This window comes from Canis lupus, chromosome 3, assembly GCF_048164855.1.
Source record: "Canis lupus baileyi chromosome 3, mCanLup2.hap1, whole genome shotgun sequence".
Lineage (NCBI taxonomy): Eukaryota > Metazoa > Chordata > Mammalia > Carnivora > Canidae > Canis > Canis lupus.
In genome coordinates, this window is record NC_132840.1 from 68,635,776 (window position 1) to 68,707,864 (window position 72,089).

The 72,089-nt window shown below is 41.0% G+C and overlaps 1 long non-coding RNA gene across 1 annotated transcript; it reads left to right on the forward strand.

Moving 5' to 3' along the window:
- Positions 1 to 12,257: 12,257 nt before the first annotated feature.
- On the forward strand, positions 12,258 to 57,861 carry LOC140630975 (uncharacterized). Its single transcript, XR_012028639.1, has 3 exons — positions 12,258 to 12,422; positions 14,979 to 15,447; positions 57,729 to 57,861. It is a non-coding gene; the product is annotated as an uncharacterized lncRNA (long non-coding RNA).
- The last annotated feature ends 14,228 nt before the right edge of the window (positions 57,862 to 72,089 follow it).

Below are 72,089 nucleotides of genomic sequence, written 5' to 3' on the forward strand. Positions count from 1 at the left end.
AGTCCCACTCAGCACCAGGGAGATATTATTCCTCTTTTCCTCTTTCCAGGTAATTTATCACCCAGAAACAGGGTTATGGAGAGATGTTTAACGTGGAAATGACTCTTGTGGGGAACTGGAGGAATAAACCTGTCCCTAAGGCGTCGTGTCTCATTCTGGCTGGAGGGGAGGGACAAGGAGCGGGGGAGAGAGGCAGGGAGGTGGTGAGGCAGGAAGGGGAAAACCTGAGTGAATGGCAAGAGGCCCTGCAGAGAAACTGTCAGTGCGTGTGTGCTAGGTGAGGAGCTGGAGCCCTGGGAAGGTGTGTCAAGCTTCCTTCTTACTTAGAAGCTGAATGGTCCCTAAGTATTTCTGGTGAGTTCTCTGCCACTCAGTGATCTATGTATTTCAGAAGCCCGGGCCCTATCCTGGATGTCCTGGAGATAGGGGAGCAAGATCTTATAGCACCAGGAGCCCTGGGTTTCTGCATGACTCTCTTGAGCTGAGGCTGGGGCAGAAATGCAGTGATATTACAGTGGGCCCTGGATTAGCCTTGAGGCCACAAGGGAAGAGAAGAGTGTGATTGTCTAGGACAGAAACAAAACCTTGTTGCTGCAAGAAACAGGGGATTGAAAAGGTTGGCGTGTCCCCTTTGGGTTTCCAGGATCCAATTTTTTTTTTAATTGAAGTATAGTTGACACACAACGTTACATTAGTTTCAGGTGTACAACATAGTTGTTCATACTCTGTACTTGGTGTTATACTCGCCACAAGTATAGCTGCCATCTGTCACCATGCAATGCTATTACAATATCATTGACTATATTCCCTATGCTGTACCTTTTAGCCTTGTGATTTATTAATTCCATAACTAGAAGACTGTACCTTGGCACCCTCTTTACCCATTTAAAGATTTTTTCACTATTTTTATTTTTTGAGAGAAGAGTGTGTGTGAGCAGACAAGGAGGGCCAGAGGGAAAGGAGGAGAGAGAATCTTAAGCAGGCTCCATGCTCAGTGCAGAGCCTGACACAGGGCTCGATCTCATAACTCTGAGATCATGACCTGATGCAAAATTAAGAGTCGCATGCTTAACTGATTGAGCCACACAGGCACCCCTCCCCTTCACCCATTTTACCCACCCACACTCTCTCCTCTCTGGCAACCATTTATGGTTTGTTTCTGTTCTGTCGATTCATTTTCTTTTTGAAATTCTACATAAAAGTGAAATTATAATGGTATTTGTATATCTGACTTATTTCACTTAGCATAATAAGTTCTAGGTCCACCCATGTTACATATGGTAAGATCTCTTTTTTGTGTCTGAGTAATATTCCATTGCATACTACATCTTCTTTATCCGTTCATCCATGGATAGATACTTGGGTTGCTTCCATAATTTGGCTACTGTAATTAGTGCTGTAGTAAACAAAGGGATGCATATATCTTTTAAAATTAGTGTTTAGTTTTCTTTTGATAACTACCTAGTAGTGGAATTACTGGGTCATATTTCTATTTTCAATTCTTTGAGGAACCCCATACTGTTTTCCACAGTGGTTGCATTAGTTTACATTTCCACCAACAGTGTAAGAGAGTTGGTTCCCCTTTCTGTATATCCTCACCAACACTTGTTAATTTTTGTCTTTTTGATACTAGCCATTCTGACAAGTGTTAGGTGATACCTCATTGTAGTTTTGATTTGCATTTCTCGACAATTAGTGATAATGAGCATCTTCTCATGTGTCTAATGACCATCTGTATGTGTTCTTTGGAAAAATGTCTCTTCAGTTCCTCTGCCCATTTTTTAATTGGATTATTTGTTTTTTGGGTGTTGAGTTGTGGAAGATATATATATACACATATACACACACACGTCTAGATATATATATATATATATATATACACACACACATATATATATATCTTACACAATATATTATATATATAATAGTGTGGGAAACAAAAAATAATTATATATTATATATATAATATTAACCTTTTATCAGATTATCATTTACAAATATCTTCTCCCATTCAGTAAGTTGTCTTTTTGTTTTGTTGTTGATTTCCTTCGCTGTGCAAAAACTTTTTATTTGGGTTGTCCTAATAGTTTGTTTTTGCTTTTGTTTCCTTTGCCTGAGGAGACATGTCTAGAAAAATGTTGCTAGGGCTGATGCGAAAAAGATTACTACCTATGTTTTTTTTCTAGGAGTTTTATGGTTTCAGAAGTCACATTGAGATCTTATTCCATTTTGAGTTTATTTGTGTGTTTGGGGTAAGGAAGTGGTCCAGTTTCCTTCTTTTGTATCTAGCTTTCTAGTCTTCCCAGCATGATTTATTGAAGAGACCATCTTTCTCCAGTGTATATTCTTGCTTCCTTTACCATAGATTAATTGGCCATATAATTGTGGGTTTATTTCTGGGCTCTCTATTCTGTTCCACTGACCTATGTATTTATTTTGGTGTCAGTACCATACTGTTTTGATTACTATAGCTTTGCAGTATATCTTGAAACCTGGGATTGTGCTACCTCCAGCCTTGTTGTTCTTTCTCAAGAATGCTTGGCTATTCTGGGTCTTTTGTAGTTCCATACACATTTTAGGATTATTTGTTCTAGTTCCATAAAAAATATCATTGGTATTTTTATAGAAATTGCACTGAATCTAGGTTGCCTTGGGTAGTGTGGACATTTTAGCAATATTAATTCTTCCAATCCATGAACATGGTATGTCCAGGACCCAATTCTTGCCTCAGTTTCCCTTAAGTCCATTTCTACCCAGTTTTGTTGAAGAGGAACCTATCATTCTTCTGCTTTTCATAATAAGAAGAAATACTCAATCTCTGCTTATAAAGTAACTCCCTGCATTTTGCCTTCTTTTCCATTGTTACAGATGGACTGGTACTAGGCTGAGGTGCTATTTCTTGCCTCTAGCATAAAATATAAGGGGCACCAAAAGATTCAGTAATCAAGGTAAATGATATTTTAATAGAGATTTTAAAAAATCAAAATCAATGCAAAATATCTCGATGAACAAAATATCCAAAATTTAAACAAAGACATGAACAGTATTGATTTCCTTTTTACCTCAGGCTCCAATAGGGCTCAGCACAACAAAGCATATAGATAAGCATTCAATGCTCTTAGCACCAAGAGGGCCAATGGAAAACAGGACAAATATACCCCCAACTCCTCACTAGTGGAACTTCCAATCCTAGTGGAACAGAGAAACAAAAAAGAAAACATCAAAGGTTAATAGTTGTAATCGGTGAGACAAGTAGGATTTGGTGGTGGTGAAGGTTCAGACAAGATTATCTGGGTATATGACACTCTGCTAACCTTGAAGGATGGGAAAGGGCCACCTGTTGTGGGTTGAATTGCATCCCTTCAAAATTAATATCTTGAAGCTCTAACCTCCCGTCCCTTAGAATGGGCCCTTATTTGGAAATAGTGTTGAAGATGTGATTAGTTAAGATGAGATCATACTGAAGTGTGGTGGGCACCTTAATACAATATGCCTGGCTGCATCCTTACAAAAGGGGGAAATTGAAGCCAGACTATCCACATAGGGAGAATGACCTAAGTAGATGAAGACAGTGATCAGGCTGTCTTCTCTAGGCTAAGAAACATTAAAGATTGCTGGCAGACTACCCAAAGGTAAGAGAGAAGCCTGGAACAGATTCTCCCCTCAGAGGAACCTACCTGCTGCACCTTGATCTTGGACTTCCAGCCTCCAGAACTGTGGGACAGTAAATTTTTGTTGTTTAAGACCCCCCAGCCTGTGGTACTGTGTTATGGTGGCCCCAGCAAGCCCAGTATACTAGCCATGCAAATAGCAATGATAATAGACATCTCGAGAAAGTGAATAGTGTAGAAGGCCCTTACTCAGCAATCTTTGTCATTGGCAGGGAGGTGACACCACGATCAAGTAGGATTCTCATGTCCAATTTAAGCTTACTTTTACTTGTCTTCTCTCATACCTGCATCACCTCTCACACAGATTCTCTCTCATCAATAAAACCATAGGAGCCTGGAGAAAATATCTAATGGTGATTAGGCATGATTATTCATGCCTAAATTGGTCTTTCTCACCACAGAAACCCTGCCAGTAGGTGGATAATGAGTGACCAGAAGTTAGAGGTCAGAAGTCAGCAATAGGGGTCCCTGGGACTGGGGGGAACCATGAGAAAGGTCTTCTCTTCCAGTCCCCAAAGTGAAGCATGTGGAGCAGTATTGCAGACAGCAGGATTTGGACCTGAAATTACTCCACAGGGTTCAGGGAGGAATTTTGACAAGACACTGCACATCTTTGGAGCAGGCAGTCTCTTCCGTCTCTACAATGAAAGAGAGTTTTTTTTTTTTTTTTTTCAGCTGTTCTGCAACAGACTTCTGCCTGGGATCCTAGAACCACTGTGTTTTTGATCTCTCTCTTCTCAGCATGGACTGCAGATCCCCAGCCTGGAAGCCCTGCCCTGCCTCTCTCTGAACACTGGGGGTCCAGGGAAGCTGCACCCACCTGTGGGTAGCTCCAAGAACTGCTGCATATGTGGATGTGTGTGTGCACAGCAGAGTGTGGGGAGCAGCAGCGTCTTCTGATCTCCTTGAGGGGGACACCAGAGAGTTGATTTATAGTCTCAGGGGAGATTACCTCATCTTTTGACTTGTAAACAGGTAAAAAAGGAAGGGAACTGTAGATTTTCCTTCAGCAACAACTCTCTTGCTCTGCGCCTCCAGTAAACAGTACACCCAGATTGGAAGCATCCCACATAATGTATCATCCCACTTTAGAAGTTTCCTGTAACAACAAATATTATACTTGAATCGGATTCTATTATACTGAACTCCACTCTGGCTCCAAATTCTCTTTCAACAGTGGAATTTTGCATTGTTATCAGTCACATTTCCAGATCCCACACTGGAGTTTGCATTTGGTTTTCAGTTCTACAACTGACCAGCAATGTGATCATAGGCAAGTCATTAAAAACTCTTTGATCCTGAGTTCGGTCTACCATAACTTGGGGACCTTCGGTGTGGCTGTCCTAATTCCTCATGGCTACATTGGGAAACAATAAGGTTATTTTGTAAAAGTATACTGTAAACTATAAAAACCCCATCTAATGTTAGCTTATTCTTGGTGGACATCGATCATAATTGGAGAAGCTCTTTGGGCCCTCTGATTATGTGGGGTGACAGTTTGAAATCCAGTCTGACTTGGATAATTCATCTTTTTTGTTTTCTGGGATCCAATAGTCCACTTTCTCCCAGTAACCTTGCATTTCCTTACTAGTTAACTGGGAAGTCTGTTGTACTCACCTTCCTTTGACCTTTGCCTCATTTTTCTTTTGCCTCTCCCCAGATAATTCTGGGAACAAATAATAGAGGTCATATAATTTTGGTAACCATCTGATTTATCAATGCTAGATGAAGAGGAGAAGTCAAGCAGTATACTCAGTGCCAAGTTAGAAGTTGAGGAAAGCTTACTTTATCAAAAAGCTTCTCAGTGTCCATGCATGGTCCACACATACATCTGAAGGTCCTGAGAGCTCACAAGAAGGGTAGATGAGGTGGGCAGGGCTGAGCTGGAGGCAAAGGTCACACTATTAGACTTCTTCCTCTTCCTTTATATTCTGAAACTTATTGTGGGATGTGTTATTTAGAGATGGCAAAGGAGGGAGCACCTGCAAAATGTTGTAATGAGAGAAAAACATTGAACATGTAACTCTAAGTATAAGATACTTTTAGTCAAGATTGGAGACACCCAGAGGCTGCTTCTATGATGCCAGCATATTGGCCATGAATCTTTAAGTTAAACTTTTCACCTTCATGTACCTCTAGTGGGAGTGGACTTGTGGAGGCATTCTGGGGAGCAATCAGGCATGGCTTCATCAAATTAAGTATACACATACCCTCTGACCCATTCATTCCAGTGCAAGAGATATATTGCAAAGGGGGCATGCATGCTCACAACAGTTATTTGTGGTGATGGCGAGGAGTTAAATGCATCTTGGGCATCCATTCCTGAGAGAATGGGAAGGTAACATGTGGTAGATGTATGCCATGGAAGCCTCTGCAGCAGTTAGAAGCCGTTGATTAGATGTGAACATAACAACATAGATGAATCTTAAAAACAGAGCTCATGAAAAGTAAGAACGAGAATGAGATCTATAACACAACATTTACACAAATTAAAAATGAATGCATACAAAACAGTACCCATTTGCATTAATACATACAAATAAACTGATATAGATTGAACCATTAGAATGACTGACTATAGGGATGGGATTGGGGAAGTGAATATGTGAATAGAAGAGAATAGATACATAAAAAAAGAGAGGGGGTTTAATGGAAAAATATAAGAAGTACAATTTACTCAATCTTCTCCACCTGAGGTCCAAATTAAATAAATGAGCAAAAATATGAAATCTGCTAAGTTTCTAAGTTAGTTTGGGCTCTGCAGTTTGTATAGTTCTCAATGACCCAAGGGGACCTCTATTAAAATATGAGAATATTTGTTGAATTAAATAAAACAAAAAAGAACAATCTGTTCTATATTGATTTCTAAGTTGAGTCTTACACAAATCCCTGTTGGTCCCCATGGCTGCTCAACCTTTCTTATATTTTTCTCTTGGATAACCCCTAGTGTTACTCCTGGTGAGCTTTCTTAAAACTCACAACTCTAACCTCTGTTCTGTCTTCTCCCTTACTCTCACATGAGCTCATCTATACCTTCCTGGAGGTCAGTATCATCTGTTCCAGTCAGGGCTTTTGATTGCAAACAACAGAAACTGGCCATTTTGTCTTTAGTAAGACAAGAGATTTATAAGGATGTGGAGACCAACAGAATCCACAGGAGGATGGAGGAGCAAGCTTGGAAAATAATCAGAACTCAAATCTGGTCTAGAGGCTTGGCTGCAGGAGGTATATGATTGGATGCTCCCAGGGCTGCTGCTTCTGACACTATTGCCATCTCTGCAGGGCACTAGTGCTGGACAGCTGACCAGCCATTAGGGACTGTGGTAGCTAGTTCCCCAAATGGCTCCTGATGATCTTCACCCCTTGGTTCTCACACCGCTGGCAGTCCCTGTCTTAACTGGATAGGGCCCTCCTGTGTCTCCAGTGGGATATAATGGAGATGACAGTGTGTGAATCCCCAGAGACATCATGGTTTTGCCTTTCTTTTGGATTATTTATTCTGGGGAAAACCAACTGCCATGCCATAAGGTCACTCAAGAAGCCCTTTGGAGCAGTCCTTGTAGAGAGGAAATGAGGCCTCCTGCTAATAGTCAGTGAGGAACTATGGCTCCCTGTTAATAGTCCTGTGAGTCAACTTCCTTGGGAGTAGATCCTAAACCCCAGTCAAGCCTTCAGGTGATGCCGTCCCAGCCAAAATCTTGCCTAAAATCTCATGAGAGATCTTAAGCCAGAACCATCCAGCTAAGCTACTTCTGAATTCCCAACTAACAGAAACCGAGAGAATAGATATTTGTTGCTCTAAGCTACTAAATTTTGGGTTAATTTGTTATGCAGCAATAGGTAACTAATATACCTCCCCTTAACTTTTAAGTCACATTCACCTCATTGAAAGATCTAGAAGGAGCTTCTGATTGAACATAAGTCATGGGTCATACCTTGGCTTTCAGGGCCTGGTGGGGTAGGGTGAAGTGAAGTGAGGCTGTTTCCCTCTACCTCTTTAGAGAGGCACTGTCTCAACCACCGCTACACACTGTGGGAAGCCCCCTAACTGGAAAGATCACTGGACTTTGCATAACAAAAATGAAGGAGAATTCACTACCCCTCTGTATCTGAATTCCCAGTGTCTATTCTTCTAATCAGTATCCATCAGGATCATCTTCCTCCCTCTTCCTCTTTTTTTCTTGTCCTTAGGGGAGATGTATCACTCCTTCTCTCCAAAATTATGCTTGAATTCTGCTTGGCTCTGGGACCCCCTCCCCCCATGCCTGATTTTCCACTCAGTGGTTACCGCCTTCTTGGCTTACATTTTAAAATGTTTGCTCTGTGTGCAAGCACACTAGTTTTAATTTCCCTTTGTGTGTAAACATCCTGTTCTGGATTACCTTTCCTTATCTTTCCTCCCCCAGTAAGAACAGTCTCAGTTTGGCTCCAGGGCTTTGTACACACCTTTTCATAGTGTTTCATAGTGAACCCCTCCCGGCAGCACATCTTGTCTGGGTGGCAGGGCCTGTGGTGGGGAGTGAGTCATTCTTGAATGACCACAAATCCAAGGTGCATATGCTCCAGGGAGGTGGGAACTGGTCATGGTCAACTGACTGCTCACCAATCTCAGGTGCCCTGCTCACTCCCATCATTCAAATTCAAAGAGAAGTTTTTGAAGCATAGGTGGGGCTACCGTAGTCTCTCTATTATAAGATTCTGAGAAATTTATTCAAGGGAAACTTCTTAAGGAAAGAAATATGCCTTGTTGCCGTTATATCTCAGTGTTTAGCACAATGCCTCAAACAGAACATGCTAAACAAATTGCAGGGATAATTGAGTGAAGAAATGGATGTATGGAATATATGGAAGATGGAGTCACTCTGACCTCATGTATGCATGATTGAAATGGTTTTCCCCAAACAGGTCCTTGAGAGAGGGTGAAATAAAACCTGGCACTGGGGAGGAGTAATGCTGTAACATCAGGTGCCTGGAGGAAGAGTGAGAAGAGGCAGTCCCAGGGCTGAAAGTCCACTGAGATCAGGGGCTTCTGCTCTGTCCTCTGGGAAGATTCATAATCCTTTCATAGCAACTCAAGAATGTGGATACAGGACCTTTCACTGGAGCCTCACTGCTTGGCTGAGACAAGGTAGAGCAACAAAGGAGAGACAGACTGAAGACCATGAGATGGCCTGCTTCCAGATACAGCAGATTCACCTTAAGTGTCTGGTTCACTGCTAGATGACTTCCTGCATGAGCAGAAGCTGCTTCCAGCCAGTACCTGCCAGGAGCACAGGTGTAGGTTCAGGCCTCATTTCCTGGAACCCAGATCTTGGTGGCTGAGACAGAGACTGAAGTCCTACCCATGTGCGTGCTGGTTCTTTCCTGTGGTTGACCCTAGGATTATCTTGTCTGGGGGAGACATTTCTACCCATATAGCAGTAGTCTTTCAGTTGCCAACGCACAGGAAAGCAACACTACTTGTGACATTTCTGAGAGAGAGGCATTTTAGAGCTCTGGGTCGTTTTGTGATGATGAATGCTGGCAGGGTCAGAAAGAACTTGAGCCTGGAGGTTAAGACATAGAATTGGGCATGGGTTAAACTTCCTTTCCCCTCTCTCTTTATTTTTCTATTTATTAAACACATTTTTTAAACTTTATTTTTTAAATTTACTTAAAAATTTTTGTCTTTTGCTACTCTTTTTCTCCTTCATCTTTTTTGTTGGGGGTAAGGACACATTTCACAGATATTAACGCGGTTAGTGTGGGGACCCTACCAGGTATATCACACTGAGACTGGCATAGGGCTAGTGGTGCTTGGAGGGCATCTGTTCCTAATAAAATAGTAAAACCCATGATGATACTATCTCTCTTCCCTCTTTGCTCTTCTCATTACCTCTGCTTCCTCACTACCCATCCCTTTACCTTGGACATTTGAGCTTCCATTCCTACCACTCCATCAGAAACATCAGAAATCTACCCTGTGTGCCGAATGTCTTTCCTCACTTCCCTCTCTGTGTTGGTGATGTCTCAGATCTTGCTCTCTATTGGCTTCTATGACCGTGTCTTCTCTTCCAGCACTTCTGACCACTCTCAGTGCTTTCTTCAACTTCTCCTGTTGTCTCTGTTCCCTTAAATGCAGGCCTCCCCTGAAGTTTGGTTTTCAGCCATCTCATCCTGTCTCTGAAGTTCATCTACTTCAGGTGTTTTATGTATCACTCCATGTAGCTGATTCCTAAATCTGTTGAGTCTAGAATTCGCTTCTAAGACCCGGACCCACATTTCTCGTTATCCAAAGGGCATCACCACATGAATATGTTTGTGCAACACCAAGTCCTTCAGTGTGGCTGGAATGTGGAAGAGTGGGTGGGGGACGTCGTGGGGAGGGGAAGGAGGAGGAAGGGCAAGAGAATGAGTAGACAGTAAGAAGTTATGAAGGGCCATACATGCCATGCCAGATGATCAGTCCAGAGCTCACATACCTATAATTAAATCTGCTCTATTTAGTGCAAGCAGTAAGGATTTTAATATAGGCTTTTAGGTGCTACAAAATTATTGGGAGAAATAACAAGTCTTAGAAGCACTCAGCTGTTGGCATGATTAGGAAAACTGCCTCCCCAATTCAGAAAGCTGTTAAATCAGGAAGCACCTCCCAAATTAGAAAGCTATTGATTGCAGTATAGCCTTACCTCTGTCTAATCAGCACCCACAACTGGATGCTCTGCACCCTGCCTGTCTCTTTCTGCTCGCCTCAGTTCTGAAACAAAGGCTCACTTGAGGTGTTCTGATTTGTGGAATCTAAATTCTACCCAGAGCCCCACCTATAAGAGATCCTGGGAAATTTATGGTTTTATTTCCAACCTCTGCCTTCTATACCATGTTGGGATAAATGCTGAGCAAGCCAGTCTATAGTCTCTGCCATGTTGTGTGCATTAGGCCAGTATCTTTCTATTGCAGGTGGCAAGAATCCAACTTTATCTGACTTTGATTTTAAAAAGAAACATCATTGACTTGTAATGAATGCCAAGGAAGGGCAAGGGTTAGTCTGGCTTCAGAGGCAAAAAGCCCCTAGAACTTCCTTTAACTCTGTATGCTGCCTCTGCTTTCTTTTCACTCTATTGGTTCTGTCCTCCCCACCAAAGATGAACTTTCTCTCAGTGAGCCTATAGATGTGGCCATAATGTTCCTAGGCTCCCACCTTTTATCAGGTCACCATGGCAGAGAGAGCGTACAGCTTTTCTTGGTTCTAACTGTAAAAATATCCCCAAAAGACTGACTCTCCTGCTTGAGTCACATCCCCACACCATGTGTGACGGAAGCAGAATTCTATGATTGGTGGCCCCCTTTAAAGCCTCATTTTGGAGATGAGTAAGATGCATGTACCCAAAGGAGGGGCTAATAGCATAGTTCTAGCCACTGGGAGAATGATTAGGGGTCAGGAAGCTGCTCAGTTTGTGTCTACCACACTATGATACACTTTTTTTTTTTTTTAAGTCCTGAATGTGATAGAGAAGTAATGGAAAATCTCAAGCAGTAAAGTGCTATAATGAAATATTTCTCTTTATCCAATTGCTAAAGGGACTAAATGAATTAATGAGTGTAAATCATCTAGTAGGTCCTTGTCTTGGTTTGGATCCCCTGAGAAGCTATCTTTGAAACATGGATTCAAGTGCAATTCATTTATTCGGGAAATGCAAGGATACGAATAGAGGAGTGCAGGAAAGAAGGCAGACGGTAAAGGCTGTTATTAAAGCCACAACCACCGTGGTTGCCTGGAGCTTAAGCCCATGAGGAAACTCTTGGAAGCAGTACAAAACACATGTCTCAGGATTATCCCACCTGAGGGGTGAAGGAGTTGAGATATTTATACATTAACTCCTGAGAGTCATTGGCTAAGGTCTGCTCCCAGGGGGGTTATTCCTCAGCTCTGCTAGGCTGCTGCCCACGTGGGCAGAGTAGTCTTCTGTGGTCCCAGCCTAAGCACAAAAGGTCCAACAGGCATAGGCAGAGCCTGCGGTGTTTAATATGTTTTAGCTCCTCCCCAGACCCCTACCTCCTTGCTATTAGTTTAAAAGTCCCTTGAGTGTAGGAACCACATCTTATTTATTCTCAAATTTTCACATTACCTAGCACACCATTTAACACATAGTTATGGGCAGTAAATATTCTTTGCTTAATTAATGATATTTGACGGTATCCTTTTCCTGATGATCTATTAGTTTTGCCTCCTTGTATCTTGGACTTTCTGGGATAGGATAGATTTTCTGTCATTACATTTATATCCATTAAATATAATTGAACATGATCTGATTTTTATACTTTTGTGATATTTCTCATATAATTGCATTCTTAAATAAATAAAATCTCTGTTAGACCACTGTTCCTGTATATATATCTCAGCCTTATCTCTATAAGAAGCTATCTCTAAAGGGGGGAAATTTGGAGACTCCTGGTGTGTAGCTTCTTATTAGTTTCCTTGCCTGAATCAGCCTAGCCATCTGCCAGCAATAATAACCTGCCCCCTGTGTGCTCAGCCTTATCCAATCCTTGAGCCTTGAGAACCAGGCTTTGTGATGTATTGAGAACTCCCCTCCCTTGAGGGTGAGGGGAAGCATTCTATTTTCCAGGTTAGACCACCTGTCTTCAAAAAGGAATGATCAGACCTTCAGGCACCAGCTAAGCAACCATCTCAACTTCCTCTTTTCCACATTATTATGCATGGGGCCAGTTTCCTCCCAGGACCCTTGTCTTGGAGGGTGGCTCTAATCCCAGGTCAGTAATCCTGGACCCTAATTAACCTTAGTCACATAATATTTTGGGACTCCTCGTCCCCTGGTTACTGTGTTCTAGTTTTGAGAGTCTAGTATCTACCCTAACTCAGAATCCATGTCACCTTTACTGCCTCTCCCAAGAATTGTCTCTGCCTATAAGCCTGGCACTGTGCTTGTCTGTTCCACCAGACAGGACTCCTTAGAACCTGACGATGGAGTTTATTGTATCCTCTCACACTTGGGTGGTCATGGCTGGTCCTAGTCAGTCCATTCAACCCTCAGCTCTTGCCAGCTTTTGCTAGATTTCCATTCACTATTTCTTCTATTCCCCTTGTAGTGGTCTTCCAGCGTGCTTGGAGCTGAAGTTCTTTATTCTGGGACATTATCAGAGCAGACTCTTTTTGTTGCCATTTCCTAGAGTTGGGATTCTGTCTTGTTTTTCTTACCCTTTCTTCATCCTTGTAGATAGGAAAACCCAAGAGATGGAATTCGAAAATGAGCATCCAGCAGCGGGTTGTTAAGAACAACTGGCGTGAATGCCTTGTTCAGATCACAGGGTATGCAGACCAAGTTCAGATTTAGATGTCTCTGCTATGTCCTTTATAGCTTTCCTAACATGTTAATTCCTGAAGAATACCATCTCCACTTGGGGTTGGGGGCAAATAGCGATGGAGCTGTGTCCTAGCACTCGGTGTGGAACAGTTCCCTGTATCCTTGTTCCTTCTTGGATTCTCCTGTCACTCAGTTTCTGATACTGCCTCTCTTCACATTTCGTCCCCTGAATCTTTTCTTGAAACTTGCTTTGTCCCTTCCTCCCTCCCTTCCTTATTTAATTTTTATTTTTTTAAGTGATCAACCCTAGTCCCACTGTTTGTTTTCTCATAATCTTGGTTCCTGTTTCTCTTTGAGTTTCCTTACTCTAGCTCTGAGCTACAATACAGTCCTTGCTATTTCCAGAAAAGTTCAATTACCTTAGTGGTTTTGTTTGTTTCTCAAAGCGTGCACGTATTTCTTGAAAAGCTTCCCAAGAATCAAGTGACATCTCTAAAAACCCAGAACATGGTGCCTCAAGCAGATTCTTTGCAAAGTCACCATCAGAGTCTCCAGAGCTTTGGTTAATAAATACCAAATCCAGGAGACCTAAATAATTATTTCTGGGATTGTATACTTGATCTTGAAATGGTCCTAGCTACTGTCTTACTTGGAGTTTGAGAAGGGAGAAAGGAGGAACAGTCATACAATTTCCATTTAAATTGAGAATCTTTTCCCTGGAAACCCAGAGGCCTCTCTGCTGGCCTCCTGCTGTTTGCTTCCTTTTATGCATCCTATTCGGAGGTGGCATGATTATTCCCTAAACATATTACTGCAGCTCTTCCGGCAGATTCTCTCTTCTAGGAATGTCACGAATGAATTACCATGCGGTGTTGGCATGGGGCCTCAGCCAGCAGGAGCCAATTATTTTAAAAATTTTCAAGCAAATCAGATCAGCATTTCACAAGTTACTGGCCAAGAAGCTTCAGAAAGTCGTGCATCATTCCTTTGCTATAATATGTGTTGCTGACCTAAATGTGTACGAGTCGCATCATCCCAGGGTCCATACTCCTGGCTCTGGGGGTTTCGTTAGGACACCAGCTCACACTCATTTGCAGTAATATAATTGGGTAATTTCACTTATCAAAACTGTAAATGGATGTTTGATCCGATCAGATCATTAAATTTTCTAATTAGGCAGCATAGACTCCCTTGTGCCAGATGGATTGAGCCACACCTATTTGTGACACAACTTAATCACACTTTGCCTTGCTGTCAAGGCCGTGTTTCAGGGAGGAAATATGTTCTCTTGGCTAGATTAAACATACGCCGTCCAAACCTGGCATCTCCAGCTAAGAGAAAAAGACTTCGCTGAATTGGAACATGTAAGAATATATGTCGTGGTTGGGATACGTTAGCAACCAGCAAATGGGAAGATTCTGCTATGTCTGATTTGAATTTTTAACAAAACCATTTGTTTATGGAAAGAATGGACTCTGCCTTCATTAGTTAGCACATCAGATGGATATTCGAAAATATTTAGTCTTAGAGATAAAAGAGTAAGCACAAGAATGATGTATTGCAGTGCCAGTTTTTGTTGTTTGTGTCTTTGAACTGTCAGGATGTTTGGAGATGGTTCTGTCTCTGAAAGACAGGTGCTCCCAAAAAGCACGGGGGTTTAAAACGTCGCTTAGACAACGACTCCAGGGCTTTATGCCTCTTGCCATCACGTTTCTCTTGCTGCCTAATCTAAATCCTAAGTTTTATTCTGTTTCTTCGTAGTCTGTTATTGAGAGACAGCGAGCAAGCGAGCGAGCTCCCTCGGTCACCAATACCCACACACAGTAGATCTTTTACTCACTGGGAAGTGCAGTGTAAGGACCCAACAGGTAAACATTTTTGAAAAACTCATAGTGAATACTTGAGGAATTTTAGTCCATACTTTTGTTTAAACCCTGTTGTGTACTTTGATTTTTCTGGATGTTATGTTATAAAAGGGTCTGGGGTATGTTATATCATTTTGCAGAATGATCTCCTCTCACTGGAGTTGCTCAGTCTGGATCTGTTCTGATCTCCCAGCATACATCTCTGAATATGGACCACCACGTCAAGAGGGTTTTGTTGTTGTATTTCCTTTTCTCCGATAGTAGGAAAATGTTCTCCTGTGGATTGGGGTACTAATTCAGGTTAATCTCAGCTGTTTCCTAGCCTATGGGCAGAAATTCATCATATTAATACTAAAACTTAACTGTTGATAGTCACTATATAATTGCATTTAAAATGCAAGGGTAGATTTGTAGTTTCTTGCTCCTGGCTGTCTCCGGGAATCCTCCAGAGATTACCTTAAATGCGTCATACATTAGCCCTGGTCCTCACTGGCCAAGCTAGCCTGCCTAGCACTCCTAGACCGTTGGTGACAGCTGCAATGCCTTGTTCTGATCGTCCACACCACGGCTCCTTATTCCAGATCACTGGAGTCCTCGTGCTACAGAGCTGTAAGTATATCACTGCCACCTGAGAGCTGTTTAACCTCTGGGTCACCCGGGCAATAATGCTTTTTTTTTTTAGAAGAAAGAGGGTAATATTATTTCTTCCTATGTTTTTCTCAAATGGGGGCTTTGATGGGTTGTTGTTTGGGTCCCCTTGTTAGAGCTCCTCAGCCCAGCTCTGTTCTCTGCCTCAAGTCCTTTCACTTTTGTGCAGCCTGGGCCGGCGCTGTCCCTTTCCTTGAGCTGGGTTGAATCCCCTTTGCTCCACCTTGGGGTGGCCCTGCAGGAGCTCCACAGAAGGCAGAGGATGCCCTCGGTGCTGTCAACGCCACGGCAGCTCCACAGTCTACCAGGAGGTGGACTGTTACACTCAGTAGGAAGAGTGCTGTGATCCAGACAGATGGCATGTCCCAGCTGGTGGCTCGGATCCCGAAGTGCTACCGAATTCTGTGAATCAGTCCTTTCAGTTCATAGACACTGTCCCCTTTCTCCTGGAGGGCACACACAGCACCATGGTGGCCGGGATGGGCTGAGTTCCCACAACAGCTGCAAGATACATCTGCAGCCACCAATTCCCCTCCTTCCTTTAGTCCTAGAGCTATGTCTGGCTCGCAGTGACAGCCTCCTCTCTCCTGGGCCCCATCTTCTTTCTCACTTCTGTTGGGAAACCCCCAATGCCTTGGTATCTGATGATCTCTTGCCTTCCATAGATGGGGGTCCAGTTGTTGTTCCTAAGAGACTCTATTGCCCCAGTTTAAATCAAGTGACCTGAGCAGGAGAGAGGAAAAAGCATTGATAATTTCTACATACCTGACACACGGGGCATCATCCCTGCTCTCACCAGTGACCTCACAGACCAAGGTTTTCTGCCTTCATCTAGCAGAAAGAAACTTGTGTTTTTGCAGGCTGCCTTTTCACAAGAGTTGTGCTGTTATAGGCCACAGAGTGGTGCAAAGACTTTTTGACAGTTTTTATTTGACATTTAAATTTTTAAAGCAGTTTTGTTGGGATGTAATTGACATTCACACATATTTAAATTACATAAATTGCACATCTTTAAAGTGTATAGTTTGAAAGCTTTTGACATGTATATATCCATGAAACCATAGCCACAAATCAAGATAATGAACATATATATCACCCCCAGAAGTTACTTCCATGCCCCTTTGTACTCTTATTATTATTTTGAAACTATCTGTTCACTGTATCTGTTAAGAGTTCATTCCTTTTCATTGCAGAGTAATATTCCAAAGTATGAATATACCACAGCTTGTTTATTTCACCATATATTGATGAATGTTTTAGTTCTTTCCAGTTCCAGGGTATTATAAGTAACATTGTTGTGAATATTCAGGTGCAAGTCTTTGTATGGATATACACATTCATTTAAATTGGATGAATACCTAGGAGTGGAATGGCTGGGTCAAATGGAAGGTGTACATTTAATTTTTAAAGAAATTACCAAACTGTTTTCCAACGTGATTGCACTACTTTACAATCCTACCCACAGTGATTGAGTTTCAGTTCTCACACATCTTCACCAACACTTGGTGTGATTAGTCTTTTTAATATTAGTCATCTTAACGGATAGATGGTGAATGTTGCCCTGGTATAAATTTGCATTTTTCTAAAATACAATGACATCAAGCATGTTTGATATTTATATGTATTATTGTTTGTGCATGTTTGATATTTACATGTATTAATTGATGAAGTGTCATTTAACTCTTTTGACATTCGTTCATTCATTTATTTCTTTGGGAGAGAGAGAGGGAGAGCAGAGCAAACTGGGGAAGGGGTAGGGAGAGAGCGAGAGACAAAATCTGAAGCAGGCTTCACACCCAGCAGGGAGCCCAATTTAGGACTCAATCTCACATTCCTGAGATCATGATCTGAGCCAAAATCAAGAGTTGGATGCTCAGTTGACTGAACCACCCAGGCCCCCCCTTACTTAGTTTGAGAGATCTTTATATATTCTGGATATAGGCTCTTTATCAGATAATATGTTTTGCAAATATTTTCTTCCAGTCCGGTTTGTCTTTTCATTTTCTTAACAGTATCTTTTGAAAAGCAGATGTTTTAAATTAGAATTAAGTCCAAATAATTTTTCCCATTTTGGATCATGTTTTCAATGTCATATCTAAGAAATCTTTGTCTAACTAAAGATTGCAAATATTATCACCTATATTCTGTTCTAGAAATACTGTAGTTTCAGGTTTATATTGAAATTTATATTGCATTTTGACTTAAATTTTTTTTGAATAGTGGAAAGTATGTACTGAAGTTCTTTTTTGGTGGTATAGAGGGCATATAAATATGCAATTAATCTAGTAATTTTGTTAAAAATTTGTTAAAAAGACGACCTTTTCTCCACAGAATTATCTTTTTACCGTTGTCAAAAATCGGGTGTTTATTTACACATGTGTCTGTTTCTGAGTTGTACCTTCAGTTTCATTGATCTATTTGTTCATATTGGCACCGATACCTAATTGTCTTGAAATCAGGTAGTGTTAGTTCTCACACTTTGTTTCTCTTTTTTCAAAGTTGTTCTATTTTAAGTCCTTTGCATTTCCATAAGAATTTTAGAACCAGTTTGCTGGGATTTTGTCCGGATTGCATGAACCAATTTGGATAGAATTAACATCACAATAATATTGAATTGTTTGACCCCTAATCATAGTATTATCTATCCATATAGTTAGGTCTTTATTTTCTCTTAACAGTATATTATTATTTTCTATGTATGGGTTTTATATATCTTTTGTTAGAGTTCTTTCTATGTATTTATTTTAATTCTATTGCACATGATATAAAATTTCAATTAATTCTAGAAGCTCTTTTGGGGCATATTCCACTGTTTTCTACATAGACAATCATATTATCTGCGAAAAAGGACAGTATTATCTCCTTTCTAGTCTGGGTGCTTTTGATCTCTTTTACTTATTGCAATAGCTAGAGCTTCCAGTACAATGTTGAATAGAAGTAGTAAGAGTAAATATCCTTGTCTGATCTCAAAGGAGTAAGCATCCAGCCTTTTACTGTTAAGTATGATACTAGCTATTGGTTTTTCATAGTGTCATTATGGACTGAAGAATTTTCTTTTATTTCCAGTTTGCTAAGAGTTTTTTAGGTTTTCTCAATTGCTTCATCCATTGAAATGATCATATAAGGTTTTCTTCCCCTTATTTATTTAATATGGTGAATTTATTTCAAATGTTAAACCAAGCTTGCCTTTCTGGGATAAACCTCACTTGATCATGCCCTATTAATTTTTTTTATGTCTTGTTGGATATGGTTTGCTAATTTATTTAAATTTTTTGCATTTATGTTCATGAGGGATATTGGTCTATAGTTTTCTTCATAAGTCTTTATTTAATTTTGTTATCAGAGTACTGCTGACCTCAGAATGAGTTGGAAAGTGTTTCCTTCTCTCCATTTTCTGGAAACATTTGGTACAATTCATAGGTGAAGTCATCTGGGTCTTTATTTTCTTTATTGAAATGTTTTTAGTTGCAAATTTAATTTCTTTAATAGATATAGGGCAATTCAGGTTATAGCTTCTTGAGTAAACTTTGGTAGATTGTGTCTTTCAAAACTGTCCTTTTCATTTAAGTTTCATTTATTGTCATAGAGGAGTTCCTAATATTCCTTTTATTATCTGTAGAATTTGTAGTGATGCTATTTGTTTCATTCCTGATATTGTTAATTTGATTATCTTTTTTTTCCTCATCAATTTGGCTGGAGGCTTTATTGATTTTTTTTCCTACTGTTTCTGTTTTCTCATTCATTGATTTTTATTCTGATATTATATATTTCCTTTATTCTGCTTACTATAAATGTAATTTGCTCTCCTTTTCTACTTTCTTAAGATAGACGTGGAAGCCATTGATTTGAGCCCTTTACTTTTTCGTAATACAGCCATTCAGTGCTATAAATTTCACCCAAGTACTACTTTAGCTGTGCCCTACAAATTTTAGTATGTTGTGTTTTTTTCATTCGGTTCAAAATAATTTTAATTTTTCTTTTTTGACCCAGTATATTATTTAGTTCAGACCACTGTATTTAATGTGATTATTGATATTATTAAAATAAAAATCTGTCCTCTTGCTAATGTTTTCTCTGTGTACCATCTGTTTTTGTTATTGTTGTTCCCTTTTTCCACTTTTTTATAACTTATTTTAGGCTGAATGTTTTTTGTAATTCCATTATATCTCATTTTTAGCTTATTAGTTGTAAGTTATTGTTTTGTTATTTTAGTGTTTGCCTTAGGGTTCAGAATATGCATTTTCAGGTAATGCAATCTAGCTTCAAGTGATATTATAAAACATCACTTGTGAGAACCTTAAAGTAGTATACTTCTATTTCTTCCCTCCCATTCTTTGGGCTATTGTCATAAATTTTACTTTTATCTATGCTATAAATATACAACATTGTTATGATTTGGATTAAAACAGTTACCCTTTGGATTTAAATAATTAGAAATTTTGCATATTTACCTATTTCCAAAGCTCCTCTTTTTTTGTATCAATCAAGATTTCTATCTGGTATCATTTTCCTTATTTCTGCCTGAACATTTCTTGTAGTGTGAGTCTGCGGATGATAAATTCTTCTAGCTTTGTATTTCTGAAAAAGCCCTTAACTTTGGTTAAACCAAAAGCCTTTGGTTTTGAAAGACAGTTTCACTGGGTATAGAATTCTAGGTGACAGGTTTTTCTCTTTCATTGTTTTCAAGATGCTCCACTCTCTTCTCCCTTGTGTTGATTCTGATGAGAAATCTGTCATTTTTACCTTTGCTTCTTTGTATCTAGAGTGTTTCCCTACCCCCCACCTCCAGGTTACTTTAAAGACTTTCTCTTTAGAACTGATTTTGAACAATTTGATTACAATGTGCCCTGATGTACATTTCTTATATTTGCTGTGCTTGCAGTTTATTGAGCTGTTTGTATTTGTGGGTCTATAGTTTTCATCAAATTTGGGGGGAAAATTGGCTATTATTTTTCCAAATATTTTTCCTTTATCTCCCTCCTTCAGGGACTCCAGTTAAATGTACAATAGACTATTGGAAATTATCTCACAGCTCACTTCGTAAAATTATTTTTTCTCCATGTGTTTCATTTTGGATAGTATCTATTTCTATATCTTTATGTTTACTAATCTTTTCTTCTGCAATTTCTAAACTCTGTTAATCCAGATAGTTTATATCTCAAACATCATAGTTTTCATCTGTAGAAGTTTTATTTGAGTCTTTTTAATATCTCCCATGTTTCTACTTAACTTTTTGAACATATGGAAGTAACTTATAAGAACTGTTTTAATGTTATTTTCTGCTGGTCTAACATCTGTGTCTGTTCTGGATTGGTTTCGGTTGATTGATTTTTCTACTCATTATGGGTCATATTTTCCTACCTCTTCTAATGTCTATTAGTTTTTGATGCCAGACATTGTGAATTATACCTTGTTAAGTGCTGGCTGGATATTTATTTATGTATTCTTATAAATATTCTTGATTGTTTTTCTGGGACAAAGTTCAGTTACTTGGAAATGCTTGCATCCTTTTTAGTCTTTTCAGATTTATTAGACAACACCAGAAATATATATAGTCTACATTTAATTTTGCTAATTCTGGTGTTTCTTACTCCATTTTTACCAGAAGTTGAAGTCTTTTTACAGATTTTTAATTTCAGGAAAATGGTTGAAAACCTATAGGAAAAATCATACCACCTAAGGTGTCAGTATTTGGGAGTCAACGCTGTCTAGTTAATATTTTCTTCTTCTTGCTTCTCTGGATAACTTTGCTGTCTTCTAATATTGTTCTTATGTAATGAGTAGATTTATCTAGAGATGATAATCCACATTCTCACTCTTTTACAGAACTTTGCCTTCTACATTCTTTTAGTTTGTATATAGGATTCATATAATTTTTCAATTTTTTTATGGATCTTGGACAAGGTGTAGACTTCAGCAACACTGAGTGATAAAATTTTGAGAGAGCCCATGTCCATATACTCCAGTTTGTTACTCTCTAACATACTATTTTATTTTATTTATTTTTTAACATACTATTTTAAAACCAAATGGCTTTTAAGATATTTTATTATATTCTTAGATTATGTGAGTCAGTAATTCATACAGAGCACAGTGGAGTTGGCTTTTCTGTCTTTTATGATGTCCAGCATCTGGGCTCAGAAGACTCAGTGGCTGGCTGTGACTCAGTGGGTGAGGGGTAGAAACATCTAGAGACATCTTCACTGACATGTTTAGCAGCTGATATTGCCTGTCATCTCAAAATTCAAATGGGACTGTCAACTGGAGCATCTACATGTGGTTTCTCCCTATAGTTTGGGCTTTCTCAGAATGGCCTCAGGGTAGTTGGACTTCTTACACTGTGTCCCTATGTACAAGGTCAAAACTGTGTTACTTTCTATGACCCAGCCTGGAAAAACACAAATTATTATTTCTGTTTTATCCTATTGGCTAGAAGAGTCACAAGCCCACCTAGATCCATGGGAAGGGAATTAGGTTCCATCTCTTGATAGCATATCAGCAAGGTTACATTGTAGAAGTGGATGTGAGATGTGAGATACTGTTTCAGTCACTTTTGGAAAATATTATCTGACATAGTCTGCCTCTGACCACAAAAATTTATATCCATCTTCACATGCATTCAGGCATTCCTTGCCCCAAGACCTTCAAAGTTTCATCCCATTGTGCCGTTAGTCCAAAGGCCAAAATCTTATCAATTAAGTACGGTCCAGGTGACAATGGGGGCTTCTCTGCTGCAATTCTTTTAGTATAGTTCTTCTTGCTTTAAGGATTTGTGAATTATAAATACAGTTATCTGCCTCCTCTCCCCACACCCAGGTGAGACAAGTATAGGATAATAGCTACTATAGTCCATTCTAAAAGAGGAAAAGTGAAAGGCACATAGCAAGCATGGGTTCATAGCAATTCAAGCCAAGCACATATTGTTAATTCCTTAGTTAGGACTCAGTCCTACTCCCTGGAGTCATCCTCTAGGACTATTGGCTTTGCCTTCTGGGCCCTTAGTTCCATCATCTGTGTCATCCTTTTCTATACAGAAGCTTCCATGTTTGCAGCAAAGTAGGCTTCTTAGCCTGCTTGATGCCCACAAAAGTTTAGGGATTCAAAAGCTTCTGTTCATTTTGTACTTTCTCCTTCTCTCTGTCTAAGCTGCTATAATTCTTTTAAAAGTTTTGTGGACTTATTGTATATTAATGTATTTCATCAGATAAAACTCATACTCACACATGTCTTTGAGTTTGAGATGAGCGCTTTCTTTTTTTTTACCTTGGGATGTGTCTGAATCTGCTATCAGACAACATCCTTGAGTCTTAGAAACCCTGTTGTTTAACAGAGAAGAACTGCAAGGAATGCCCTTAAGATACTCAGAAGTCCTTTTGTTTATTTGAAAGAGCCTATGATACATCAGTTTTGATCTTTCTAAGGTCCTCAGAAAGAATTTTACAGTCACAGCCTTGGCTTGATATTTACCCTGAGATGTTTTCATATTTTAGCACCCTGGATTTGATCTTCACCCTAAGGCCATTTCTGCTTTTGAAAATTTTCTTCTGTGAGAGAATGGAGATGATAGTTTTATTTTCAAACCCAAGAAATCCTAGATCCTTTTTATTTCCTTTAAATTTTCTTTAGCACTGAATGATTCCATTTATGTGGGTAAAAGAATTCAGGCATCACTCTAGCAGTCTGCTTGGAAATCGCCTTAGCCAAATCCACCTGTTCATTAAGTTTATTTTTATTTTCCATGTCATTACAAAACAATTGTATTGTAAAAACAACATTGCCAAACTTTCTGCCATAATATAACAAGGGTCATCTTTTTCCACCCTGCCTCCCAGTCTTGGTCTTTTTCTCAATAGCTCCTCAAGGCTGTTTTATCTCTATTGAGCAAAGCAATCACAGGACTTCCCAGATTCAAGGGGAAGAGAGTTATGGGGATAAGGCAAAGTCACACTATAGAACAGCAAGTGAGATAGGAGGCACTGGTGCAGCCACCTTTGAAAAATATAATCAGCTACATGACCTATAATAGTTTCAATCCTTGTGGACAAGGGGGGTTTGCCATAAGGCACAAAAAGGCCACAAGAAGACACTATCATGGGATGAGATTAGTGAAATCTACTCCAAATTGTGAGCAAAAATAGCATGATTGGGCTTGTCCTTCCTGCATCTTCTAAGGATACTGCCTCTCATAAGATAGGGTTGTTTTGGTGGTGAAGGCATAGAAGGAACACTGAAGGACGTGGCAAGAGGTAGAGGCAAGATGAGCCCCAGAGTGGCTAAGATAGCAAGCTAGAACAACCTTTACTCCCTTCTTTATTATTCAGTACCTCAGGGAGTCCAGAACTATTGAATAAAGTGTCCTGCATTAGTAGCTCAGTTCAGTAGAGATGTTTCATCACCCCACATTTGCCCCCTACTCCTCTTTCATATTTCACTGCCCACTTTATTAATATTTCATCAGCACCAACCTTCTGCCATTTACTGTGCTTGGTACTGAGGTCTATGAAAAATATGGTTCTTAGCCTAAATTAGCTCAGAGTGATGGGTAGATAAAAGCCTGTTAACGAGCAATTTGAATATACCTTGGTAAATTCTCGGGGAGACTTTGTGGAAAGCAGCTAAGGGAAGGTAGAAAGGTCAAAAATATTTAATTGCAGGGTACATGGCCAGAGTATTGTTGATATCTGAGTTAATTCATGAAAAATAAAAATTATTTTGCAGGTAGAAAAGTAGACACTATAAATAGTGTTGTTGGCAGAAGGAATAACAGTGTAAAAGCAGAGTTGCGAAAGAGCATGGCTTGTTTTAAAAAGAACAAGAAATTCAGTATGACTGGACCAGAGGAGTTCTAGTGGAAAGGGAGAGATGATGCTGAGGGAGGCTGGGGTTAGACTGCCCTGGACCTTGTGCAGCACTTTATCAATTTGGTGTTTATGTTATGTTACAGGCATTGAGCAGCCAGAGAAGGACTCTAAGCAGGAAGTGAGCAGGATGACAGTGATGGCGATATGGGAGTAGAGGGAAAGATTGGGTGACAGAAAGACTCAGGAAGCTGTTGCAATAGCTCAGGAGGGAGAAAAGCAAGTCCTGCACCAGGACAGAGACAGCATGGTTTCAGGGAAGGCAGCAGGTTCACAAGCTTGTTTGGAAACACCTGGAAACCAACTGAATATGAGAGGTAAAGTCATCAGGCTTCTAGCTTAGACAACTCAGTGAACAGTGGTTCTATTAATTGAAATAGAAGATGTAGAGAAAAAAACAAGTTTCTAGAAAGATGGGATAACAGTTTTGTGCCTTCTAGGTGTGTGGTGTGTTTAGAATATTTGAAAAGAGATGTCCAAGATGTAATTGGAGCTATTCCTAGGGTTGGGAAAGAGGTTGTAGATGAAGGGGAAGTTGAAATCATGGGTGTCTCATGTTTTGAATTATGAAGGTCTGAGGACATGGGATTTGTTATTGCCAAAATTGAGTATGGCAACTATTGACAAGGCTTTGCTCAGTCGAAAACTGAGGAGCATTTTATCATTTGAAAAGATCCAGCATTTCTTCCTGGAGAGCACCAAGAGAGGGCTTGAGGACCGCCCAGTAATATGGGGGTCAGCAGATGATTGGTGAACTGAATTGGGCCAAAAGCCAAGTCCCCTGGTGATCTGTCCCTGACTCCGCTTCTGAAGTATTATTTATTAAAAGTACCCCAATTACTTCCTAAGGGAAGAGATGGCTCAGATAGAAGACACATACATGCTAAGGATGGATGAAAGAGTCCAGCAATGAATGAAAGGAGAAAATGGTTTATCAGAAACCTTTAGCTAAGAATAATAATGACCACTGAGCACAAAACATAGTTGTGAGTTTACTGGCAGCCAAGGAAAGGAGGAAAACATGATGGGTTTATTAATTATCCCTTGAGTTCCACCTTGAATTAAATACTAGGGAAGCAGATTGTCTCATTTATCAGGAGGGATGATCTGCTTCCCTAGCATTTAATTCAAGGAGGAACTCAAGGAACAGTAATATGAAGAGTACTTTCAAAATCTATCTCATAAAAGACCAAATATCATTCTTTATATTGTTCTTTGATTGAAGCTACCCTCATAATGCTAAATCCTATTTTTCTGAAGACGTTTTTATGGAGAAACAATGTAGTATTATTTACCCCTTGCAAATCTTTTCTTTTGCATCCTCTGCAGAAAGGCCAGTCAACTGATAGAAATGGGGAAATTAGGCTCCAGGGACAGTGGTCCTTGGAGAACAGTACAGATTAGTGGATAAGAATAAAATTCCAGGAAAAGTGGAGTAAAAGCATTCTAGGAAGAAACAATTTCTGAGACTATAGCCCTTCCCCAAATCAGGAAGCAAGGCCAATGGCTCCAAGTGTTATCTGTGGCTTGGAGCTTCTCAGAGCTTTGTAGGAAAAAAAATGGAAAAGCTGTGAGAGGATTAATTGCTTGATGCAGAATCAAGGAAAGGGTGTTTCCAGCAAGGCTTTGTCAGCCAAGAGTCCCTGTGGGTCAGGCGCTCTGCCCAGCATGAAAGCACTGTGGAAAGCCCAGCTCTGCAACACGGGTGTGCTCCAGCCACTCTTGGGTTTTCATTCAGTTCCTAAATTCAAGATGGAGGAGGCCTGCCTCTGGGGCACAAGTGCCATATATGTCTTATGTCCTGTACCAAGTCCAGTTGATAATGGCTGCCTCAACACTGTGTTTCCTACACCCAGTAGAAATGTCTGCCAGGGATGTGGGATCAGAATAATTAATAGAATTAATTCCTATACTTAATATAATAATATTCATATATTAATGGACTTACAACTAATGGATATAATTAACATTAGCATATTTGTCATCCTTGATGTTGGTACAATAGCAAAGGGGTGTTAGCAACAATTGCACATGGACTAGTTAGTACTTTCTATGAACTTAATTGTGTCTCTACCCCCCACCCCCAGAATATGTTGAAGCCTAACTTCCAATATGACTGTATTTAGAGACTGGGCCTTTAAGGAGGTAATTAATCGATAGGACTGGTGTCCTTATAAGACATGCAGAGAAAAGACATGTGAAGGCACAGCGAGAAGGTGGTAGTCTACATGCTGAAAAGAGCAGCCTCGTTCGAAACCAAACCCTGGCAACTTGATCTTGCTTGGACTTACGGCCTCCAGAACTGAGAAATAGATTTCTGTTGTTTATGCCACCAGTATGTGGTAGTCTGTCATGAAGTCCCAGGAGACGAAAGCCGTGAGCATCCAGCAGCAATTTATATTGCCAGAAAAGAGCAACAGAAAAGTAAGACGTGTAAGTAACCCTTGATTCCCCCTCTGCAACTCCACCCATACCTTTTGAATCAAAGGAGAGAATTGGATTGCCTGGGGTTGCTATTAATTGGCCTACTGGTTGTAATCCTAGTGTGTTACCTGGAAGGAACCACCTGTTACTCCATTGTAGACACAATCCTAGTGTGTTACCTGGAAGGAACCACCTGTTACTCCATTGTAGACACAATCCTAGTGTGTTACCTGGAAGGAACCACCTGTTACTCCATTGTAGACACAATCCTAGTGTGTTACCTGGAAGGAACCACCTGTTACTCCATTGTAGAAACCCAAAATTTAGAATATGGGTTAAAATGTGTAGACTCCAGCAAGGTTTTACAAACTCAAACACTCTCAGTATCCAGACAGATAAGGTAAATGAGTGAAGCCAAAGATGTGTGTGGCATGAGACTTAGTGGGGATTGTGATGATGTGGAAAGTGAAGGTCTTAGCCTAAAGCCATTCAAAGCTACGTTTTAAAAAACATACTGTGTGTGGGATGTGTGTACATGTATTCATATAATGTGTGTGTGAACGTGGTGTGCATGTGGTGCATGTGTATGAGCATGTGGTGTATGTATATGTGGTGTAAATGTATTTATGTGTATAGATGGGTGTTTGTGGTATGTATTTGGTATGTGTGTGATATGTATACGTGCTGTGTATGTGTGTTTGGTGTGTGCATTTGTATGTGTAGCGTATATGTGTTTGTGTATATGGTGTGTGAGAGAGAGAGAGAGCTGGGGCAGAGGAGACCCTGAACCACATCTGTGGCTGAATTCAGCTGATAGGCAGGCAACCAATTTGCTATATTCAAATATAGGAAACAGTAGCTGGTATCGCCCTTGTGTAACACCTCCCAATATGTCAGCATATTTTGCAATGAGATTGAGATGAATGTTGCAGGTGCAAATGCTTGCGGGGTTGATGATGGGGAATACCATACACCTTCACTACCATATGAAGAGGAGGCAAAGGTGATGTTCAGGGTGAGCAGTAAGGGGGTTGAACTGTCATCTTCTCCCGTGGAGGTCAGCCCAGCTCTGCAAGGCGGCAGAGACTTCTTCTAAACAGAGTCGAGATCATTCCAAAGGACTGCTTACATTTGTTCATAAGGTTGAGCAGATTTTCAACAGGAATTTGAAGAGTTCTAACCAACCATCTAATGTAATAGTAAGATGGCACTGACTTGGAAGATTCCAAGTTCCTGCATTTGCTTTAATATTCCTGCTGAACACACTTAATTTTGGCCAGGACCTGGTCTCCCTGGGCCCATCAGGATGAGCTGGCTATGGAAGGACTCTGCAAGTAATGAAATGGATTGCCCTGTTGAATGGAGATATTCAATCGGGTCCATCTGGATCCTGAATAGCCTCTGCTGAATATGACCATTTGAATTTAGCACAGTTGATATTGAGCTGTTCTTTCTGAGAGTAATTGGCCACCTGGTTCATGGCCATGCCTCTCATGTCAGGGAGACTGTGTCATCAGTGCATTAAAAACTACTTGTCTCCCAGTCTGGCAGCCAGCATCCTGAGTACCTAAGAGCCGAATTACACTTAGTAAGTGTTGCTTACAAATCTGGAAAGCCAGGACCCAGCCCTGCTGTAGGTCACCCCAGGTTAATATTTGCTCATTTAGAACCCCCTTCGTACCCAGAAACACTTAACTTAGCACTGTGGCCTTTGGGGAAGTGACACCCGTCTCATTTTCCTATGTGAACCAGGAAGAGAAAGTGTCAGCTGTGAGGGAAAAATACCCACTAAATGTATACAAGCCGCCAGGCTGAATCATGAGGCCAAATGTATTTCTGAACTTGGCATTATTTTAAAGGCTGAAGTTCAGAATTGCATCAGATAAAAGTTTGTTTAATTCTCAATTAGGAATTGTTTTTATGCAGTGTCAGTGGCATCGGGACTTTTATGAGCTGCGCTATTGATTGAAATGATGCCCTCATTGGGTGCTGATTGAGTGATCTTTTGATTCCCTCCCTATTAACATGCTAATGGTTAGGGGTACAGCCCTTCTCAAAGGCGCCTGTTATTCCAAGGATGGATGTCTCTGACCTCCTACTGTTCTCCCAAGAGGCTGGGAGAGGAGGGGTGTCTCGACCTCTTCAATGGCCTCATTAGCATATTGTAGCTCAACTCCCAAGGGTGATAAATTTAAAGAACATGGAACACAATTAGGAAGATTTTTAAAAGGTTACAAATGGTGGGCGGGTTCTGAGAATGTCTGGATCTCCATGTCAAGGGCATCTAAGTCAGTCCTGAGAACAGCTGGAGCCCAAAGGCCAGCGCCTCTATGTGCGCCGAATTTACATAAGCTTTGAAGATATTTTTAGCTTCCTGCACTCACTCCTCTTAATATTCTCCTGCTTCTCTGTCTCACAAAAGGGAAGGCTGCAAGCTTAGGATTCTGAGCTTTTGGTCTTCAGAAGTTCTGATGTTGTTTTCTTTTTCAGATCTTCTGGGGATAAGTAGAAGCAGAAATTGATGCAGACGCCATAAGCCTGCTGTACTTAGAGCCCTTATGTATGGGCACCAGGGGATGGTGGGGTCACTCCTTTATGGGGGGATGTCTGTTCACTTGGGATTACTTATTTTAAAATGAGATTAGCTGAGATGATATACATTTAAGTGCCTGGCACAGTACTAATAAATTTATTGTTTCTCTTCTTCCCTCCCCATGAAATGGTCTAATTGGGCCTCTGAATCAAGGTTATGGTGAAGGCCAAAGGAATCTTGGGAAGATAAATATCCATTAATATTCATCATTCATTCATGCATTCAACAAGCATTTCTTGAGAAGTGACATCTTGCCAGGCATTGAGTTAGGTAGAAACCAAAATGATAAAATAAGACCTAGTCCCTTTCTGCAGTCTGGGAGTCTGAGTTCATGGGTCTGCTTGCACACGCATATGTGTATATGTGCGTGTGCATACCCATATGTACTAGGGTCTACAGGGGGCTTGTATAATCTGTTACCTCATCAAGATAATAGGTTCATAGTGTTTATTCATACCTCCTATCCATGAAGATCAAAAGAGAACCAGAGGTTTCTAGGGTTGAGAGAACACAGCTCTGCCTTAAGAGCCCTGGGCATTGATCCTGATCCTGTCTCTGACCAGCTATGTATTTTGGACAAATTACTGCACCCCATGATCTCTGGACCAGTGGTAGGATGTAATAGGCTAGCTTTGGGAGATAAGCAGGAGAGGGCATGCCCTGCACCAATGTGTTCTCATTGTTCATTTTGTGGGTTGAATCCAACAAAATATGGACAAAATTCTGCTCCAGGCCCTGAGCTGGAGCAGGGCATGGGATGATCTCAAGCTTCTTACAGCTCTAGCACTCAAGAATTCACTAACACGAAACCTCCTGCCACTCTGCCCTATGAACTTTGCAGTCTACCATGGCCAAAAATTACATGCGTAAAAGAATATAATATATAAACCTTTAGAAAGAGAGGGATGTTATTTCTAGGAAAGTGATTGCAGGCTCTTTGAGAAACTAGTTCGTGAAGCATCAAGTTACAAAGTTTGGGTGAACCACTGATAGAATCTTCCCTGGAGCATCCAGTGATCTGGTTTTCCCATCTCCACAAAGTCAGGTCATGGGTCCTCATTCCTGCTGATTTCTCTTCTTATGTGCCTTTGGCCATTGGACATGCAGTGTGCAAATGCATGTCCCTTGATGAAGGAGACAGATGCAGGCACTCCAGGAAATGCTCCATTTCTTACCTGCACCAGCTCCCTCCAAGACCACCCTTAGGCTGTCCTCTGCGCTGAATTTGGGAAGCCAACCTTTCCAGGGCCTTTGGGCAAAAGTCTGCCCCAGGAGCCTGGACTCATGGCAGGTACTGTCGTTCTGATTTGTAACAATGATAGGAAGTCCAGGTCTTGTCTTGAACATGGCAAAGACTGCCTCAGGAAGACATGGCTCCCAAAGCCCTGTTGTTCATACCGTCATGGCTCAGGAAATATAGTCCAGATAAGACAGTCCTTGGGGGTGGCCAGTAGAGGGGTCTGGTGGGGACTGAATCTGTCCAGTCTACTTGCCAGACTATGCATTCAAGTGCAGTCTGCTAGCAAGGGGTGCTTTACCTAATTTGCACAAGGGAGTTGTATAGGATAGCCCTCTCTTACTCTCAGTAAGTGAGAATATAAAGATTCTTAGTAGAGAGTCCACTGGTTACCTCCCACTCCAAAGCCCACGTTCCATACCTTTTCCCAGGCCCAGATTGGACAGGACACAGGAAAGAATTGGAGGCTCCACCAAAGCAATTGGCAGAGGGCAAGGCTTAAGTCCCAGCCCCCTGCAGAGCTGTCATGGTCCCTGATCCAAGAGGGGGCAGCTCTACACACAGTCACACTAACAGATATACCAGCGTGCACACAGAGACACACAAACATACACTCAGACCAATGGACACACAGGAACACAATCAGGATACACTCAAATCCTTGCTCTTTCTGTGGTAGACACTGGGATGCAGCACTCAGGTCTTCCTTAGTAACAAAAGACTCAATTCCCCAGCTACTATGAGTGCTACCAGCCCCAGCCTTTTGTGGATGGTCTTGCCAAAGTCACATTTCCTTCCAAGGGCAACTTGAGCCCAGTGACTGAGGGCAGTGCTAATAAACACCTGGCCTCCTCGTCCCAGCTTGGAATAACATCACAGGCCATCCCAGCTCTAAGGTAATGCATGTGACGACATCACACGTCACATAACCCTTGTTATTTAAACCTTCATTTGCTGGCCTTGTCTTCCCAATGTCTTCATTCTTCTGTGTGCTCTTCATCCTGACCCATTGGCCTTTTCACACCATCATATCCCCAAGGCCTGGTACAGTGCCAGGCACATGGTACACGCGCAATAATCTAGTGTTCAGTGCTTGAATGAATAAGGAAGCTGGATGGCTGAGTACCAGGAAGGGGTTATAGAGGAGATGGCTGTAGGGAGGTCAGAGGAGGTCACCTTGAAAGTCTCTTCCAACCCAGCTATGATCCATGATTCTGAGAATTGATAGGCAGATTTTTCCCAGAATAAGAGGAAGATCTCCCCTCCATACATCTCCACTCACTTCCTTCCCTCTCTTCACCATCTCTTTTTGCCTCTTACCTTCTCCCTGTCCCTGACCCTCAATCCACATATCTTGTGACTCCCATGTCCTGTGGACTGCATTCCCACATATCTCATGACAATTTTTTTGTTCCCACCTCCCTGGGTCAGCTCCTCCTAACAGCCCTTTAAGGATAAGCTGTCTGGGCCTCTAGCTGCCCCTCTCCCATCCATTTCCCACACTCCCTAAGGACAGCCTTGACCATCCCCTCTCCTGCCCAGACCCTCCTCCCCTATGTGGCACACAGCCCTCCAAGACCTTACCAGCTCCACTTCTCCACATTCCACTTGCACCCAGCATAGCCAGTTCCTCATACACATCCGCATCCCTACCCCTTCCCATTTATGTTCCCTATGTCCAGAAAGCCCTCTCACAACTGCCTTGCCCGTGTGGTTACTGCCCTTCCCCTCTATGATTTCGATCAGCATGGTCTCACCCAGGCCCCAGGTCTGGCAGATGCTCCCAGCCTCCTTCTATCCCACCAGTCTACACTCTATTGTGCCTATCACCTGCTGGGGTAGGGGCCAATTTCTCTGAGTGTGCTAAGCACCTGGCATATAGAAGAATCCTAGTAAATGTGGAACAAATGAATGAGTGAATAATTATATAAATGTGTTCCCACCATTACTCTCTTCTGACATTCCTCAGGGTGGAACAAGTCAGCAGGATGGTGGCCTGCACCATACTATGTATGGAAGGACAGCAGGAGGATGGGGAAAACAGTTTTGCTGTCCTGGATTTCTTTTCATTGAGGGGAAACCAAGAATGTTTAAAGGAATCTCATTTTTCCTTGGCTTCTTCCTAACCCTGCCTCTGAATAGTGACCCCAGGATCCACCACTGATCTCGTTTTCTGAGCTGGAGTTGTGGAAAGGGGGCATCAAGGCAAAAAGCCATTGGAATTCCAACATTCCTCTCCCCTTCCCTCCTGCCCACTCCCATCTCCTCTCTGGACCAGTTGCTGAGTACTCACCCTCTGACTTGCATGACAAGAATTCCATCATCTTAGTCACTCCAATTTCAGCCTGATGACTGTAGATCATTTCAGACATTCTCTGAGCTCAATTTGCAATGCCCACCAGGGAGGACATCACTGAATTATTATGTAGCATATTCCTTCCCTGAGCTTTTTGTGGAAGACCAATTAAGCTTTCACTCCAGAAGCCATAGAACTTCCAACATGCCCAGAAAGGAAGGCCAGGCTCTACCAGGGACATTCAGATGTGCACTCCCAGAGAAGCACAGATGATCTAGGACCCCCTTAGAGTTACAGAAAGAACCTCAAGAACTCCTCTTGTCCATCACCTGGTCTCAACCTTCCTCACTTTCCCACTCAAGATTTTTGTTCTGTTCATATTCTATTAATTGGATTTTTACTTATACCCCATAGATTATTCATGCAATTGCTTTTGTCTTTGTTTTCTTATAAAAGTCACTTAGGGCAGCAACTATCCTAGAAAAAATAGTGTACTAAAAATGTAGATTTATGATTCTTCCTTTTTTTTTCTTCTTTCTGAGATATATTACATGGCCTGCTGTTACTCAGGAACCATTTATTTTTGGAGGAATTAATTAATTCCCAGGTATTACTGGTTAAATACCCACTACCCACCCACAGGATCTATTTTTTCTGAAGAAGGGAGAAGATTAAAGAACAGACTTCATTCAAAGGCTTGTACCTTAACGGTGGAATTGCAGACACTGGCATACCTAGGATAATTTGGAGCTAAGTGGACTTGTATTAACTGTACATAGATGACCAAGTCAAAGTCTTAGAACAGTAGAGCTGAAAGAGAAGGTTGATATTACCTAATCCCTTTTTTTCTTTTTGCAAATTAGGAAACTGAGGCCCAAAGAGACAATTACTTGGTCACTTTAGTGTGGTCAGCACTAAATCCCTGTCCTTTGAGTCCCACCCCAATGCTCTTTCCACCATAAGAATTGTTACCTTTTTTTGAGCACATTCTACATACAACGCACCATTCTAATCTTTACAAATTAACTTCTCTTGAGCACATACTACATGCAAAGCATCATTCTAATCCTTACAAATATGTATTAACTTCTTTAATCTTGGCAGTCCTGCCAGGAAAGTGCTATTCTTACATATTCCTATTTTATAGAAGAGACAATGGAGGCCCAGAGAAGTTAAGAAAATCTCCCAAGGTCACAAGCGAGGAGCTTGCAGCATGTCTGCTCTTGCTTAATCCACTGTACTCACACAATTGCCTCAGCCATGTTTCAGCAACTGCTTTGAAGCCCTGTTGTGGCACCAGCTTTGCACCCTGTACCATTCTTTTTCATGCATCTGTGCCTTCTCACGACTAAAAATGCATCCCACATTTCCCACCCCACCCCTGCATTAAAGGCCACCAAGACCTCATAGCAAAGCCTCATTCCACACAGAAGGTGCCACTGTTCTCTGACAGACCCGCCTGCCTGCATCCCTCTCATGTTGCTGCTTGTCACCAGGGCTGTTATTAAAGCCAGAAATAGGATCCCGAACTCTGTCGTCCTCCTCCAGACTTCTCGCCCAGGAAGTTCCCACATGTCTGTGATACCACAGCACTCCCCTCTCCTCCTATGATGTCATCCACACAGCCCAGCACCCTGCCCTCCCCACGTTCCCACCTGCCCCAGGCAGGAGACACAGACAATCTCACACACCCAAGAGAAGTGTTAATCGTGAGACTCAAGAAAAATAAAATCTTTCTCTGGTTGGGGTCAGACACTGTATCCCCCATCTGCCTCTGCCCTAAGGGACAATCCATTCTGGCTCTGCATGTTGGTGTAGCCTCTCCCCAGGAGAGACGTGGGGCCTTCTCACCCCACCCCCATCTCCTCTCCATAATGGAACCAGAGCCAAGACCCTTCCCTTCCCCTCTGAAAACTCCCACATCTACATGACATCTCAACTCAGCTGTGTGCTTGGTGTATGTGGCTTTGTGTATGTGTGTGGCCAGGGTGGGGACCTGTGAGGACTTCTAGGGACACACAGTTGATTCATCATTGGGAACTCAGTTAAAAAAAAAACTAAGTTCCTGGCCACAGAATAGATGCAGCTGGCAGCAGGTCCAGCTAGATCTATTGCCTTTCTCTCCACCTCCAGAGCAGTGAGGGCCTAGGTGTGGTCCAGGCATCAAGAATGCAGAAAAATGGGCAAGGGCCCAGGGCTGTATTTGATACAAAAAATGCACATTGGCTTGATTATACCTTTTGGAAATGAGATCCACAGAGGCAGATAGGACTTCATATTGTGTGGACTAGCTGCATTTATCAAGTGTCACTTTGGTACTAGTCATTGAGCTAGGTGCTGAGCCTACCATAAGGGAAAAGGGATCACAAGATTTAGCCATATTGTAACTCAAATGAGAGAGAAAATGAGCTCTATTGTCTATAACTAATCTGGTCATCTTTCCCAGAAAATATGGGAAGGGTGGGAAAAAGTAGTTAAATATCCAATATAACTTAGAACTTGAGCTCATTCAATAATGCAATAGTCCTATTAGGAAATGGCAGTCTTCCAAACACAAATGATGTTCAGTCTCCTATTGGCTATTTAGCGCCTGTCTCCCACCCCACCACCCCTGCCCCAAGATGGAGAAAGGATGGAGGAGGTTTTATGCAACCTTATGATGGAGGGGAGGTTGCAGGGCACCCTGGTTCCTTTGGTCTCCAGAGCTATGCCTTTCTCCTCCTGGCATTGTGAGTCAAGTCTGAGCTTGTGTAATTCATGATCTAGTCTCTTTCTTTGGATTGGGTCAGAGCCAATGTCTCTCTCCCTTCCCTGGTGGACTTAGTTCACTTAGTCTTTGCTGGTTGTATGGGATGCCCAATGTCAAGCTGTCACTCCCATTGCTGAGAGCTTACCCATAGCTTTCTCCCATATCTGTGGTGACCTACTATCAGAAACTCCACAGAAGCCCTCTGACTACTTCTAGTCCTGGTTTCACCACACAGGAACCAAGGGAAAGCCCAACTTTAGGACTTCTGCTTCTTATGCTGTGGTCTGCTCCAGCCTGCAAGGTGGCTTTCATGTCTGTCTTGTTTGATGTCAGTAAACCCCTACATGAAAGAGACAGTGTCTTACTTTTCTTTTTATTAGAAGAATCCATTTCAGCTCTGGGCATATAGTAAGAACTCAATAAATTTTTATTGAATGAATGAAGCATATTTAGCTGGACTTCACACTATGAGAGCTGCACACTCAGCATCCTTCGGAGAAAATTAGTATCTCAGAGGGAGATGTTGTTAGAATAATTGAAATAGGAGTTAACTATACTTACTGTTGAAAAATTGCTGTGAGCCAAGAGCATTGCAAACACAGTTCTCCAACAAAATTCCATAATAATATTTTGAAGTAAGTGGGTGGGTTATTACTATTATTTTTTAATTATTTATTTTGTTTAGAGAGTGAGTGCATGAGTGGGGATGAGGAGGGGTGAGGGAAGAGAGAATCTTAACCAGGCTCCATGCCCAATGCTGAGCCTGAAATGGAGCTCAGTCTCACAACCCTGGGATCATGACTGGAGCCAAAACCAAGAGTTGGACACTTAACTGACTAAGCTACCCAGGCGCCCTATTATCATTATTTTATAGGTGTGGAAACAGATGTTAAGTAACTTGCCCAAGGTCACACAGCTGAAAGCTAGCAGAGCTTGGACTTGAAACCTGTATCTGAAGCACTGAGCTCTCTTCTTTCAGCCTAGAAGCTTCGTCCTTTTGCTCTTAGGACTTCAGGAAGCATTGAAACTGAAAAACCCAAAGAACAAGAAAACTCTGATCTAATGGAGCCCAAGAATAAACAAGAGCTCAATTTCCAGTTTAGACAGTAAAGAAGACACAAGTATATAAAGAGGAACTTCTGTAAAAACCCAATGCCGTAAGGAAGGTCAAATAATTAATATATTCCAGCAGCTTCCATCTTATGAGACAAGTGAGACCTATGTGCTACTGTGTCCCTTCAAATGTGGACAGGCTGAGAACTCAGGATAATGGATCTTTGAACATGGCTAATGCAGGATGGAAAAAGCATCTTTCTCCTCTGGGGCTGGCAATGTAATTTCATACTAAATTTACTGTGGTTTATGTAATTCTTTTCATTCACACCAGAAGGAGTTTCTTTGCTGCTTCCCTTTTCAGAAACTTGGAGACCATATATCTTTGCAAAGTGGATTTTTAAAAATAAAACAGAAGAAAAGATTAAACCAGAGAAGCTCCCAAGTTTCCTGCCTTCTGCCTGGCCCAGCTTCCCGTGCTTCTTCCTTTCCAGAATTGATGTGGTAAATGTTACGGCAGTAGCACTGGCTCTGAAAAGCCCAGGCCTTCCAAGAAAGCAACCTTCCTGGAGGAATTCTATGGCACTCCCTCCCCTGCAGTGATTGGAGGGCCAGAGGTAGTGGGGGAGAGAGACAGAAAGAGAATTGCCTCATCAGTGACTGTCAGGAGAATGGGACCATGTGACGTGGAGTCCTGGATGAGTCCCTCCTCTTTTTCTACTGTCTCCTGAGCCACCTGATTCCTTCAAAAGCCCTTGCCTGGCAGGCTCCAAAACACCCAAGTTCCTCCATCTCCTGGAATAGTTCACCACCATTTGCTCCTTCATGAAGGCACGCCAGAGCCAGGAGACCAAACAGAGGAGGAGCGGGCCACACTCTGAATAGGGCATCAGAGTCCTGACAACATTTGTTCTTTTAAAATTCTCACTCCTTGGCAGCCCGGGTGGCTCAGCGGTTTAGCACCACCTTGGGTCCAGGGCCTGATCCTGGAGACCTTGGTTCGAGTCCCGTGTCAGGCTTCCTGCATGGAGCCTGCCTCTCCCTCTGCTTGTGTCTCTGCCTCTCTCTCTCTCATGAATAAATAAATAAAATCTTTATAAATAAATAAATAAATAAATAAATAAATAAATAAATAAATAAATAAAATTCTCACTCCTATGGTCCTAAAACTGGGAATGCTGATTTGAGCTGAATTTATAATAAAATCCTCCTTCAAATCCCACAAAGCCCTATAGGATCTTCCTCCTGCCTTTTTTTTCTACCTCATTTCCTGCTAGCCCATCTCCTATTATCACCTACCACACTGGGGCACAGGGGTGTCCTTTCTGCTGCTTTGCCACATCATGCTCTTTCCTGTCTTTGTGGTAAATGTCCCCTTGGAATGCTCTTCCCCACACTCTTCATTTGGCTGGCCACTTCTCAAGCTTCAGGTGGGATCTAATTGTCCTTTCGTGGGAGATGTCCTCCCCCCATCACCTTCTCTGAAGCAGGTCCCACCTGTCTTCCTCTGTTCCCTCACCTTTCACATTTCCTTCATGGCACTTTGCACAATGGGTCATGATCTTCTTTATGTGTGATTTGCCTATTATCTGATTCCTCCACTGGATTGTTCTGGAATGTTCTCCAAGGACAGAGGCCATGTCTTTCTTGTCGCTGTTAAATCTCCAGTGCCCATACTCAGCAAACATTCATCAAATGAATGACTGAATTTCATTTGTCTGTTGTTGACATGACTGTCTCACCTATGGACTGCAAGCTTTTTTTTTAAAGGATTTATTTGAGAGAGAGTGTGTATGCATGAGTGGGGGAGGGGCAGAGGGGCAGGCAGTTCTTCCTGAGCAGGGAGCCTGATGCAGGGCTCCATCCCAGGACCCTGAGATCATGACCTGAGCTGAAGGAAGACACTTAACCAGCTGAGCCACCCAGGTGCCCCTGGTCTTTGAGTTTCTTAAAGGCAGGGGCTTTCTTTCCTCTCTGCACACTTGGTGCATGCACAGTGCCTAGAGTAGAGAAGCCCCTCCGCATGTTTGTGAATGAATGAAATGGTCCCCCTCATTCCATATCAGATTTTTTTCTGCTTATAACTCCTGCAGATGAGTCCATCTGATCAACAGAGACTGGGCAGGCAGTGCAGGCTGGGTAGACAGCAGGCCACATGTGAGTGTCCAATTACCAAGTGATATCAACTCCAGATGAGTTGGAAAGAAGAGGATCATCAGAAACAGCCCATTGAATATTTCTCTGGCATTTATAATCATTGTTGTGCAGCTGCACATAGTCCCTCTCTCATGCCTGCTCCGGGAGCTGAGATGGGCTATTGGGTTTCCCTGCTCATTGCTGGAGGACTTGGAGAGCTTTTAGTATCACCACAGCCCCTCAGCCCCTCCGCCCTGCGCAGCCCCTCCGCTCTTCCAGCGGTAGACCCTGCAGTGCTGCAAGCTCTGGGGGGTAACCATGTCTTGCCCAGGTAGAATCCAGCATTGTCTTCCTGTGACTTTACTCATTGGTTCCCCACTGCCCCACTCAGGATCACCTTCTAAGGATGGCCCTGAAGATACTGGAGATGGGTATTGGGCCTTTCTGCACCCCAGCCAATTGTTTGTTCTACCCCAGGGACACTATCCCATTTCTTTGTCATTACTGTTCTTCTTTCCCACGGGCCCCAGGCCTCAGCCTGTTCTCCCCCCTTCAAGGGGGCCTCTGCCCACCCTAGCTGGCGTGTCTTGTCCCAAATGCAGTCAGGTAAAAAGGGAGACCTAGTCCCTCAAATTCCATCTGTTGTGTTTAATGTATCTTCCCCACCCCTGGCAATGCAGAAGAAAGGAGGAGTTACTGTGCTTTATTGGCCAGGGGTGACCAAGAAACCAAAAATGGTGTCACTGTAGAATCCTATCTTCTTACGTGTCAAATGGTCCCTGGCCTGTGACTCTGCCCCCCGTGCCAAGATGGTACCCGGGAGCCTTCCTGAGCATTACTGCTTACTATCTTACAATACTTTCCCTTCTTCTAACTTTTCCCTCTCAGCTCCTCACCCTTGGGAGATGTGGCCATTGGGTGTGCCCCAGTCTCAGGTGGGTAGTTTGCTTCTCCAGGCAGCTAACTTCCAGCCTTCATCCTAAGGAATGGCCCTACTGATGGGATTTTCTTGGTGCCCCAGCCCTCCTCTCAGGTGAGGTTAGCAGCTCTAGCCCCCAAATGATTCTCATATTGCCATGGCCATGGGTTCTTCCTGGAACAGATTCCCTCTGGCCACACTCCAGCCCATCTGTGTCAGGAATGACTGTACTGATGCTGTGAGATAGTCTTGTTATGGCAGATGACATAGTGCTCAAACCATCTCCTCATAGGTTTGTTTCTTTCTTATAAAGTACCTCTTTTTTTTTTTTTCTTCCAATTGAGCTATAATAGGTTTCTTTAGTGGTCTGCTCAGGCTGCCATAACAAAATAACATAGCTGGGGAGGCTTAACCAAGAGACATTTAACTGTTCTGGAAGATCAGAAGTCCAAAACTGAGGTGCCAGCCAGTTCAGTTCCTGGGGAAGGCCCTTTTCCTGGGTTACAGACAGCTGTCTTCTCACTGTATCTTTACATGGTGGAAGGGAGAGAGAGAGATATCTTCATGTAGGGCACTAATCCAATCATGAGGACCCTACCCCCATGACCTCATCTAATCACCCCCAAAATCCCCATCTCTGATATCATCACATTGGAGATGATTAGGGCTTCAGCATAAATTTGAGGGGGCCACAGCGCCATCCATAGCAGTTTCCCAAAGAAAATGTCTGCATAGATGAAGCAGTGTTGTTATTAGCTAGAGGAGTCTCCCCTCAGGAGAGCCCTGTTCCAGCAGAGAAGAAAACTCCTTTTGCCAGGCCCTGGCCAGAGTCCTGAAGTCCACCTGGCTCTCTGGCTTCTCAGTGGTCCTACTTGAGTCCCAGACCTTAGCCTCCAATGGGAGAAATGGCAGATCCAACCCCACCTACAGCAGCTGGAAAAAAGGAGCAAAAAAAGAGAACTTTTACCCGGCTGTGAAGAGTATCACGATCCTGAAATCATGACCTGAGCCAAAATAAAGAGTCAGTGCTCAACCAACTGAGCCACCCAAGCACACTGAAAATCTCACCCTTTAAAACATGATTCAGTGCCTTTGAATCCGACCAATGCAGATCGGGGGGTGGGGGCACCTTGGGAGCCCAGACTCTGCATCTATTTAGAGGAGTGTTACCCGACTTCCCATTTGGTCATTTTCACTTTCCTTAACCTGTAGTAGCACAATAAACACATATTTGTAAACTCAAGATTGCCTTAGATCTTTTAGCAGCTGCATCCACTGTTGGTTTATTCTGAGTTCATGTATGTTCCACCAAACCCCAATTCGTTTTCCCATGAATTGCTTTCAAGTCAGCTCTTCTCCACCCTTAAACTTGTATAAATGATCATTTGCACCTACATTTGGGAGTTTACATTTATTTCTGCTAAAGGTTATCATGTTGGTTTTGGCCCATCGTTGAAATTATTCTGAATTGTAATTTGCTGCACACAACACAAACTATTTCTGCCTTCTTCACTTAGATTTTCACTGCAGTGTCTCAAGAGTCGCTGTTCAAACTAAAAATGTCCTACTTAGCATTCATCCAGCTGCCTCCCTCACTTCTTCCAAAGCTAAACTCTCGCAGGAAGGCTTCCAAGATTAAAAGAGGGTAGAAATGAAGCTCTTTCCTTCTAGGACAAGGGGAAACTCCACAGAGCTCTCCTCTGAGTGGCCTGGGGCTACTTGTGGCTTTCAAAGGGAAAGCTCCATTCTTGGAAATAAAGAGCACAGAATGTGGCACGGCATAATGTTGAATGTGCTGCTTCTGGGGGGAGGGAAAGGCCTTGTGCCTTCCGATGCCAGGTACCCCAGTGGCCTGAAAGACAAATTTATCCCTGCTTCTATGCTAGCCCTCCTGGGCCAGTAGCCTCTTCCAGAGAGGGAAAGAAATTCTCCACGAGCCATCTTTGTGAGCTCCCAGTCTCCAAGCCCACAATCCGAAGAAGCAGCTGAAACCAAAGAACAATTAGGATATTCTGGTTTAAGAAAGACAGTATAGTTTGGAGGTCAAGTACTCAAAGCTGTGGGTTCAAACACTGGCTCTGCTACTCATTCATGGTTTAGCCCCTCAGCAAATGCTTCTGCTTTATAACCCTCTGAGTTTTCTTCTCTGTAAAATGAGACATTTTACAGTTCCATACCTCCAAAGGACAAAATGAAATAACAACTGTAAAGCATCTCATCTAGGGCCCATCCCAAGGGAGGCGCACAATAAATGATAGTACCCATCACTGTTTATGACACTCTTTCCTTGGCTCATCTCTGATTAGAAACATGTGGGAAGTCTCTGTTATTGGCACCAATTTCCCACTTGCAAGCATGCTGGCCACAGTGTATATTTAAAACAGACAGAAGTTTTATTAAAAGCATAAAAGATCAATAAGCATTATGTTCTGAAGCCAGTGAATTAGTGATGTTAACTGAGCAGCCTTTCGGTGTCTAAGTAGTAGCTTGAGTCGAATTTTGTTTCAGTTATCTATTGCTGTGTAAAACACTAGACCAAATTTAGTGGCTTAAACAGCAAGGATTTACTATTTCTCCATGATTCTGTGGATCGGCCTGGCTCAACTGGGCAGTTCTACTCCACATGGTGTTGGCTAGGACCACTCATGCAGCTGCCTTCCACTGGGAGCTGGGATGGGCTGGAACATCCTTGGTGGCTTCACTCACACCTGGTGCTTCAGCTGGGGTGGCTGGAACAGCTTGGTCTAGTGGGACCATTCTTGCTCTCCATATGGCCTCTCTTCATTTGGTGGTTTAGCATGACTTACACTACATGTTGGCTGCATCTCAGGGGGGCGAAAATAGAAGCTGCAAAGCATCTTAAGGTCTGGGATTAGAAGTCATGCAGCATCACTTCTGCTGCATTGTGTGGATCAGAGAAATATCAGAATGAGCCTAGATTTAAGGGAAGAGAAAATAGATTCTACTTCCTGATGGGAAGAGCAGCACACATATATGGAAATGGAAGGGATTGTAGGTAGACATTTTTGCAAACAATCTACCACCTTCTCTTGCTCCAGTTTCTACCCCTTCATATGGACCTGCAAGCAAGTGCTTCTTGGAATAACCTGCTGCCAGCTCTGGCCTTGGCTGCCTCCATCTTCCCAGTCCCACTGGTGATTCCTCCTGTTTATGTTCGTTGGTCCTCCCAGCACCATTTGCCTCCTCCCCGTGGTTTCTCATGCTCGTGTAGGCTGAGAATAATGGTGGCCATTATTTCCAGGCATATTCTTCCAAGCTGGTGCTTTTCCAACATATTTTTAAAGGAAATATATTGACCTGACAGTGCTTGAGATCATGATGGAATGATATTGGAGACAGTGATGGAAAATACAGGCACATACAGAAGGTTGCAAGAGGTGGTACCTGTCTGTGTACCTTTGACCTTCTCTTGTGGAAAAGTATACATATACAGTGCTAGGCCAAGGACTCTTCCCCCCCTTACTCCTTGACACTCAGCCTCTGTTTCCTGTCCCGGGAGAGTCTCAGGCAAGAAGAAAAAATGTGCCTCCTCACAGTCCCAGGACCTGGGATCAAGAGATCCATTGTCGTACCTCCAGTGTGTAGAGTGGCTGAAGCTTCATGCCTCTTCCTAAATGGGCTTGCTTCCATCACTCCACAAGGAGTATGCAGTTCCTTTCTCCATAGGCTGTTTCCAATAATAATTTTTTATTACTATGTAATTTAATAAGTATAATTAAGAATAATTTTTATGATGGTAAGAAATAATAAAACAATACCATTTCCCTAACTTTCTGTGTGCCAGGCACTGTGCTAGGTGTTTTCTATGCAATATTATTGAAAACACACATTCCTAGTAATTTGCCAAGGTGACATAGCTCATGGACAGGAAGTAGCCAAACTCGGCTGCGAATCCAGGTCAGGATAGCCTTAGAGGCAATTTCGTTTTCACCAGACTAAGCTGGGATATTCATTTCATGCAGAAGTTCCCTCACCAGTGCCAAATGGCCACTTTCATCCCAGGTAAGACAGGGCCTGCAACTACTGCCAACTCAGCACACACAGTGGCAAAGAGGCATGGTGGGAGATGCTCTGGGCCCAGGCTCTAACTAAACAGAGCACGGTTTCCCTGGTAGAAGGTTTGGAGCCAGGAACACAGAGGAGGGAGAGAAGAGCAATGACAAGGCAAGCAGAATGCCTTGGGGATGGGGTGGATTAGTCAGGGTTCTTTAGAGAGAACTAGTGGGATATTTATAAAAGGAGACTTATTATGAGGAATTGGCTCATGTGATTATGAGGCTGAGAAGTCCCACGACTTGCCATCTGCACACTGGAGACCCAGGGAAGCCAGTGGTGTAACTCAGTCTGAGTTGGAAGGCCTGAGAGCCAAGGGAGCTGATGTCAGTCCCAGGCTGAGGGCAAGAGAAGATGAGATTAGATGCCCCAGCTCAAGTAGTGAGGCAGAGAAAAGAGGAGTAAGTCCCTCCTTTCTCCACTGTTTGTTCTGTTCAGACCTTTGATGGATAGGATGGTGCCCATTCACGTTGGGGAGGGCCGTCTGCTTTACGAGTCCACTGTTAACCAATGCTCATCTCAACAAAAACATCCTCACAGATACACTCAGAAATAGTGTTTAATCTGGGCACCCCATAGCCAGTCAAGCTGACACACAGAATTAACTATCCCCCCTGGGGGCTTTGGGTAAATTAGGAGGCACAGACGCCTCCTAGAGCTCCCTCTGGCTCCTCTTATTGCCACCCTCCTCAGCTGTGGAAGGAGGTGGCATTATCTTCCCAGTGTCTCTGTAGGGGCTTCAGAGCCCCTCCTCCTCCTCCTTTCCTGGAGCCTCCAGTCACTGTGCTTCTGGGAAGCTCCCTGGGCTGGAGTCTGGGTCTGGGCTGTAAAGAGACCACCATTGAAATCAGCCTCATCTACTGCTGAGTCTTCCAAACCATCAGAGCCTTCTGTGCGACTCTGATCCTGGCTTCTCAGGCAGCTGCCATCAAAATAAGTGTTTGTGTTTAACTCACCACAAGGGCAGCAACTCTGAAATGAAGCAGACCCAGCTAGTTTGCAATCCACTTTGCATGGCAAACTACACTTCTACACTTTTGCTTTGGTGGATCCTGACACTAAATTTCCCTGTTATAATCCTTTTGGGTTTTCCTTTGTGGGGGAGGGGTCCACTCAGTCTAAAGAACGCTAACAAATGGATCATCAATGCCCACCCAGAAAGCAATCTCCCTGGGATCCCTAGAGTCTGTGTCGCCAATCCAATCTCTCTTTTGGTTTCTAACTACTTACTGCTGAATGCAACACATATACAGAAAGTGACTTAAAAATGTCTAGCTTAATTATTTATCACAAAGGAAACATCCACAGAACCACCATCCAAATAAAAATGGAACAATTTTTGTCCCCCCAGAGATAGCTACTAACAAGGTTTTTATGGTAATCATTTGCATTTCTTTAGTTTTATCACCTAATCAGACATCTTTTGATAACTACAGTTTTTAGAGTGACAAATGAAGTCTTACCATATACATTTATATGAGGCTTGTTTAATGTTATGTTTATGATAGATCTATTGTAGCATTCATTTATTTTCATTGCGGTATCAATTTTTTTTGTATGAAAATACCACAAATTAGTTAACCATTCTACTATTGGTGGATATTTGGGTTGTTCCTAGTTTGAAGTTATTATGAACACAACTGTCCGTTACTGGACATGCCTCTTGGTGTCCCTGCAGACTTGCTGGGTCATAGCGTATATGTATGCTTGGCTTTGGAAGAAATGCCAAAGTGTTCTCCCAAGAAATTATAACCACCTTCACTCCCAAAGGGTTCCCTTTGTCCACATCTTTGCAAGTACTTACTATGGTCATTTCTTTAAATATGAGCCATTCTGGGCAGTATTCTGTTTGACTTCAAATGGCCTATTTTTCCATTTCACTGATCACTAATGAGGTTAACTCCCTGTTCATGTATTCAATGGGCAATATAATACCCTTTTTTGTCATGTTCCTATTGGCGATCCTTGCCCATTTTCCAATAGGATTTGTCCATTTGTCCTTACCAATTCGTAAGGTATTTTTTACATTGTGGATAAGGCATTTGTCAGTTATGTGTGTTGTGGAGGCTTTGCTCACGTATGGTTGCTTTCTCACTTTCTTGATCATGTCTTCTGTTAAACAGACGTTCTTAATTTAATGTCCAATTCATCAATCTTTTCCTTTATTCTTAGTGCCTTTTTTGTGTTTTGCTCTAGTAAGACACAAAGTCATGAAAATATCCTATATTTTCTTCAAGAAGCCCTATAGTTTTATTTTCATCTGTACAGTATGTGTCTTTCACATCCACTTGGTAATGATGTGTTTATGTACAGTGTGAGGTAGGGAATCAAGTTTAAATTGTTTTCACATTCAATTAATATAGGAAATTATTTCTTGAAAAAAACTTTCCCTCTGCAATGACACTTTTGTCAAAAGTGAATGAAGTGCCACTCTATTTGTGGGTTTTGGGCTAGAGATCTATCCTGTTCCATGGGTCTATTGGTTTGTCCTTGCATTAATTCCTCACTATTAGCTAGTATGGTTTCATAAGTCTTTTATTTAACTTTTAAATTTGAGTATAGTTGACATACAGTATTACATTAATTTCAGGTGTACAATACAGTGATTCAGCTTCTCCAAACATTGTGCTATACTCACCGGCGGTATAGCTACCATAAATCTTGCTTTAAGGTAGAGTGATTCTTCCCACCTTGTTCTTTTTCTATAAGTGTCTTAATCTTTCCTATTTCTTACAAATTTTAGAACTGGCTTGTCAAAATCTCCAGAAAAATCCTTTGAATTTTGATCTAGATTCCCCTGATTCTTCACATAAATGTGGAAGGAATGGACATCTTTTTTTTTTTAACCCTTTATTTTTTTATTATTTTTTTAATAATAAATGTATTTTTTATTGGTGTTCAATTTACCAACATACAGAATAACACCCAGTGCTCATCCCGTCAAGTGCCCCCCTCAGTGCCCGTCACCCACTCACCCCCACCCCCCGCCCTCCTCCCCTTCCACCACCCCTAGTTCGTTTCCCAGAGTTAGGAGTCTTTATGTTCTGTCTCCCTTTCTGATATTTCCCACACATTTCTTCTCCCTTCCCTTCTATTCCCTTTCACTATTATTTATGTTCCCCAAATGAATGAGAACATACACTGTTTGTCCTTCTCCGATTGACTTACTTCACTCAGCATAATACCCTCCAGTTCCATCCACGTTCAAGCAAATGGTGGGTATTTGTCGTTTCTAATGGCTGAGGAATATTCCATTGTATACATAAACCACATCATCTTTATCCATTCATCTTTCGATGGACACCGAGGCTCCTGCCATAGTTTGGCTATTGTGTACATTACTGCTAGAAACATCGGGGTGCAGGTGTCCCGGCGTTTCACTGCATCTGAATCTTTGGGTTAAATCCCCAGCAGTGCAATTGCTGGGTCGTAGGGCAGGTCTATTTTTAACTCTTTGAGGAACCTCCACACAGTTTTCCAGAGGGGCTGCACCAGTTCACATTCCCACCAACAGTGTAAGAGGGTTCCCTTTTCTCCGCATCCTCTCCAACATTTGTGGTTTCCTGCCTTGCTAATTTTCCCCATTCTCACTGGTGTGAGGGGATATCTCATTGTGGTTTTGATTTGTATTTCCCTGATGGCAAGTGATGCGGAGCATTTTCTCATGTGCGTGTTGGCCATGTCTATGTCTTCCTCTGTGAGATTTCTCTTTGTCTTTTGCCCATTTCATGATTGGATTGTTTGTTTCTTTGCTGTTGAGTTTAAGAAGTTCTTTATAGATCTTGGAAACTAGCCCTTTATCTGATACGTCATTTGCAAATCTCTTCTCCCATTCTGTAGGTTGTCTTTTAGTTTTGTTGACTGTATCCTTTGCTGTGCAAAAGCTTATCTTGATGAAGTCCCAATAGTTCATTTTTGCTTTTGTTTCTTTTGCATTCGTGGATGAATCTTGCAAGAAATTACTGTGGCTGAGTTCAAAAGGGTGTTGCCTGTGTTCTCCTCTAGGATTTTGATGGAATCTTGTCTCACATTTAGATCTTCCATCCATTTTGAGTTTATCTTTGTGTATGGTGAAAGAGAGTGGTCTAGTTTCATTCTTCTGCATGTGGATGTCCAATTTTCCCAGCACCATCTATTGAAGATACTGTCTTTCTTCCAGTGGATATTCTTTCCTCCTTTATCGAATATTAGTTGACCATAAAGTTCAGGGTCCACTTCTGCGTTCTCTATTCTGTTCCATTGATCTATGTGTCTGTTTTTGTGCCAGTACCACACTGTCTTGATGACCACAGCTTTGTAGTCCAACCTGAAATCTGGCATTGCGATGCCCCCAGATATGGTTTTCTTTTTTAAAATTCCCCTGGCTAAAAATAAATAATAAATAAATAAATAAATAAATAAATAAATAAATAAATAAAATAAAATAAAATTCCCCTGGCTACTTCGGGGTCTTTTCTGATTCCACACAAATCTTAAAATAATTTGTTCTAGCTCTCTGAAGAAAGTCCATGGTATTTTGATAGGGATTGCATTAAACATGTACATTGCCCTGGGTAACATTGACATTTTCTCAATATTAATTCTGCCAATCCATGAGCATGGAATATTTTTCCATCTCTTTGTGTCTTCCTCAATGTCTTTCAGGAGTGTTCTATAGTTTTTAGGGTATAGATCCTTTACCTCTTTGGTTAGGTTTATTCCTAGGTATCTTATGCTTTTGGGTGCAATTGTAAATGGGATTGACTCCTTAATTTCTCTTTCTTCAGTCTCATTGTTAGTGTATAGAAATGCCACTGATTTCTGGGCACTGATTTTGTATCCTGCCACGCTACCAAATTGCTGTATGAGTTCTAGCAATCTTGGTGGAGGCTTTTGGGTTTTCTATGTAGAGTATCATGTCATCGGCGAAGAAGGAGAGTTTGACTTCTTCTTTGCCAATTTGAATGCCTTTAATGTCTTTTTTGTTGTCTGATTGCTGAGGCTAGGACTTCCAGTACTATGTTGAATAGCAGTGGTGAGAGTGGACATCCCTGTCTTGTTCCTGATCTTAGGGGAAAGGCTCCCAGTGCTTCCCCATTGAGAATGATATTTGCTGTGGGCTTTTCATAGGTGGCTTTTAAGGTGTCGAGGAATGTTCCCTCTATCCCTACGCTCTGAAGAGTTTTGATCAGGAATGGATGCTGTATTTTGTCAAATGCTTTCTCTGCATCTAATGAGAGGACCATATGGTTCTTGGTTTTTCTCTTGCTGATATGATGAATACATTGATTGTTTTACGAGTGTTAGGAATGGACATCTTTATAAAGTTAAGTCTTCCAGTTAATGAGCATGGTAGATCACACCCTTTTAATTATTTAGGTCTCCTTTCATTTCCTTTAATAATATTTCAGAGATCTTGGCATAAATGTTTCAAATAACTTTTGTTAGGTTTATTCCTAGACACTTGATTTTTTTTAAATGATCTGTAAATGTGAATCTTTTTTAAAAATTTTATTTTCTAACTACTTCCTTTTGCTAGATAGAAATCAATTGATTTTTGTGCTTTGATCTTGTATCTGCAAACCTTCTAAGAATTTGTAAGTTCTTATGATTTTCTAGATACACAAGAAGACTTATTTTTTCCTTTCTAATTCCTATGCTTTTTTTTCCCCTTGCCTTACTATTCTGGCCAGGACCTCCAGTCAACATTGGCTAGGAGTGCTGTTGGTCAGCTAATTGTGTTGTTTAAATCTTTCAATCTCTACATCTAAAGAAAAGTTTTCAGCATTTCATCATTAAGTCACAGGTTTGTTACTGGCTTGTAGATTTACTTTATCAGGCTAATAAGTTCTCTTCTTTTCCTACTTTGCTAAGTTATTATTTATTTTAATGATGAGTGGATGCTTTTGTAGCTTTCAACTCATCTATCAAGATGATCATACTAATCTATTCTTCTGTTCATATGAATTAGGTTGATTGAAGTTTGAATGTTAAACTAACCTTGCTTTCCTGGAATAAATCCAATTTGCTCTGATGCATTATTCTTTTATACATTGCTGATTCCATCTGCTCATATTTTCTTTGGGATTTTGTTTCTATATTCTGAGTGTAGTAGTGGACTATAGTTTTCCTTTCTCATGTTCTTATCAAGTTGGTATTAAAATTATGTTGTCTGCATAAAACAAGCCAGGAAACATTGCTTTTCTTTATTCTCTGGAAGAATCTGTATAGCATTGTCATTTTTTCTTTATTAAACATTTGGCAAATTCACCATCGAAGCTACTTGGGTCTGGGAACATTTTCTCTGCAGGAGAATTTCAATTACATTTTTAATTTCTTAAACAATTATGTAATTCTCAACTGTTTTCTTGTGTCAATTTTTGTTTAAGTTGTGTTTCTCCTAAAATTTTTCCATTTCATCAGATTTTCAAGCTTTTTTGGCATAAAGCTATTCATACTAATCCTCATAACCTCTCTTTAATGTTTATATGATATGTAGGACATCATGTTTATTCCTGACATTGGTAACTTCTCTTTCTTTTTTTCTTAAAACTTTGTCCAAGATTTATTAAATGTGTAACTCTTTTCAAAGAACCAGCTTTTGGTTCTGTTTGTCCTCTGTATTTTAGGTTTGTTTCAATTCCATTAATTTGTATAATTTTCATTTATCTTCCTTTATTATTTTCCTCTTCTTTCTCAGGTTTTAATTTCCTGAGGTGTTTTTCTAATATGTCAAAATGATTACTTGTATCACTGATTTCTCTTATTCCTTTCTCTTTTTTTTCCCAATAATTGAATTTAAGATATAAAATTTTAAGCATTTTTTTTTAATTTTTATTTATTTATGATAGTTACAGAGAGAGAGAGAGGCAGAGACACAGGCAGAGGGAGAAGCAGGCTCCATGCACCGGGAGCCCGACGTGGGATTCGATCCCGGGTCTCCAGGATCGCGCCCTGGGCCAAAGGCAGGCGCCAAACCGCTGCGCCACCCAGGGATCCCTTTAAGCATTTTTTTAACTGCATTCTACAAGTCTTGGCTATGTCATATTCTTGTTATCTTGCAATTAAAATATTTTCTAATTTTGTGATTAGTTTTTGACCAAAGATTATTTGAACATGTATTTGAAAAATGCATATAGCAAGTTTTGTTACTTTTTCACAGTTGATTTCTGGCTTTACTCTTCTGTGGTAAGAGTATGGATTCACAATTTCTTTTTTTTTTTTTTAATTTTTATTTATTTATGATAGTCACACAGAGAGAGAGAGAGAGGCAAAGACACAGGCAGAGGGAGAAGCAGGCTCCATGCACCGGGAGCCCGACGTGGGATTTGATCCCGGGTCTCCAGGATCGCGCCCTGGGCCAAAGGCAGGCGCCAAACCGCTGCGCCACCCAGGGATCCCCTGGATTCACAATTTCAGTTTTTGAAATTTACTGAGATTTGTTTTGTAACCTAGCATATGATCAATATTGTAAGTATTTCACAAACTCTGGCTAATTATTTGTATTCTTCAACTTGGGGATATAGTGTTCTATTTGTCCGCTGGATTAAATCTACACTTTGTGTTGTTAAAATATCACATATTCTTATTGATTTGCAGGGGTTGCTTTTGGATCAATTACCGAAAGAAATGACTTAAAATCTTCAACTCTGATTTATCTGTTTTTCCTCTTAGTTTCTTTTTTTTTAATTTATTTTTTTGTTTTTTAAATTTTAATTAATTTATCGTATATTTTTTATTGGAATCCGATTTGCCAACATACAGCATAACACCCAGTGCTTATCCCATCAAGTGCTCCCCTCAGTGCCCATCACCCAGTTACCTCATCTTCCTGTCCACCTCCCCTTCTACTACCCCTTTTTCATTTCCCAGAGTTAGAAGTCTCTCATGTTTTGTCAGCCTCTCTGATTTTTCCCACTGATTTTTCTCTCTTTTCCCCTATAATCCCTTTCACTATTTTTTATATTCCCCATATGAGTAAAACTATATAATGATTGAATAAAGAAGATGTAATATATATATTATATATATATATATATATTATGGAATATTAATCAGCCATTGGAAATGACAAATACCCACCATTTGCTTCAACGTGGATGGAACTGGAGGGTATTATGCTGAGTGAAGTAAGTTAATCGGAGAAGGACAATCCTCTTAGTTACTTTAATTATTTTGAGGCCAGATGCATATATGTTTTGAATTGGCTACTTTCTATCTGATGAATCGAAACTTTGATCATTATGAAATTTTTCTCTTTTTCCTAATAATTTCTTCAGCCATATTATTTGGTAATAATAATAATAATAATATAGCTCCTCTAGCTTCTTCTTGGTTAAAATTTGCATAGGTTACTTTTTTCCTTTTTCTTTCAATCTTTCTGTAGATTCTCTTTTAGATGTATCTTTTATAAGCAGCAAATCATTGAAATTTTAAAAATCCATTCCAACAGAGCTTTGTCTCTTAGTTGGAGTATCTGGCATATGTACATGTAATGCAGTGGTCACCGGATTTGGGTTTAAATCTACTATTTTACCATATGTTTTCTATTTCCCTGCCTGCTCTACCTTTTGGGCTTCCTATTTTCTTGCCTACTTTTGGGTAGGTTTTGAAGGCATAATTAAGAAGAAAACACTGTAATCTAAAGTGTACAGTTCCATGGATTGTGACAACAGTTTACACCCATGTAACTTCCACCTAAATCAAGATAGAGAACATTTCTATCATCCCAGGAGGCTCCTTCTTATCTCTTAGTTGTCAGTCTCTTGTTCCCACTCCCATGCTACCTACATTGGGAAGGGGAAATGAAAAAATTTCTGTCAACATAATTCTGTTTGTACTTGAGTTTTACTTGAATGCCATTCTTCTGTGTCTGGCTACTTTAACTTAACACAAGTGTTTTTGAGATTTATTCGTGTTTGGGGGGTATTGGCAGCTTGTTTCTGTTGCCGAGCAATATCCCATTGTATGACTATGTCCTACTTTATTCATTCTCATGTTGATGAACATTTGGGTTGCTCCCTGTTTGGAGTTACTAGGAATAAACCTGCTATTAACATTTGTCTACAAGTGTTTTTGTGAACATATGACTTTATTTGTCTTGGATAATTACTTAGAATGTCTAGGTCATAGAATATGCATATATTTAACTGTATAAGAAACTGCTAAATAGTTTTCAAAAGTGGTTGAAGTGTTTTATATTCATTTTATATTCCCACCAGCAATACATGAAAGTTCCCGTGGCTCCACATTCTTATCAATGTTTGATATTGTCACTTTTCAATTTTAGCCATTCTAGTGGGTATACATTGGTATCTCATTAAAACCACTGGTGGTTTTAATCTGCATATCTCTCACTGCTAATGCTGTTGAATATCTTTTCATATGATTACTGGCCATTTGTGTACCTTCTTTGCTGTCAGGACTCTTCAAGTCCTTGGCTTGATTTCTAAACTGGGTTGTTTGTCATTTAATTTTTGAGTTGTAGAAGTTTTTTTTTAATAGAGTCTTTATACAAGTCCCTTGTCATGTATACATAAAATATATAATATGCATATATGCACACATATATACATGTAGTATGAGTGATTTCTCTCAATTTGTGGCTTGTCTTTACATTTTTATTTTTTCTTTTTTTAAATTTCCAGTATAATTAATATACAGTGCCATTACTAGTTTTAGGTGTACAATATTATGATGCAGCAATTCTATTCATTATTTAGTGCTCATCAAGATAAATATACTCTTAATCTGCTTCACCTCTTTTACCAGTCGCTCCGCTCACTTCCCCTCTGGTAACCATCGGTTTGTTCTCTATAGTTTTGTTTTTGGTTTTTCTCTCTCTTTTTTTCCTGTGTTCATTTGTTTTGTTTCCTAAATTCTCTATATAAGTGAAATCATATGGTATTTGTCTTTCTCTGATTTAATTTCACTTAGCATTATACTTTCTAGATCCATCCATGCTGTGGCAAATAGAGAGATTTCATTCTTTTTTATGGCTGAGTAATATTGATTATATATATGAATGCCACTTCTTTATCCATTCATTTAAGGATGAACACTTGGGTTGCTTTCATAATTGGGCTATTGTAAGTAATGCTGCAATAAACATAAGAGTGCATGGATCTTTTTGAATTAGTGTCTTCATATTCTTTGGGTAAATATCCAGTAGTGAAATTATTGGATCATATGGTAATTCTATTTTTAATTTTTTGAAAGAAACTCCATATTGTTACTATAATGGCTGCACCAGTTTGCATTCCCACCAATAGTGGTTCCTCTTTCTCTATCCTTGTCAACACTTGTTTTTTGTGTTTTCTATTTTAGCCATTCTGACAGATGTGAGGTGATAGCTCATTGTAGTTTTGATCTGCATTTCCCTGATGATGAATGATGTTGAGCATCTTTTCATGTATCTGTTGCCCTCTGTGTCTTGTCTCTTCATGTCTTCTGCCCATTTTTTTTTTCTTCTGCCCATTTTTAAATTGGATTTTTTGGGGAGGTTTTTTTTTTTTTTTTGGTGTTGAGTTGTATAAATTCTTTCTATATTTTGGATACCAACCCTTTATTAAATATATCATTTGCAAATATCTTCTCTCATTCAGGAGGTTGTCTTTTAGTTTTGTTGATTGTTTTCTTGCTGTGCAGAAGCTCTTTATTTTGATGTAGTTAAAATAGTTTATCTTTGATTTTGTTTCCTTTGTCTCAGGAGACATATCTAGGAGGATGTTGCTATGGCCAATGTCATAGAAATTACTGCCTATGCTCTCTTTTAGGATTCTTATGGGTTCAGATCTCACATTTAGGTCAATACATAATTCATAATACAATATGAACTTATTTTTGTGTATGATATAAAAGAGTAGCCCAATTTCATTCTTTTGCATGTAGCCGTCTGCTTTTCCTGGCAACATTTATTGAAAAGACAAAAATTAACTTGTCAAAAATTAATTGACTATATAGTAGTGGGTTTATTTCTGAACGTTTTATTCTGTTCTCTTCATATATGTATCTATTTTTGTGCCCATACTATATTGTTTTGATTACTACATCTTTGTAGTATATCTTGAAATCTGGAATTGTGATACCTCATTTTGTTCTTTTTCAAGATTGCTTGGCTAGTCATGGTCTTATGTGGTTCCATATGAATCTTAGACTTGTTTGTTCTAGTTCTGTAAAAAATGCTGTTGGTATTTTTATAGGGATTGCATTAAATCTGTAGATTGGGTAGTGTGGACATTTTTAAGGATATTTGTTCTCTTGATCCATGAACATGGAATATCTTTCATTTGTTTGTATCATCTTCAATTTCTTTCATCAGTGTTTTATAGTTTTATAGTTTTCAGTCTTTCACTTCCTTGGTTAAGTTTATTCCTGGGTACCTTATTATTTTGATATAACTGTAAATGGGACTGTTATCTTAATTTCTCTTTCTGCTACTTCATTATTAGTGTATAGAAATGCAATGGATTTTTGTATATAAATTTTGCATCTTGTAATCTCGTATTTTTTGTGGAGTCTTTAGCGTTTTTTATATATAGTATAATGTCTTCTGCAAATAATGAAAGCTTTCCCTTTTATTACCAATTTGGATGCCTTTTATTTCCTTTTCTTGTCTGATTACTATAGCTAGGACTTCCAAGTACTATGTTGAATGAAAGTGGTGGAGGGGGGACATCCTTGTCTTATTCCTGACCTTAGGGGAAAAGCTCTCTTTTTTTAACCATTGGGTATGATGTTAGCTGTGGGTTTTTCTTATATGGCTTTATTATGTTGAGGTATGTTCCCTCTAAACTTTACTACTTTGTTGAGGGTTTTATCATGAATTGATGTTGTATTTTGTCAAATGCTTTTTTTTATCTACTGAAATGAACCTTTAATTTTCTTTATTGAAATTTTTAATTAGCAGGAGGAGAAAGTCAAATTTGTCCTTTCTTTCATGGTATTGCTTTTAAGTCTTGTCTAAGAAATCTACCTACAACCAGATCACAAAAATATTGTCCTGTGTTTTCCTTTAGAAGCTTTATAGTTTTCTCTTTTATATTTAAGTCTATGATCTAAGATTAAATTTTGTGCATTACACAAATTAAATTTTTTATGAATCAATGTAAAATATTTTTTCTGAATGAATAGTCAGATGCTCCAGTATCATATGTTGAAAAGACTATACTTGCATTTCTGTCAAAAGTCAGTCAAATGAAAACGTATGGGTCTATTTCTGGACTGTGTATTCTGTTCTACTGATTTTCCTGTGTATTATAGTACTAATAGAAGTTTGTCTTGGTTACTGTCAATTTATCTTGAAAACAGTTTACTGTGTAGATTATTGTTGCTTAAATCTTAGAAAGAAGCAAGTCCTCCTCCATTAAGAAGTGGAGCCTATTTCTCCATCTCTTGAATTCTTGTACCTGTAGCCACTTTGACAAATATCATATGGCAAAAGTGTTTCTGTGTAACTTCTGAGACAAGGTCAGAAGTCTTGCAGCTTTTGGCTTGGTCCCTGAGTGAAAATGCTCACTCTGGTTAAGCCAGACAACATGTAAGCAATCTGAATGTCCTGACAACCCTGCAGTGACCAAGCCCAAGCTAGCCATGCAGAGGCTATGTGCAAGAAGAGGTGTCTGACAAGCTACAGCTACTCCAGCTATCTCCACCCAGACTCCACACAGGTGATTGGAGTAATCTTCAGACAACTTCAGCCCTAGCTACACCTGACTACAACTTCAAGAAAGATCCTGAGCAAGAATAGCTTAGCAGAGCCTCTGTAATCCACAGAGCTGTGAAAGATACTAAACTGTTATTTGGAAGGATCTAGGTTTGGCATAGTTTGTAAAATAGTAATTGATACCTAGGACAGTAGAGGATTAAAAAGAATGTGGGTTTGAGGGTAAGAAAGACCTAGACTCAAATTCTGCTTGTGACTTTGTGTAAACACAAATTAAGTTATGAGGCTTAAGGCTAAGTAATTTATATAAAATATATTTCATTTAATATTTCCTTAAGCACCTACTGAAGACAGGAAGTATGCTGAGGAGATACAAACATTAATACACTGCAGTTCCTCCTCAAGGAATTTACAGAACAGTAGGGAAAATAGACATGTTCAAGAAAAAGGTAGCTGATGAAATCACCTTCTGTCAGTAGCAGTTGCTATATGGTGAATTGTAAGAAAAATAACTTTGCTAATCTGGATTCACACTAGACTGATATGCACAAAACATCAGATAATGAGTATGTCATAGCCCATCTGGCTTTCCTTTTGTACTAGCTGCTGGGAAGGTCAGAACTGAAGGTGAGATTCAATCTTGGGAGTTTGTTTCCTCTCTCCTCCTTCAACATGATTTCCAATTTTCTATTTCTAATTTGGAAGTGTCTCATCGTAGTGTCTCAAATTCTTTTGAGGAGTGAGTTGGAGTGAAATTATGAATAAAATGTATATCAGAAAGCTGATTGATTCAAGTTGAAATCATAGCTTAGGATCCACCTGAATTGTTCCAGTTATTTTTGTTGTTGGGACAGTTCTTGAGTATGTTCTTACTAGGACCATGACCATTACAACTATTTATACTACTACTGCTAATAGCCTTAGCTGACATTTGTGGAGCATGGTGTACTAGTCACTGTGCTAAGTGCTTAAATGAACCACTTTTGCAATAATCCTGCAATATAGATGTTATTTTCATTTTTGCAACAATCTTGCAATATAGATGTTATTATCATCCCAGTTTTAGAGACAAGGAGGCTGAGACCAGGAGAAGTCAAGTTGCTTGTCCAGGTGACACTGATTGCCATGTCAGAGGCAACTCCACTCCAGAGCCCATGGGTTGCAGCATTAGGCTTTTGGTGCATATGGGTCCATGGAAAAGGTGGCTGAATAGACTTTCATGATGACCCAATCTCACCTAACCCTCCTCTTTACTCAAAGGCTTTACCTGGCAAGGCCCAGGGATTCTTAGAGTCTCACAGGGAATGAGCAGCCAAGAACCTTCCCATATTCACTGTTTCCTGCACATGGAATCCCGTCTTCATAAACATTTATACTCCTGGACCCTGAATCGAAGGCAAGTATTCATAAGATAGATTGCATTTGTATTCATAGTAACCAGAGGAAACTAGACAATAGACAAAGAGAGAAGTTAAATTCTGGCAATTGTTTCAAAATATTTGATAAATTAGCAATAATGTTCAAAGCACACATCCCTGGCATCATCAAAACCACCTTCCTTAAAAATTCAAAGCAATATATCTCTGATAGAGAAATAAAAGGACAGTATAGTGGGAAAGAGAGAGAGAGCGGATCAGAAGCAGAAAGGGAACTAACATATATTACATATCAGCATGTGACAGACTTCTTATATGCATTATCTCATGCAGTCATTTCTCATCCAGCCATGTGAAGTAGGTATTATGGCAAAATGACTAATTTGATGAATCTGATGGCTTCTACTACTCAATGTGGAACCTTGTCAGGTGTGTATCCTCTGTGGACTCCAGTTTCCTCATTTGCAGACATACTTCATTGTATTGCACTTCACAGATACTGTGTTTTTGTTTTCTGTTTTTTACAAATGGAAGGTTTGTGGCAACTCTGGATCAACCAAGTCTACTGGTATCATTTTTCCAACAGCATTTGCTCACTTTGTGTATCTGTGTCACATTTCAGTAATTCTCACAATATTTCAAACTTTTTCATTATTATTCTATTTGTTATGACAATCTGTGATCAGTGATCATGGCTAGCTGAAAGCTCAGATAATGGTTAGTCTTTATATTTAATAATAAAGTATTTTAATTAAAGTATATAGTTTTTTTAGACAGAACACTTGTACAATTACTAGACTATGGTATAGTGTAAACATAACTTTTATATATACTTCATTTGATTCCCTTTATTAATATAGTTGCTTTATTGTGGTGGTCTGGAACTGAACCCATAATATCTCCAAGGTATACCTGTATGAAATGACAACAGAACCTTCCAATAGCATTGCTGTGAGAATTAAATAAGATAATACATATGCTGCACTCTGTAGGGACATGATAAATGCTAAGTACTATAATTTTACTGATTGCTGAATCTCAGCAGGGAAAATGGGGTGCACCCTCATTCTTGGTGTGGTGGACACAGAAGAACTGGCAGGAGAACTGTAGGGCCTGAGGGAGGGATTGCAGCTGGTGGTGTTGGGCCCTGGGTGGCTGGCACCTCACAAGTGATGAGTGGGCTGTCATATTCTAAATCGAAAGTGATTTTGGTAACATTTAATAGTGGTTTTCTCTTTTTAAAAAGTCTGTGCTTGTCAAATAAATTATATGTGTGTCAATCCTCTAGCAGCTTCATCTAGAATTTGTGCTGATTTTGTCTCTGTGATTAGTTGAAATGTTATTAGTTTGATTTTGTGTACCAATTCCAATTTTGGAACTTCTACAGATTTGTTACAAAGTCCCCCCTCCCCCGCCTTTTTTTGGCTCTCAATTGTCATCCAGAGGCAACTGAGCTAACTCAATATTTAGTTATATTTCTGGCTACTAGGGTGTTTAATGGTTAAGTGAAAGTCGTGTGGGGTGTCTAATTTGCTATCTAGTTTCCAGGTCCTAGGACACTCCTGGGCCTCATTTCCTTGGCTCCCTGCAGGAGTGGAGATTGGCTGCCTCACCTGCACCCACAGGGCCAGCATGAAGGAATGGACATGAGTCTACCCATGAGTGCAGATGTCTGTTTTGTCCTGCTTGACCTGCCCTGACTCAATGACTTTGGGCACATCGCTTTCCTTCTCTGAGCTTCCATTGGTCTTCCTTTCTGTAAAACAGGAAGGTTAGAATTCCTGATTTAACATATTCCTTAAACTCTACAACTTAGGGTTTTGGTGTTCATTTGTAGAAGAGCCTGGCCAAGATGGGCAAGCTGTCTGCTCCATCAGACATATTTGGAAGCACTACTGGAAGGAGAAAATGTGCAGCTTGAATGGTGGTGGAGAAATGTCTTGGAGAATGAGCAGGGCTTGGCATTACAGTCAGATGGCACAGGCCGGGAGTGAGTGGGAGGTGGGCCTGGGAAGGCACTCAGTAGGAAGAGCAGTTGGGGAGGGACAGAAGGAAGGAAGAGAGTAAAGTAGAGAGGATACCAGTAGAATGCTCCAGCATCCTGGGAAGGTATCTTGGATTGACCTGCAGCATGAGAAATGGTGCAGACACTGAGGGACCTTGAGAGGAAGAGGTGATGTGGCCTTGAATCAAAGGGCAGAGGTGAGGCTGATGGGTGGTCATGAGAGGCAAGACCATGTAATTCAGCTCAGCATGGCTTTGAGCAAGTGGCTTCTTCCTTCCATTTCTGTGTCTATACAATGAAGCAAATGTTGCTCTAGCACTCCACTGTCCACTTTGGGAGAGCTTGGGGCCATTGCCAGGTAAATGAGGTGATGCACTGAGTGAATGGCACATTACCTGGCTTTGGAGAATTTTTAATAAATGGCCTCTATTTCTGTTATCTGGGAAGAACAAGCCCATAATAAGAGAGGAGAGAGATAATTGAAACTATGTCTGAAAAAAAAAAAAGAAACTATGTCTGGAGTCTGAAAGAGGGACCTAAGGCACCCTTGGAGTGCAGCTTTACTGGAGTCAGGGAATAGAACATTTTTCTACGGGTCAGAAGCACAGCCTGGGGTAGGTGCTGTGGATCCTGAGACCCCCAGGCCAGGAGAGGAACAGCAGCCATGCCCAGTCCTGAATTTCCTGCCTGCCAGTGTTTGGGGAGCAGGAGAACAGTGAACTCCGATCTAAAGAGAATAAAACATATGAATATGTTGCACACCTGAATGGGTAGCGTAAGATGCATATCCTCATATCAGTTATTCTGATATATGGTGTTTCTGTGTATAAAGGAGGAACAAATAAATCCAGAAATGATGAACTTCTCCAAGAAAGAATAAAATTTCAATTTGAGTTTTATACAAAAAAGAAACAAAAAAGGCAAATCCCTAAAAAATAACTATGTGGCCCATTCTTTCATATCTGATCTTGGTGCCTCAGGTTTAGGCAGTCAGGGCCTCAGAGGAGCAGATTTTTTTCTCACTAGAGCAATAAGCTAAGGTCTAAACTGTCCCCTGTGTGTGGGGTGGAACTGATGTGTCCCAGTCTGCAGGCTCACTTGAGGTAATCTCCCTCACCCACTAGTGCTGGGCTTCCCTGCCAGTGTCCGCCTTAATTACACTAGGACCTCAGGATACAAACACACTCTGCTCAGGCCCTTAGTGCCCAGGCTGAGCCTGTGGGTTCAAATAATAACATATCAGGAAGAAAGCTAAATCCTGCTGGATGGACAGAGGACAGCTGGGGATGCAGGAGGGAGCTTGAGTAAAAAAATAAAAATAAAAAAAAAAAGACTGAACATGACGAGACTTATTTTGGAAGGAAGGAGGTAACTACAGTGCATAGAGAGAGAAGAGCAAGCTGGGACAAGGGGAAGTTCCCTTCTCACTCGGGAGGCCCAGAGAGAAGGGTTGTATACAAGCATTGGAACTAATATGAGGTCTGAGAAGCCAGAGAGACCACAATGGATCTTAGCCTTACTGAGTATCCCCTTGGCTCCAGGTGCTGGGGATCATGAAGACATAGACCTTTTGTCCTAGGAGGTTACCTCTGTTTGATGATTTCAGACTGTGCCTCTTGGGGCCCTAGAGTTCCCTTGATGTGTCCCTGGAGCTCTTGTGAAGGTGGAGGAGAAAGGGCAAGGGGTGGTAAGCTTTTGGGAGAAGAGAGGCTGGAGTAAGGCCCCCCTCCACCTGGATTCAACCGAACTGCTACAACCTTATCTTTTCAGTATATTATGGCTTTAGATACATTTTATTTGGGGTAAAGTTCCCCTTTTTTTCTTTTTTCTTTTTACTTTTTTTTAAAGAAAAAAAGATTTTAGAATCAGTCTGGCAATATGGAAATATGATAAAAACCCAGCAAAAGGCCTTTCTCTTCAACTGTTTCAAGGCAGGTGGCCAGCTGGCCCTCAATAGGACAAAGACCATCAGCTAAGGCATGGGGTGCCCCTGGCTGATGCATTCAGCTAGAGAACACCACTGAGGACCCAGGATGATGCTGTGTGGTTGGAAGGGACTCTGGGGGCTGCTGGCTGTTCTCCAAAGCAGGTCCAGGTTTCTGTCCATCAGAAGGAAAGAATGCTAGAAATTGTTGAGCAACAGCAATCTTGAGGAATTTCCAACACTCTTACCTGCTCCACATACTTCATCAAGGGCCTTGTGCTAATTTCTCCACGTTCATTTTCTACTTCACTCCTTGCATTTGACATTCAAGTACCACCAAACTGGGGTTCCCACTCACACTATACCATTTTTAAATTACTTACTTAATTAACTTACTTGCTGTCTATTCTTAATACCTGGAATTCCCTTTACTACTCTCTGTTCTGGTATTTTATTCCAGCTCAGACATTGCCTCTTCCAAGAAGCTTTCCATTTTTCCTTATATAATGTTCTTTGGGTTCTACTCCTTTGCCTTGAATTAAATTTGAATTTATTACCCACCTGTCTACTGGAATCTCTTTACCCCTTTAAAATCGAAGTGAAGTTAATTTATCCTCACATTCCATGACCTGTAGGAAGCTAAAGCCATTCCCAAGATGTTTGCCAACTCTTGGGAGAGTAGGAGAGAAGTGAGTTGTGATATTAAGTTACTATTTCTCTAGCTTCTGGCTTATACATCTCCTTAGTTTATGCTGCTTATTTATGTTCTAATCATGTGCCTGAAACTTCCAGTTTATGGATATTGACCCACACTCGAAACTCAACAACCTTCCCTGATTTCCAAAAGATACAAGATATGAAACCCTAGAAAAGACAAGTCTAATTTATAGTGTCAGAAAACAAGTCAGTGCTTGTCTAGGGCTGGGAGTGGTTACAAGAGCTGTAAGGAGACTTTTGGGGATGATGGAAATGATCTTTATCTCGATTGTGGTAATGGTTACAACAGACATATAAATTTATCAGACCTAAAATGTATACTGTATATTGAGCACTGCACCAGCTCTTCTGGATACAGTGGTCAAACGGAAAATAATTCCTGCCTTTCAGAGGCTCATAGTATAGTGTGGGAGACAAACAGCTAAACAGATAACCTTAGAGATATGATTAATGCTATAATAGAGACATAGGGACCACTGGAAGTTCTGTGGAGCTGGTGCTTAATCTCTTTGGGAACTTAGGGAAGGCTCCCTGGAAGACTTTATTTTTTTAAATAAACTTTTTTGAGGTATAATTTGCATACAATAAAATGCATCCACTTTATATGTTTTGATGAGTTTCAATAAATTCATAAGTCTAACTATTACTACAATCAAGATCATTCCCATATCTCTTCCTTCCCATCTTGCTTCCTCCCTACTCCTTTCCAGGTACTTTTGGTGAGTTGCAGAACCTTGTCTTACCCTGACCACAAGCTAAATTACTCCTAAACTCTCAACACTTTTGATACCAGTGTGTGTGTTTTCCGTACCAAGCAATTCTCCAATTCTCTGTGGACATCAAGTGAATGTTTAATATTCAATTCAGTTCTGACACTAAGTCCCTGGAGTTAGTACTGACCCTGTAAATTAAGGGCTTAGTCCTACAAGACTGTCTCCTCTTCAGACACCAATCATGAGTAGTGGGTCTCCAGGTTACTCATACTTCTAACTTGGCTACAAACTTGGTAGTGGGGACCCCAATTTGCCCCATAATTTGCTATAATGGCTTATAGAATGCAGGAAAACACTTTCCTTATGCTTACCAGTTTATTATAAAGGGTGCAAATGAACAGGCAGATGAAGGGGTACATTGGGTAAGCCCAGAAGGGTTCCAAGTGTAGGAGCATCTATTCCCATGGAGTTTGGATTGTGCCACCTGCCCTACACATAGATACACTAATTAAGCTGAAAGCTCTCTGAACCCCATTGTTTAGGGGCTTTATGGAGGTTCTGTTACCTAGACATGACTAATTAAATCATTGGTCATTGGTGATTGAACTCAACCTCCAGCATCTCTCCCATTCCCGGCAGTTGGAGGTAGGGGTGGGACTGAAAGTTCCAATCCTTTAATTGCATGGTTGGTGCCTCTGGCAACCAATCCCCAACCTGAAGCTCTCTTAGAGACCCCAGCCACCAGTCTTCTCATTAACATATAAAAAGATACTCACCACTCTGGAGATTTCAAGGGTCTTTTTTAAGGAACCAGGGACTAAGACCAAATATTGTACTCCTTTCACTCCTATCAATTTAGAAATTACAATGGTTCTAGGAGTCTGTGTCACAAACTGGGGGCAGAGACCAAATATGTATTTCTTATTATGACACAGCTCGACACATGGCCAGGTCTGTTCATACTACCCACCCTCTAACTACAGTGCTTGAGTCAAGGGGTGGGGCATGAGACCCCAGCAGCACAAAATGCTATCCTTCCTAGGAGTTTATAGACAGAGAAGAGCTCTTTTTTCTAGGGTTCCCAAGCCAGAAAGGTGAAAGCCTGGGCTGTCTGTGGTCATCCAAACCATGGAGGGGGAAGCCAATGTAAAAGAGGAGCCAAGCTTCAAGAGGAAAAGAATGGTGATGACATAATTTGAGTCTCTGGGTGCAGCCATGCCTGAGGTCCATTCCAGCCCTTCTTCCTAGGTGTGTGAATCAACCAACTCCCCTTCTTCCTCATCTAGCCTGAGCTGGCAAATCTCATTCAATTTATGACAAGGGAATGGCATTTAATAACCCTGTCCTTAGATTCTGGAAAAGATTCTCACTTGGTGTCCACAGTCCTGTATAGGTGAACACATATCTATTTATGAGAAATCAATGTACATTTGTATGCCAAGGCCAAATTTGAAACTTTTCTTTCAACATCAGATATGGATTTTTGGCTATGCTAAGCAGTAAAACTAAGATGTAATTGCTTACGCTTGCTTTCCTTCATATCCAGTGTTGTTTGATGGACAGCAGCTGAATAAAGCAATCTTTCTGGGCATGTTTTCTCACCACCCTTAGATCTCACTACTAAGTTCCCTGTGGGATGTGCTGGTTACTCTCACATTTCCACCAGGCCTGGGGAAATCTGCCAATTACAGTTAACAGGGCACAGAAGTGAGGTGGGGACAATCTCTCTATGCATGCTAATCCATTTAGCCTCCCAATAGTGGGTTCATCCATCCATTTAATTCAACCATCTATTTATTTATTACTTGTTTCTTAAGTACAGACCTAGCGATAGTCCTGGGCGTTGGGGTATGAGTCAGACACATATCTGTCCTTACAGTCCAGTGGAGAAGGCAGGCAGTGTGGCAAACGCTGGCCTGGAGGAAGTGCTAGGTGCTAAGGAGAACATGAAAGTAGCATCTAACTCAACTTTCCAAAGGAAGTCAGACAGGTGAGTTAAAACATGAAGATGAGTGGGAGTAGACCAGAGAAAGGTGACAGAGTTGGGGGAGATGGAAGTCATAGAGGAGGAGATAGATAACTGTTAACAATAATGGTTCCTAGCAGAATAAATAGCGGGTGTAAAGCCTCCGAGCTAAGAAAGACCTTTAAGAAACAGGATCTCAGCATGGCCACAGCTTTCAGCACATGAGGACAGAGATGAGGCTGCAGTGGCTCATTCTTCTCTGTTCAAAGGAGCAGCCATGCAGCCTTTCCTGGCACCAAGCCTGGGGAGTCCCTACCTTCTCTAGTTCAGGTATCCACCAGGGGGATTCAGGTAGTCCCTCCTTACCAGCAGAGCACCACATTCTGAATTTAAAACAACATCTTTAATTCAACTTTATTAAGGCTGTGTCTTCAATTCTCTCACCCTGCAGAAATTTCACCAGTTCATCTATTTGAAATGGATGCTGAGGACAGGAGGGTAAAAGAATATTGCTATGGGAGCTGGAGCAAGTTAGGGAAAGTCTGGGACCAGTTCCTGTTAGAAGACCCCCCCGCCCCTTTGGCAGTAAAGAAGAAAATTAACTGAGGGGATCAAAATCATGAGTTCATGCGCCAAAAGGTCAAGGTCTAGTGCTTATTTAAGAACATGGGCTTTGGAATTAAACATTCTTGTGTTCAGATCTAGGCTCTTCCTCTGATTGTCTCTGTGGCTGTGGTCAACTTTCTTTTTGAGTTTTTAGTTCATGCTGAGATGGGAATATGTGGTGATGAGAGCATCAAATGTGGTACTCGATACACAGTGGGCATCTAATAAATGACAGATACTATTTTTGTATGATGCTGGTACTGTCGGGTTGCTGTGAGAATTGAAAGATTTCCTGCATGTAAAGTATTCAGCCCATAAATAGCACAAATGTTAACTATTACAGTTATTGTTGTTACCAGAGATAGCTGTCAATGGAGAATTCCTGGAGCCTCCAGTATTAGTGTAAAAACAGAGATGTGAAATAGACTGTGGCACATAGACCAAGGTAGGGATGACAAATGGGTTCATCTCATATGCCAACTGACCAAGTTGGTAGCAGCTGCCGGGAATGTGCACCTACTACACATCAGAGGCCATGTCTAACTCAGCAGGGAAGAGCACCGTGATCAATTAATGATCTGTCTCTTTCAGGTGGCGGAGGGGGGTCATACCAGCATGCATGCTGAGCATTTCCTTTCTTAGACTGAAGCATCATTCTAGACCATTGATTTGGGAGCTTGTAACAAAGGGGCTAGGTCTGACCTTGTCCGTGCATGCCAATCCCCACTTTCTCCATGCTTTACTCCCAGCACATAATTGAGACATGGCCAGAGCCCAGCCCCAGCTGCCTTTTCCTCGGGAAACTTTGGCTGGCATAAATTGAGACCTGTAAATCCACCATGTGGATGACACAGGCTGTGTGCCCAGCCCCGGCTCCACAAGCAACAGAAGAGGAGGGAGTTGCTTAGTGACATGACACAAAGGGTGTCTTTGATTCATCGCCCAGATCTATCCGCAAGCCTATGGCCAGCAGTGAGTAACGGTTACAAATGGCCAATATAACCCCTTTAAAAATGTCACTTTGCTATAAAATGTAAATGTTTAACATTTAAACGTGAACACTGACTCCTACAATGCCTAATGCAGTAGGGCTTTTTTTTTCATTCTTTAAGAAAATCTTCATCCTTCCATGGTGAGAGATTTCAATACAAGATTTACATCCTTGGGCTTGTTAGACTGGTGCCATCTCTTGCCCCAGATAGGGCAGCAAAGGAGCAGAGATTTGCAGGGGACTTTCTACCTTGCCTGTTAATACAGAGTATTAGACTTAGAGTGCAATTCTGTCCCCAGAATTCTCCTCAGCCACTGCCCAGAGGTGCTATGAACTCTAAACATGAGAGGTTTCATTTTATTTCCAATTATCCTGGACTTCAAAATACAAGACTGTGTCACTGAAGGTCAAGAAAGACCAAAAACAGCAATAGAGAATATTCACTGTGAGCTGCTCATCACCTATTCTGTCTCATGGGTCTGGGACCCAGAGGCTCCAGGTTAATCAAAGGTGTGGGCGATGGTTCTTGGGACTGATTCCTTTTCTCCTAAGGCAATTCTAATGAGGGTCATCCCAGCAGCAACTCTAGGCCTCCTACTGGTTGGGCTTTGGACAAGGAAGGACCTCGGACAACAAGTCACACTTGAGAGATCTGAGCAGGCCCAGATCAGGTGTGGAAGGCAGATAGGTCACAGGAAGCACACTGGACATAGGGATATGGGGATACTGATGGCAGCATCCTTCCAATTTCATCCGACTAGAGCATGTTGTTGGATTTTTCTTAGGTGTCTTGGTTACAGTAAGCATTTGTTGCTCACTTATTTAATTAATTAAACATTATAGTAAACCCAGTGTTGGCCCAAAAGGTTAGGTCTAGCGTTCCAGCAACTAAACTTTACAACCTCATGCCAGTATCTTAACCTCTCTGTACATAGTTTTATGTTATTCTTTTCATATTCTCTGGCAGTAACTATGGTAAAGGTGGTTATCCTTAATTTACCAATTAGAAGCAGAGACTGGACAGTTTGCAGAATATTTTGATATCACAGTGAGTCAGTGATGATGCCAAGATGAAAATTTTGCCTTTTGGTTCCCAGTCTAATTGTTTTACACTTCACCACATTGTGGCATGACCCTAGAGGAGGCACATGTGTACATCAGGGCCAGCACTCAGGTGCAGCAGGTGGGGATCCCGGGGCGTTTGTTAGGCCCTGAGTATGGGTGCCTCTTAAAAGTTCGTGCCCTAGGTGCCTTGCTTTCTCCTCCCTCCTCCCAGCCCCAGGGATCATGTGAACATGTAGAAGCCTGAAGGAAAGGATAGTGTTCCAAAGGAGGATTCTGCAGGTAAGCTCAGAAGAGTTCATTTTCTCTAGGCTGGTACCTGGCTGTCAGTACTCTCCTGAAACAGAAAATTGGGAAGGAATTACTTTTGCAGGGAAGCCAAAAGAAAACAACAAAAAATACATGCACCCAAACACTGAGGCATAGTGTTCTCTATCTTTCCTAACAGAGTAACCGGTGACACTTGTCAGTAACACTTGGTCAGATCTGTCTCTCTCAAAAGATGCATGGGCCAGAAGACCGGGTTCCTGCATAACTGATCAGAGTAGTTTGACACTGCCCAGGGTCCTTGTATTAGGACACTTTTGATCCCAATGTTAGAAACCCAACAGAAACCATCTTTGGTAGTTTCCCATCACTTGGGAATTTGTTGGATGAATACTGAAATGCTGTATACAACTAAAAAGGAAAGGGGCCCCAGGAATCTTTCTAATTAGGGACTTAAGTGACCTTAAGGGTTTTTCTATCTCTAGCTTCCACTTCTTCTCTCTCTTTTTTGATAAAGGTATTTCCTCTGTAATGAGGGAAAAAAAGTCACAGAGTCCTTAAGACTCATATCCTGGATCTCATCAACAAAGGAGTGACCTTTGTCCCTTATATCCAGTTGAGAGAATCCCAGGGAGGACTCTGATTGACCTAACTTGGTCAGGTGCTTATGTTTGGATGGAGTAGTGGACTCAGAATTAGGGTCAAATAGAATCAATAAAGCCTTTGGTGCTTTATTTTTATGTACAGGACATCTGTACATAAAAGCTCTCAAGAGAGTGGAGGTCCTTCTGAACTGGGCAACCAACCCAACAGTGCTTTCGATAGCCATACCCATGACCAGCAATGGTAAAATGTTGGATGCTCTATTTTGTGGCAATCTAGCAAAGCAAGGCTTGCAAAGCTAAAGTAGGTGGAGAGGGTTACCTACAAGAGGCACATATTTTGTGGTCTCTTCTGAGAGTTTCTATATTATTTCCCTGGATGTCTTTAAATCACCTGGACGCTTCAATAGGAGCTGGTCTGCTGAGTCAAGCACACTCGTCAAACAGCCATAATAACCCTTCCCATGAACTCCAAGATCCTTTATTAGAGAAATAATATAAATCTCTGACCTATTTCTAGAGATGATGTTGTGAAACTCAGCAATTCTCAAGGGAATTTCTTGGCTCTAAAGCCCAGCACCTGCTGAGGCTATCCCCTAGAGTTTGCCGCCTCCCCAGCAGAGTGACAGTACTTGTTTTAGGGTTAGTAAAACTCCTCATCACCTGGGCTGGAGTTCTCTATGCTGTTTTCAAAGAAGTGACAACACAGACCTACCCAGGAGATCCACAGGCACTTCCAGACAGATGCCTACTACTGGTTATCTTAGATAAAAGTAGAGGATCAAAGAAAGTAGGAATATGTCCTCCAAAAATTGGGTTCCTACCATTCAGTAGATGGGAAGAAGAAACTCCTCTTTGGAGGTATGTGTTCAATGAACCCAAAGAGGGAATATTTAAGGTAGCACAGTTTGCTGGAAATAACATAGATCTACTTTTTAAAAAAAGTTATTTAAATTTTAAAAGCAAAAATAGTTGTAGGCAAACTCAGGTAAAAGAAAATTCACCAATAATTCCATGATAGTATTGTTTCTGTGTTGACTTTCTAGTCTCTCACATAACTATTTGTAAATGTCATACATCTGATCCACATGATACTGGGTATGAAGTGACTGTACTATTATGTCAATGACCTGCTACCAAGGGCATGTTTGTGGTATTACACAGAATGTGTAATGGAAAGCCATCTCCAGATTGAAACTTGATAAGGAAGTTTCAGTTCTTACTAAAGGAAGTTTAGGTATTTCCTTCCTCTGGGAACACTTACAGAGACTAGGGGGAATAGAGATGCTTTAATAGTGCCTAGGTCATGAAGGAAAGCCATTTTTGGGATTAACAGAAAGGACAGACACCCAGCATTTTACAAATCATTTTGTAGAGAAACCAAATCTTCCAAGTAAATCAACTGGTTCTTAAAAACTCTACTTTGAAATGGCTTAAGCAAAGACTAGAATTTTCTCTAATAAGAAATGTGGTCCCCCACAGAGTCAGGCAGTATGGGATATGTGGAAGGGGATCTACAGAGCATGAACTAAGCAAGGTTCAGATAGAGCAAGACAGACCTTGTTTTATTACTTTAATGTTTTGAAGAAGAACGTTTTGTAGCTTTTTGGTGTGTATGTATCTATCAAAAGCAATTTTGGTTTAAAGTTTAAAAATGTTTTTCAGTCTTAATAACATTGTTTGTTAAAGACCACTTCTGCCATCATCTTGCACTTATTTCACATGACTTGTATTAGGGTATCCAAACCAGGTAAACGGCAGCATGCACTCCACTAATCCTGACTGAGCAAACTGGTTGAGCAAAACTTCATTCAAATGTGATGGGTTACATGTTATGTTCTTCTGGGCTGCTCAGAGAGCATGTAGAGGCTGGATGTACTTTGAGAAATATTTACCTAAGGCCATAAACCTTAAAAATCTGTTGTACTAAATGTCACAGACACTACAGCTGCTTATATATTTTTTTGCATCATTAATTTCCACCTTTCATCACTGATACGAGCAGAGGGCCCAGAAAAGATGAATTTCATAGTGACTATATGTATATATACAGATAAACACACAAATGTATGTATGACTATATGAAAATCGCCAGCTATGGAGAGAAAAAGAAACAAGAATCACAACCATTTAGTGCCATTTAGATCTGTCTCCAGTTGGAGATAAAGAACATCTGTTAGGGCTGGAATGTGTAAGATGGCTTCTTCACTTACATGACTGGTAGTGTACACATTTATACATACATAATTTATATAAGTAACTAATATATGTGTATATGCCAACATATGCATGTACATATGCATAGTATACTTCACAAATATAATTTTAACCATTATATAATGTTTTGGCTGGTAAATTTTTGGGGGGTGGGGTTGGGGAAGAGGAGCAGAAGAGGAGAGAGAATCTTAAGCAGGCTCCATACCCAGTGTAGACCCTGGTGTGGAGTTATATCTCACAACCCTGAGATCATGACCTGAGCTGAAATTGAGAATTGGAGGCTTAACCAACTGAGCCACCCAGGCACCTTTCCCCGGCCTCTTTATTTTAAGAGAGAGAGTTTATCTGGTAAATTTAATGTAAGTTGACTGTTCTCTTCTTAGATCCTTGTATCGGTTTTTTTGTTGTGTTGTTGTTGAAATGAAATTAATATTTTTCAGCATTTAGCTCTTTATCTCCTTTGAATTATTCTCTAAGGCCTCATGTCCTAAAGTAGAAATTTGTATTTCAAGGTCTTTGGTCTGCTGCTAAGTTGGCAATGTGATCTTGATCAAGTTATTTCACTTCTTTTGGTTTCTAAGTTGAAGGGGTTGAGATTTATGGTCCTTTCTAGATCTAAAATGTTTTAATCTCAGATATATCAGTAGGGCTGCCATGTTGTGCAATTCCAGGATACCAGTAGTACCTATAGGTTCCTCCTAGAATTGTACGGGCACCGCCAGGCAGACATATACAATGGCCCTGAGAATATGGCTTTTTTCTTCATAAAAGTAGTGTCTATGACATTGCTGATGCACACCGAATTTTACTGCAGATCAATGCTATCTTCAACACAACAAACACCCATTCCAAGTAAGTTACTGATCTGTTTCTTCCAGGCCCTGCTTGTTTTCATCTTTTCCCCCCAGCTAGTTAATCATCTTCTTCTGAAGGCAGAAGTCTGGGACCTAACCCATTGTCCTCCCACCTTCCTCACCACTTGCACTCCCTTCAGACCTACCAGTGTTCTAGGAAAACCAACAGACAACACAGATCTAAAGCAATGCCTCTTAAAAAAATATAAACAAACAAACAAACAAATAAATAAAGCAATGCCTCTTAAGCTTAAAAATATATATATATCCTGGAGAGCTTATTAAAACATAGATTCATGGGCTTCTATTCCAGAGATTATG